Below are 72,089 nucleotides of genomic sequence, written 5' to 3'. Positions count from 1 at the left end.
ATTATAAACTGCAAGTTCCAAAATTAGCAAGTGGTAAAGGTGAAAAAGGATGGAAGCACAACACACCCACAATTCATTATTTGTTGAGTGAGGTCCAACATTGGATGGGAAAACTAACAAGCACTTTGTGCTTTGAGCTGACTCAACAAAATAAAAATTTTCATTGGATGCACAGCGAGCAGAGCTCCCACTCCAAAGGCAAAGATGCTCCTCTTGCATCAGTGTGGAACTCCAGTGGCTTCAGCAGATGAGGGACCTCTGCCAGATCTCTGCAGGCACAGACACTGCAAGTGCAGGCATCAGGTGTTCAGGCAACTCAAGTGTCTGGCAGAGACCAAAGCAACGATTTCACAGAAACAATAAAACTTCTGTACACTGGCAGCTGAAATATTGTGGTATTTTTTCACTTAAGACAGCAGCTCTTTCATAGCAGAAGAGTTCAGGCAAAATACAACAATATATCCTGGGAAACGCTGATGGATGTGATGGAGGCCTTTTCCTAATCGAGAAGTGAGATTTCCTAATCTCTCCTTTCTTCTTCCACAATAAACCGGCATTGTTAAAACAACAAGGGAAATGCATTAATTTCATGTTTTCCTTTCTTGCTGCTTAACTGCATTCCTTTGCTTTTATCATGAGCAATAATTCCTCCTCACACACCCCCTGCTTCAGCCAGTGAGTTTCCACATTACTATCGTGGGGCTTGAGTGTTGTTTAGCATGGAAATAGCATCAGATTACCCAGCTTAAAATAATATTTTGCCAGCGTTCAATAATTGTAGTCAAAGGATGCTTTATTTGTATTTCAGGTAGTAAAGTACTAATTTTTCCTCTTTATACTTGAGGGGAATTTTAAAAACCTGGGCTCAGAACAAGCTAAGCCTTTGTGTTCCTTGGGAGATCTGAAGTGTGTTTAAAAAAAAAAAAAACCAACACAACCACCCAACATTAAGAATCTTCAAGGGTCCAAGTCATACCTGTCCTGTCAGAGCTGGGGCTCAGCACAGAGAGCAGGAGGCAGCATAAAGGAGCCATTGTGTGGGGAGCAGCAGGACACAATCCTGCATTTATGGAGGATTGACTGTGCTCTCCGTTTTTTAATCAAGCTTCATCTCAGAGCACCACGGTCAAATATCCCAGCGGCACCTTTGCCTTTCAAGTGCATCCTTCACTTGATTGTCAACACAATCCATCCTTCTTAAAGACACTCCAGGCTTTGTTTTATTAATGAGATCACCTTCTCTCCTCTCCACCCACCACCCTCACTGCCTTGACCTGGGCTGCTTTTTCAAGCTACCAGACTGGCTTCTAGTGCCATCTATTATAAGACATTTTCTCAGCATAAGAACAATGACTAAATAGAGCTACATTTTTTAAAAGTTTAACTTTTGTGTCCTTACAAATTATCAGTTTCTGGAGGCATCTTGGAACTTAAAAAACAAAATAAAAAGGGAGGGGTAATTGCTATGTTGCTTCTTTCTAAGCATTCTTTTTCATAAGCAAATATGGGAGAAAAAAATGTGATGAGAAAAACCTGCTTTCCACAGGTGCTGAGTGTCAAGGTGCTTATTACCACAACTTTGAAAATTTGATTGTTTGAAACTGATTTTCTATCTCTCTGCAAATATTCTGTGATTCATGAGTAAATTTTCTGTATATTTCTTGATCATTTCTGTATATTTCTTGATCTGTATATTTCTTGATCATGTGTTCATGTGTATGAACACACAGTCCCTGCTCAATTAATGCAGTTCTGCTTATTCTGTCTTTAACTACAGACAGAAAAAGCAAAATTTCAGCCATCACTTTTTTAGAGGGTCATGCCATGGTTTGGGAATGGTATTCTCCGATTTAGTTCTCCTAGTAAAACCACTCCGTCCTCCTCGGGGTGGGATGGAGAGGAGAACTGGAGGCACAAAAGGTAAAACTCTCAGGTTTTTGTCTTCAGCTTTGAACTTAAATTATATTAAACATTATGCTTTTAGTTTCAGCATCAAGAAACCGTAATTAAAAGAACAATTTAAATTATATTGTGAAGATACAAAATAGCTATGTGTAATTTCTTAAGACGCCTGGGTTTAATTGATATTTTTCACAAAGTTTGCAATGGAAGCATGAAATAATTCCAGAGAGTTCCTCTACAGTGTGTTTATCATGGGCCAGCCTCCCTCTCTCATAAATAGGCTGTGCCTGGAAACTGGAATTACTCACTTAACACAGCTTTGTTTAAAAGCCTTTCCTTGGCACCTCCATCCCCCCTGAACCTTCCAGCAGGGAGAACGAAGATGTTTTGGCCTCATTTCACTCAAGAATATGCCTAATTTCATCATAGTCAGCAAAATACTTAGGCACATGCTGTGCTTTATCTTTTATTTTCTTTTTAAAGTGGCCTCTTTAACTTTGTTAGCCCTTAACTCCTTTCTCAGAAAGTAGAGGGATTTACAAGTGGTTTTATATCCCTTGGAGTTCTGTTAAAACATAAATGAGGGTTTTACTTGTGTGAATCAATCCTGAAAGTGAAAAAAACCCAACCAAAACAAACAACATAAATACACTTTTTTTTTTTCTTTTTTTTCCTGAGGAGAAAGATTTGCAGGAGATAACAACTTTTCCTAGAGCAGCTGGCATAGCAGGAGAAAAAAAAACCAAACCAAAAAAAAAAACAAAAAAAACCAAAAAAAAACCACAAAAAAAACCCAAAACCAAACAAAAAAACAAAAAAAACCAAAAAAAACCAAAAAAAAAAAACATGGACAAGCTTTCCAGATTGCAAACACTTCTTTAATTCCAAAACAGGAGTCCTGAAAAGCACAAGGAGTTTTTCAGTTGAGTTTTATTAAGTCAGACATTGAGACAGATCCTGTAATACCTCAGGAGCCCCAGGGTGTTCCATGGACCTGGAGGTTTTGTGTGTGAAGTCTTTCTCTCCCATTTCTGGAGTAGGTTCTGCAGTTCCTTTTCTTTTATTTTCTTTTTTTTTCCCCTTTCCCTCCCCTGCCCCGCCTTTTACGAGAAATACAACTCTTATGCCTTCCCTTGAACATTTTATAATAATTTTACAAAGCTGTGCTTTGGGCCTCTTTCCTCCTTACTCCCCTTGAAAAAAATGAGTCATAAATGGGACGTACAAGCACCTGGTTTCCCTGAGAGAACACAAATTTTAGGTAGCTGCTGCTAATTTCACATGTCCTAAAGTGCAACCCTTATCAGATTTAGCTGAAGTAAGTCAAGGTGCAGACAGTAGGAAATAGCCTTGTTTTGACAGGAACAGGAATAACCTGGAGTGTGTTTGTTCCTGGATAAAGCAAAGGCAGCTATTGATTGAGTCCAGCTCACTGGGATGATTCAAATTAAGCACAGATTTAGGTCTTGCTGCTCAGATCTGTCGTAGAAACTTTTCTAAGAGCTTGCATGCAAAGCTGCTTGTATCACTTGCAAATATGCACTCAGGGCAGTTTTTCTGCTTGTCAGAAGACAGAAACAGCTCAGAAATAGCTCAAAGACACAAATAAATGCTGCCAAAATTGTGTTTGAAAGACAAAAATAGAGGATGTCAATTGTTTGTTTGTTTCCAAGAGGGCAAACAGGGACAATACAAGCCTGGGATAAGGGTCCGAGAGAAGAGTTGGGAGAAAAAGGCAATGAGAGGAAACTGAAAACAGCAAAGTTCAAAAGAAAAGAAATTTGTAACCCTAAAGGAGATATTCATCAGAGCTGAAATTAATGCAGAACTCCTAAAACTTAGCAGGCCTTTGCTGTCTATTCATTTATTAAACCCAGTGAGAAAAGGCACAGCTCATTTCCCTCGAAGGTCTGGGCTCGCATCTGTGCTGAGCAGTAAAGACAAAGAGATTCCTACTCCTGGTCTGGAACTGCTAAAGAATTAGAACAATCTTATTAGCCAGCATGCCCTCAAGAAGCTTATGAAGCGTCATAGAAAGAACCTAACTTATATTTCTGACTGTAAAGATGTTTATTTAAATAGATACCATTATTCAGGATTTATTTTTGTCAATGGGAGTAAGAAACATAATCAAACCCACTGTAAATGGCATGTTCTCTTAACATACTCTTGCAGTTGTTCCATGATCTGCTGTTCAAAATTCTCCAAATTTCAAAAAGCCTACATGCTCTAAACCTCTAAGACCAGCCTTTGTAAAAAGGTTTTGGAATATTGAATATTTTCAAATATATGATCTGCTTTTCCCACTTACATTTTTGCATTCATGGACTATAAATATCAAGGAACTCTTGCTGCTTTTGCTTGTTTCTGCCAAAGTTTCTGTGTGTGAGTGTGACACCTAAAATTAGGTTAAGGAAAGAAGATGCAATCCCTTTTCCCTCCTTGTCAGGGAGTTTCCCTTCTCAGGAATATAAGAGCTATTTTCATTCTAGAAATGATTGACTTATCCCCTTCAAGTGGTAAGTATCAACTGGAAACAATTACCTTTGGAAAGAGGAAGTTTTCAATTGTAGGATGAGTGAGCACCATCTGTAATTTTGTGCCTTCAGGCTGCCTTAACTAAAAAGTTCAATAAGTTAAAGCCAGGAAAAGGGAAGAGGGGAAAAAAACCCCAAACCAAGACAAAAAAAGCCCCCAAGACTTTAATTATTTCCAGCAAAAAGAGTCTTTTAGCCTTTTGTTTGCACACAGATAGTATGCTTGTGGAATGGTTCTAAGTTGTGCTTTTTTTTTTTTTTTAGTGTTTTCTGAGTTTGTTTGAAGTGTCAAAGCTACAGCATTGTGAGGATGAAGTCCAGATGTCATCATTTTGAAGTCCAGGGCAGATGATGGATGATCCTCAACAGTGTTTATAAACAGAGGGCAAACACAGAGCCAACGTAACAGCCTGGCTTGTCTTGCATTCTAGAAACATTAAAAAAATACAAAAGATATTGCTTCATTCAGAAGAGAGTTCTAGAAATTCCATTTTTAAAAAATATCATTTTACATAAGAAAAAAGCCCCAAATATTCACAGAGAATTACTTGCCCCTCACACAAAGGAAACCTTTCTTTTTTGATCTTCATACAAAGCATTTCAGCAACTGGCAAACTGCAAAACCCATCACTTTAATTAGAACAAATAATTGAAAGCGGGGGTTCTTATCTGAATTTTATCCTAACCCCGGAATATAAACATATTGTTGGTCTGCAAAGAGGGCCTGGCAATATCACAAAACACAAAACCTGATTTTCTGAGATGGCTTTCAATCCCACTGTTTAGGACAGGACTGGAATTACCATTTTCATACACAGAGCATGGTTTTGAAGTGTTTTAACCCTTCACATCACCAGAGGTAAAAGAATTTTTATTTTCTTTTTAAATAGATGCAAAGAAATTAGCTGAATTTTATGCAGTAAGGCAAAGGTGTTTGTTAATATTTTATATTATATTATTATGTTATATTATTACCTTATAATTGCCAATCTTATTCAGGCCTTATTTACACCTTAGAATTGCTGATTTTATTCAGTCATCAGTGGTATTTTCCCCCATCTATTGTTTGCTTATTTTTTCTAAGAACGTTTTAAATTTCTGGATGTCTTATAAATCCCATTCACCCTCTACTTTCTCCAAATGCAATTCTTAGTTAAAGAACTGCATAAAATTGGTTGACATCAAGGTTTTGATGCTACATCCAAGCATTCTTTATCTGATCATGCATGAAATTCAGCTGGTTTGGATTTTTGTTGGGGTTTTTTTGGGGTTTTGGGTGTTTTTAATTTATTGTATTGTTTTTCCTGTAGAATTGATCATATTGTCTCGCTCCCAAGGGTTTTTTAGCACAGCCACAAAGTGGAGTTCCCAACCCTCAGACATTCAAGGGTGGGGAGCATGAAACAAGAGGCAAATACAGAAGAAATGTGACCCAAGGGCTGCACAGCCCTGTTCTTTCCTGGGGAAGTGGAAGACCTTGATCCACAATTAGGTACAGAGACCTTGTAACTTGGCAAAGAAAACAAGGCCAGAAAAGATAAAGAACTAGGCAGGATTTCTCTGTTCCTTTTGTTTGCATGCCATTGTGTGGTCTGATATATTCCATTTTCTGCCAGTACTTTGCTTCATCCTATTATCATTACCCTTGAACTTAATGGTGTTCATCCCATAACAGCAGTGCCTCTAAAGGAACACCTCTGCACATCAAGACACGATTTGCTCTTTTGCTGATGGTAAAAGCCTCTTAAGGGAACCAGGAAGAAGCTTCTTAAAACACATATGGAAAGATTAACGTGTCTGAATGAAAGGAAACATTCTGAAATTTTCAAAAGCTTAGTTCACATTTTAATCTGTTTTGGCTGTATAGTAGCTTACTTGTCATTAAAATAATGCAAGAAAAGCATCAAAATATTTTTTTAAGGTTTTATCCTGCTTGCTTTCAGTGAGAGCTGCTTTCTAACCTTCCAAGTCAACTGTGAAAGAGTATAATGTTACCATCTGGATAATGCCTTGAGATTCAGCTCTCTAACTCCCTCTGTCTCCACAGCAGCTCTCCCAAAACCCCAACAATGCCCTTTGGGTCCTTCCCAAGGACCCCTTACCCCGTTCCCAGGAATGGTTTGGGGTGGTATAGAATAAACTCCAGGCCACTCATGGCCACTGCAAAAAATGAAACCTCTCCTGGCTGGAACCAGGACTCCCTGTTTTATAATTTTGCCTTTTCACACAACCCCAAGAAAGGTTTGGGACTGTCCTTCCAGACTCCCTGCCTCCCTCTGAGCCACTCTGTCACTGTGCCCTTCCTCACCCAGACAATAAATTGGAAAAATTCATTGGGCTGACATTAGGACAGGGAGATTACCAGTTACCATCACAGGCAAAACAACCTGGGAAAAATTAAATTTATTGCCAAATAAAATTCATTTGGACAGAGAGAAATCAAGACAAATTGAAATAGCAGCTTCCACCCACTCCATACCCACAGCTCCTTCAGGGATGTTCACCTGCTCCACCAGGGTCTTCAGGCAGCTGAGGCAAAGCTTTCAATGTATGAAAGCAGTGCTTGAGCTCAGCAGTGCGTTTTAGTGCTTTTATCAGAAGCATCTGCGAACAGACTGCACCATGAACACAGCCCCGTTAACACCACTCTTCTCGCCTCCCAGTCAAAGTGCCGGGAGAAGAACAAAACCAGGGAACTTTCCCTTACTTTTTACTCTCAGCATGCCTGGTTTACATGAATTCCTTTTTAAGAACCGAGTATCAGCTGAGACAGATCTGACACTTCAGAGTGACCCAGCATTCAGCTCTTACGTAAGTTTTCACTTCTGTTTACACGATTTTCCTCTCCTCCTCTTCTGCATCACTCATCCATATCCTTCTGCAATTCAATTTGGTTTCAAGTTATGTAAAATGTTTTCATCACTTACTGCTATGAGCTATCATCTGAGTGTACAATCCTGTTCCAGGCCACAGGGTCCCTGGAGAACACAAACCCTCAAGAGAAATGGGATTTCTTTGATGTCAGTGCACCGGGAGGAGGAAAGTGGCCAAGGCATCCTTTGAAACCACCCTATTCAACCAGGGTGCTTCATTTCCAAGTGTCCTATATGCAGCCAGCTCACAAGGACATGAGGCAGTTCTGAAGCCCTGGGTATTTTCTTTTTGAGTACACCACATTTATTCAAACCAGCCAAATATTTTTCTCTTATTGATAAGCGCTGAAAAAATTAGAAAACTTGCTACAAATAAGGATGCAATGAACAGTCAGCAGACAATCCAAATTCCATGGAAATCTTAGTAGTAATAAGGACATTAATAATCCTCTCACAGAATTCTAAAATCAGTGAATTTATTGCATGTCCTGAGTAGCTAAGATTCCCAGGAAGCACAAGTTACAACACGAACATAAACTGTGAGTGAAGATTAAGACATTAGACTGAAAGTTCAAAAATCTGTTCTCTGTGTTTTTCTTTTTAAAAGGATTAATTGGACAAGATCAGCTTTAACACAACGATCTTAAAGACAGGGACACAGATCATGAACTCCAGAATCTCCTCACAGAAGCTACTCTGGGCATTTTATTCAGGGGCAGAAAACATCTATTCAACACCTCCTTTTACCTGTTGCTAAAGTACAACCTCCTCCCCAGTGTGACAGCACAAAAAGCAGGAAAAGACCTGGCTCTGTATGAGCCCTGCTCAGCAATAACAAAAACATTTCTATATCATCAACACTGTGCTCTGCACAAATGCAAAATGCAGCCCCACACCAGCCAGTGGGAAGAAAAGTACCTCAGCCAAAACAAGCACACATGCAAAAAAGCTTCAGAGGATGAATAATACATGTACATAAACACGTGCATATATATATATAAATATCTAGGATTTGCTGGCTCTTTAAAATGCTTTAACCTTAAAAAAGGCTTTCTGTTGTTTTTTTTGTTTTGTTTTGTTTTGGTTTGGTTTTTTTGCATATGCCAAAGGCTTGAAAAGGCTGGTCTGATTCATGCCCTCCTAAGAAAGAGCTGATCATATTATGAGGTCTGAGTGCCTCCTCGAGAGCTGGCAGTGGTGCAGAGACCCAGGCAGGGATGCAATGAGCTGTGCTGCTCCAGCCCTGCTGTCCTGGCAGAGGATGCTCTCCTGCCCATTGTCCTGCTGGCAAGGAGCAGCTGTTCTCCCAGTTCGTGCTGGCCTCTCAGCTGGACACCAGCCCAGCCTGGACAAACCAAGTGAGTTCCAGCCTCCCAACACATTTTACATTGTCAAAACTGAGGAAGAGACCAAGTTTCTGCATTTCAACCCGGGCAGTTCACAGCTATTTCAGTAAAGCCTGGGCTCATTTGTGATGCAGATCATTTACTTGGTGTTTTCAATTGGCACCCTTTACAGTGGAGAAGAATCAGCCTTTAGCAAAGGAGAGTAGGGGCCAGAAGTAACTTCAGTAGGCACAGTGAGAGTTACCTGAAGTCACAACTTCAAGTGGAATGAACTGTGCAATTACAGGAGAGAAGTTGCTAAATTGGGAGATACTGACTCCCTCCGAGGCAGAGACACCTTGCAGAGACACCAGACAAATGAGAGGGCTGGGAATCCCAACTATGATTTTAGGAAAAGTTTCTTCACTGACAGGGTGGCTAAGCACAGGGACAGGCTCCCCAGGGAATGGTCACGGCACCAATGTGACAGAGCTCAGGAAGTGTTTGGACGGCGCTCCCAGGGATGCACACGGTGGGACTGTTGGGGTGTCTGTGCAGGGCCAGGAGCTGGATTCAACGATCCTTGTGGGTTCCTTCCCACTCAGGATATTGTATGTTTCTGTAATTGCATGATTCTCAGTTTTGGGAGCAGCCTCCCTGAAACTTAACCAGGAGGATTTTTTGTTGCTGTACGGAGTTTTTTGCATCATGAGATTGTTATTGAGTGTTATAGATTTGTTTATCCAAAAGAGAGGCCACTGCCCTTGGCACTGCCCAGAGTTTGCCCGGTTTGCCTGGAGCAGGATGTATGTGCACACCTCTTGCAGAGAACCCACGTGCTCCCACCTGGCACAAAAGCAGAATGTTTCATCCGGGATCTTGCTTCACCCACCAACTTGCCATGTTGACAGGAATTATCTTGTTAGAGGAACAGGCAACAAAGCCATAAATCTTGTCTTGCAGAGAGAGCTCCATGCCTGAGGAAAGCTGTGTGACCTCTCTTTCTGCCATGAAGGATCCCATGTTTGGGCAAAACATCTGCTTGGAATGGCTGCCTGCATGTCAGAGTCCTTTCCCCACGCTATTTCTTGAACATTTTGACGGGCTATTATTTTTTCCCTCATCCCATAAGATTTTATGGTGGGAAGAGGGGGAGAAGAGGTGATTATGTGATTTTGTTTGAAATTTCAGAGCATATTTAATACTGATGAATTTGCCAAGAAAATTGTATGACAGCAAATATAACACAGCATTTTTCCCCAGGTTTCATACAAATTAACATAAAACAAATTTCTAACCTGCTAATCCATGTCTGACTGCCATTCCTGGGTCTGAACAAGCAGGACACAGTGCTGTGGAATTCCAAAGTGCCTGATGTTTACAAGCAACCTGTGTATGACCTTTTGCCCTGTATTTTTTCACAAGAAGAAAATGCATTTTCTTCTCAGCTGGTAAAGATGTTTCTGCAAACACTGAACTCTTTGCCAATCTTTTAATCTAGTAAAACCCAGTAGAAGGTCGTTACCTTGTTATTGTATATGCACATCAGCTACTGTAAATTATAATATTTATAAATACTCAATTCTTTCCTTTACTCTCTCAAGTTTGAGTGATGAAAACCCAATGATGACTACACATGCAAGTAGATCAGCTGTCTAATAAGTCTGGAAATTGCAGGAAATTTATGACTTCAGTTTCTCCTGTGCTTTTTGTGTTTTTATTCCCGTTAACAAACTCTCTGTTTTCAATAGTTACCACTCACCTCATATTTGCCACTGCAGACAAGAGGAAACTACAATTCCATCATCATCCATTAACCAAACTGCCTTTCTCCCTTGCAATGATTCTTAACACATTGTGCAAAAATAAAATATTACCAAAGATCTCCTCTAAAGCATGGTTTAACATTGAAAAAATACCACTTTTTAAAATATTAACATTATTAAAGCATGGCTGAGCGAGGTCTGGTTTCCCAGGCAAACTCCAATTTTGAACCACCTCATTTAAATCCACATAGGCCAAGAGATGTCAGTGGGAAAGAAACCAAGCACAAGAGTGGAGCTTTATGAATTCTGATCTGTGATTGAAGCTGTTATTTTACTTAAGTTTTCAAAATACTTGGTCACAATGCATAAAACAAATCTGGCATTTAAAGTGCGGGGCCTTCCACACTGGGCAGATCTCCTGAGGCTGACATAAGAATACATTATTTCAAATCCAGCCTCTGTTTCAAGCCTCTTTTCCTTCCCTATTTCAATTCATTATATGTATGTATTTTAATGTACTATTTAATTTTTAATGTGGAGACTCTAGTGGTTACTGCAATATGAGTTTCATTATCAATACTGAATTAATTCTAATTAATTAATATAAAATGTGAGGAACAAAAAATACTGGGAAAAAATAAAAGCTGCTGGTAAAATGGATGAGGCAAACTAAATATCCATAGAAGACAGATTTAACCTCTATCTCCATGGCTGTGGTAGCAATACTGGCCATAAATCTCACTTATGAGATTCCTAATAAGGGATATCATTTGTTGATGGTTTGAGCAAATTAATTAGGAGCAAGTGAACTGATGATGTGAATGGAGCACCTCTAAAACTAAGCTACAGATCAATGACAGAAAAACCATTTGAATTGCTACTCCTCTCTGTGTGATGAAGAGCAGCTGGCCCTGCCAAGGATCACAAAAACAGACTGGTATCATTTTAAATAATGCCAAATGCTGCAACTCAGAGCAGGATGGATGGAAGGTGTTCCACTTGTGAAGAAGGAAGTTACAGAGCATTCTTTGCTCAAGGATGAAACATGGAACTCTATGAGAAGAAGATTGCCCATAAATAATTATATGGAGAAGGAGAACAGAGCAATTCTGGGGCTCTCTACCAGCAGGATCTGGGTCTGTCACTTAGGCACTAATTCATGCTCTCCAGTGGCTCTCCAGAGGTTCTGAGAGTTATGGAATCAGAGGTGGCAATGGTCAGTGTTCTACATCCCCCATCAATAATCAGTGTCCTCTATCCCCCCATCAACTTGCATCATTTGTACACTTTGTATTTTCACCTGCACAGGTCAGTGGTTTCAGGAAAGAGATAGCAGTCAGTAGGAACCTGTCTATAAAAACATCACTATTACTCCTGTAGATCAATCTAATATATGATTTCTTTCTCAGGAGAAAATGAAAAAAGTGTGTAAGACTTTGCTTTAGATAAAGGGGGATAATTTAGATATAAAGTTCATAGGGATGGTGCCAATCTCCTCAGTTTTGATATCTGACCTGAAATATTCTTATATACAATGACACATTTATGATCCAGGGACATGTTGGGGTGGTCCTCTCTGAGATAGGAAATCACGTGTCTATTCTGTCTTCCAGGCTAAACATTTTTCAAAACTAGGGGGAAAAAAAATCTTCTTTAACCTCTTCCTGTGCTCACAATTTAAATCTACCCAGTTTTATTTCTTTCTCCCTTAAAAGCACTTGAGCTCTGCCATCTTTGCTTAGGATGAAGTGCAGTTGACTTCATTAATAGTGCCAGTTATTTTCCATAGAGTGAAACACAAGTAAGACAGATTATATTGCCTGTCCTCAGCTGCACTTCGTACTGCAGCTTTTTTTTTTTCCTCTTTTCAAATGCAAGGTGTGAATGCAACACAATTGCTGAGTGGGCTGTTTTGTATCCTAACAAAATATAGCAAGTGACAAGGGAGTTTTATGGTATAAAAGGAAAATAAATAAAAGAAACATACAGTACTTGGAATGGAAGGCGCTATAGAGCAGCAGAGAAAGGAAATTATCCTTTAGGAATCTACCACGTGTACTGTTATGCTGTAAGTATTTAATAATATTTCTGGGGAGAAAGAAAATTACATTTTTCCAGTCATTTTGCTGGCATCTCATATTTCCAATTAAATTTTAATAACAAATGGAGTTCCTTCAATATGCTTCAGTCGATTCCATGGACACATGTCATTCCTGTTTTAAATTCCATGTCCTCTAATAAGACTTTTAATACTTATGGGAAATGGAGAGGAGCAAGAGTTCAGATCATAAATTTGAGTTATTGTCTCATCATCAACTTCAACACAGTGGCAACAATTGACATCACTGGTAGTTTTGTCCATGTTATTCATTGTTCCACTCTGTGTGGTTGGGAAAAGGGGATGCTTCCCAATTGACTAATGGCTTTAGTAGCCTCCCTTGCATATATATTTTTCAAGGTTTCCAGAAGTCTTCAGGTTCAGCTGCCAAAAACTGAAACCAAGCTGAAATTATAATCATCGCCTGTTCCAAGCCTAGCTCCATTTCAATATCTCCTTAGGAGAGGATAAATAAAACAGCAACAAACAGAGCTGGAGGGAGGAAGATGAAGGACCAGAATCAAGATTGCCAGCTGTGGGCACTCACTGCAAAAATATTTAGACAAAAACTAGAGACTACCTCTCAGTTCCTCCAACCTGGTTAAAAATTTTCCTTTTGCCACTGACATATGAGACAGTCTGACAAATTATTGCTATTGTGATTTCCACTGTGTCGTTTCTATGGCTGAATATTCAGTCATATCAAATAATTAATCAGTCATGGTAATACTGATGTGATCAAGTTCAAGCACATCTCTCTCTTTCCAAACATGTTCTTTGTGTGGTGGCATTTTGAGACTGATAATAAATAAAAATTATACCAATATATAAATATATCAGCAAAGCTTCTTCCTTTTTCATACATACTTCCTTCTGATAATTCAGCATCTATTTCAGGATAAATTGCTATCATCATAATGCTATTGATTTTCAATATTCTGAATTTTGACCATGTGGAAATTTTCCCTTGAAGTAGTTCAAGACATCTGTAGCAGTGGGGTGGGATGCTGTTATGGATTATAAGGCGATTAAGTTGTATGAAGAACAGAGGAGAAAATGTTCTCTCCTCTGCCACAAAATTTAAAAATATTAAAGTTCCTTATAAGGATTTTTAAGAGCATATTTTATACAGCATTTTGCAATACTGAAATAGCTGAGGCAAATGTAAAATTAATGAATTTTCATGACTCTGTGATAACTTGCAAAAAAGTGAAGGGAATTAAATATAATCAAAGAATGATGAAAAAAATGTTGAAACCCAAAGATAAAAGCCAAATAAGATTTGATGTCTCCTGTAATAAAAGGTAGGGGGTAATTGGATTTTGTAATGAAAACAACTTTCTCTGAACCTGACAATTCTTTGGTTATAAGGATATTTCCAACAGCACTGAAGGAAAATGCCAGCTTAAAATGAGCCAACAAATATATTCTAAGTATCAATTGTTAGTGCATTAAGTATCAGATGTCACTCTCATAACAATATCATAACAGATTACACTTCTAATTGTCCTACAGGAGAAGACACAAATTCAAAAGAAATATGAACTACAGTTACCAAATGACAGTAACCTAAAAAATCAGACAAAATCATTTGCAAGATACTGGCAGAAATATTGAACTGCAGATAAATAGTCTCAAATCTTCTTAGCCAATCCCAAATTTAGAGGTTTGTGATTTGATACCAGAACGAAAATTGTTTAAATTGCAATTATTAGTATTATGGACAGGAGATGTTCTAAATTATTGAAATTTGACAAAGCCAGGCACCTGCTTATGCCGCCAATAAATATATTTCATCACTATGGTTGCAAAAACAAATAGTGACTAGCAAAATGTGGTTAAGTGTAATGAAATGATTGAGAAATGGAATGACACAGGGTCTGAATTGCATTAGCCTGCGGAGTACTTGAGCAAAAGTGGATTTAACTGGATGAACTGGTGGAGTTTGCTGTCTTAACTGCTATAGCAAGATCTATTTTCTTCTAATCTAAACTGCAGGACCTGGGAGCAATTCCTCCTTCCTTGTTCAGGGACTCCAGTCCTTACTGCCACATCAGAGTGAGATCTGTTCTGAATCACCCCCCTCCTGTAACTTCATTTCCATTGAAAGAAAACCTAAACATGTGTGCATGAACTGAACCACTGCTTTATGATATTCATCTGTCCTTCATTCTGCCCTTCCATTGCTCTTCATTTTCCCTCAGTAAGTCCTTTTAACACTTACAGAAAATAACTTACATTCAGCTATATGTTATTGTATAATTAAACTGACGAACAGAAAGGCAACTTGTTTGGAAGTTGAATGTTTGGACACAGTGGAGTGTAGTCAATTTTTTTTTTTTTTTTTATTTTATTTATAGTTGCCCTAAATTTTTCCATTGATGGACAGGACACTATGCAATAAATCTGGTCCACTGACAATAAACTCTTGTTCCATATTCACTGGTGGGCCACAGGTGGAACAAAATCTCATTTTTGCCTAGCAGGTTCCAGAGTAATTTACAGTTAACCTGAGGAGCACACTGGATCTCCAGTGCTTGATAGGAATTCCGCCATCACCTGCAGTTTCATGGAGAGTCAGATGTTTTCTTTTGGGGGCAAATCATTCGGTAGGAGTGAAGGAAAGTTTAGTTTGAATAATATGTGTGTTTTGAGTCTGATCCAAAGCACACTGATTGTCAGAGGGAGCATTTGCCCACATATTCCTCTGCTAGCAAAGATAACTTTTATAAGAAGCAATCATTTTAATGACTCAGAGTATAAATGGATAGCATGAGGTCATAAAGGTATTTCCTTTCCCTCCCCTGCAAATCTATGGCTCTTGCATGGCACAGCAGTTCATACTGAGAGCCAGACAGGCTGCTCACAGAGGTGCACTGCCATCCTCCATAACCTGCAGTGTCAGGATTCAGTTTTATGTGAGAAAAGGTCTATTTAAAATCAGTAGACGTGTAATGAATCCAGCAGTGATCTTGAGGCCAGGAAACATCTCAGCAGTGACACAACTTCACAGGAGAGGTGATGGGTTCCCTGTCTTGTAGTGACATCACACCCAGGCTGGACTGCACTGTGCACCCAGAGTGATGTAAATGTGCACTTAAATTACAGGCAATGAAGTGAATTTAGAAACATCTTGCTGAAAATAAACCCAGAGTTTCTGCTTTCTGTAAAATGATGTGTTCCAACACCGGTGGGATTAATTTTTTAAATGAAATTAAAGAACAAGTGGAGTGTACTGAAAAAAAAAAAAATTCTTTCTCTCTTAGTGCCTGCACTAGTAGAGGGTGAGAGAAGGAAAAGTTATGTAATTCCTTAGCACACATAACTGAGCCTTTCCCAGCTCAGGGGTACCTGGATGCTGTGGATCTCAGTTTCCTCAGGGCATGTCAGTGTCCCAACCAAATTCCATCACCGTGCAGTAATGAATGGACAGGTTTTCAGCCTGTAGTATGAGATCACAGGTTTCTCCTAACTTAAAAATTGCTATAAATTACCCATGAGCACCACGGCTGTTTGTTTTTTCAGCCGATGTCTTCATCCCTAAAGAATGTCTAAGAGCTATAAATAACCCTTAACCACCTCATGATTGAACTGGTGGAACCAGAGCCAGCAGTCAGAAGCCAAATGCTTTCACTATACACCGTAAGTATTCTTCTCAGTAAAATAAACTCCACATACTTCAGGACTTAGGGCACAGAGGCTGAAAAAATCCAACGTGAGGAGAGCCCGCTTTGGTAAATAATCACATTTTAGAAAAAAACAGGATAAATTTCAAGATGGGCAAAAGTGTGTTGACCTTCACAGGCATTTTGTGTAAGCAGAGGAGTTACACCATTGGGTGTCAGAGGGATCTAGACTTGAATCTCCTCAGGGGATGGAGCCACTGTCATTTTTGGCCTTTGCCATCCCACCAGAAGATGGGAGCAATCCCTGCATTCCCAGAGCCCGCTGGAGTAGCAGCTTGTGGCAGCACTTATTGAACAGGTTTAGCTGAGGAAAAATCACAAATCTCATCTGTTTGAGGTCAGAGGGGCTGATCTGGACAACAATTACACAGAGCCCAGGAGTTTATCTGGCCTTTTCAAAGGCCCAACAAATGCAAGGAACAAATTTCGATCCCATCAAGTGCAAGGAACAAAAAGAATTCATGCCCATAAATCGAGTGTTTTAGGATGTTGTATCTGGGAGCATCTATTAGCAATTTAAAGAATCCAAGGTCCCAAATTAGAACTTTACTCCCATTTATCAGTGAATTACTTCACTGGGAGCTCTGCTGACTCTCAGGAAAGCAGGGCCTGAACTGAAGAGTTTACAAACTGAATTAAAAACAGCAGCAGAACAGAGGCAGCCAGGAAAGGCCAGGGAAGGAGAGATATAAGTTATTTACATTAATCAGCTCTGGAATTAGTTAGCAAAAACCTAAAAGCAGAAATATTTTGCACTCCTTTAAAATAACAGACAAAGCCAGGTCCAAGTGAAAGCAGAATTGACCTTTGTTCAGCAATTTGAGATCAAACTGTGGGATCTACATCTAGAATATGGAGCTTTTTCTTTAGAAGAAATGAGAATCGACATCCACAATCAATATAAAAAAAAAATCCCTTAAGAAAAAACCTAAACACCACCAGGCTCCACCCACCCACAAGAGGTCTTTTTTATAAGACAGATAAAACCAGATTTCTATTACCTTCAAAAGTTGAGTTACACTTTGTAAACAGTTCTGGACTGCAGGAGACTTCTGAAGAAGGGATATCCCTCCCAGCAGAGCTCTGAGATGGGATTTGATGGCTTCTATTGGTTACTTTTTTTGGGACAAGTGAATATAGGCTGAGGTTCAATTTTACTATTTCATGGCTTCTCATATAATTTTTAGGTAGAATAACTCTGATTTATAACTGCATAATTTTGTTATCTGATTTTCTATTTCTTTTAGGGGATCATGTAAATAAGATTCTTTCCGTAAAAATTTTTAAAAAGTCCTTTGTGGAAAGAAGTGTGGCATTGTCACAGATCCTACATTCAGTCCAAAAGTATAAATATAATGGATACCTTTTTAAAAATTTAAGAATTTTTAATTTCCTAGGCGAGCTCTTTTCCTTTTGCTTTAAAATGGGGAATTGTGAAAAAATTTCATCAGCTGGGCAATTTTTCTTATAGATTAAAAAATTCTTCCCTGTGAGGATGGTGAGGCCCTGGCACAGGGTGCCCAGAGAAGCTGTGGCTGCCCCTGGATCCCTGGAAGTGTCCAAGGCCAGGTTGGATGGGGCTTGGAGCCACGTGGGCTGGTGGAAGGTGTCCCTGCCCATGGCAGGGGTGGGATGGGATGATCCTTAAGGTCACTTCCAAGCCAGTTCATTCTGGGATTCTCTAAAACAACCTGAACCACGGCATGCTGACCACTGCATCATAACCCAAGGGCTGCATACATCAAGTGAAGCTTTACAAACACACAGAGAGCCAAGCAGAGAGCACACATATAACCCCAAATTTACAGGGGCTGCACTTTTCCACGGAAATACACCCTGTACCAAGATAAGCTGAGAGTTCTGTTTTCTTGTAAAAAATGTGTTGGAAACAGCTTTTTTTTTGGGACCAACCGTCATGGAAAAAGGATCCAACTGAGGTGTTGCAGTTTGAATTTTGTTGCATTTCTTTTTCTGGCTTTCTGGAAGGAGGGAACAGGTTTAAATAAACATTTTGATTTGGGTTCTGCAGGGTTTTAGAAAGCTGCACTGTGTGGACACTGACGTCTTTGGACTTTACATAAAGATACTTTGCCATTTTTGAAGCCAGATCTAACCTTTGTATCAACAAATCGTACACAAAAACTTCAGTCTGAGCCTCAAGGTAAGAAAACATATACTTAAAGGGATTCTTTGTATTTGATTTTAAAAATACTCTCATTTACAAGCAGATTTTGAATGCCTGCCAGCAACTTTGAAAATAACTTTTCCATTTATTTCAAATGTTCTTAAAGATGGGTCTCTTCTAGCAATCTATAATGATCATATAGTATAGAAAATAATGGACAATCACGTGCATTGTAGGGTCTCAGTAAAATCCACAAGAGGATTTACAGTTAAGGGTTGACTTAATCTCCTTCAGAAGGACTTCATGGCAGTTAAGACTGTATTTTACGTAAAAATCAAATTTACAGCTCATGCAAACAAGCTGAATAAGTGAATAGAATGTATTCAGTCACATGAGTTTATTTCAAGCTGACTTTTTTGATGCATATCAAGTGATTACTATGGAAGGATTGAAGAGGAAGTGATTGTCACCCACTGCTGAGGCCACACCTCAAACCCTGTGTCCAGTTCTGGGCCCTGCACTGGAGGAAGGACATGGAGGGGCTGGAGCGTGTCCAGGGCAGGGAACGGAGCTGGGGAAGGGGCTGAAGCCCCAGGAGAGGCTGAGGGAGCTGGGAAGGGGCTCAGCCTGGAGAAAAGGAGGCTCAGGGGGGACCTTGTGGCTCTGCACAGCTCCTGACAGGAGGGGACAGCCAGGGTGGTCGGGCTCTGCTCCAGGGAACAGGGACAGGAGGAGAGGGAATGGCCTCAGGCTGTTCCAGGTTGGACATCAGCAGGAATTTCCTCATGGAAAGGCTGCTCAGGCCTTGGAAAGGGCTGCCCGGGGAGGTTTGGAGTCCCCATCCCTGGAGGTGTCCAAGGAAGGCACTCAGTGCTCTGGGCTGGGGACAAGGTGGTAACTGGTCAAAGGTCTCTGCAAAAATATTTTGGGAATATAAACAATCCTTTCAAGATCAAAGTGACAGATCTGGTCTATCAAATCTGATGCAAAAGTGTATTCTTAATATTTAGTAGTTTAGTATTTTCAAATGACTCAAAAATCACAAAGGTTGATGAATAAAGTAGCATTAACAACACAGCATGTGTATCCTGCCCCTGAGATGAGTGGATTTTAGAGATACACATCAGCAAAGGCCTGATATTTACGCCTGCTTTTCTCACCTGTGCTGTGCACCGCTTTACCTGGAAAACCTGGACTTGGAAAAAGCCACCAGAAAGGCAAGAATGAAAGAACACACATCTGAAGAAATGCTCCCAAAGCTGGGAACATAAATATGTTAATATTCCCTTCGTCTAACGTCAGATGTGGTTTCACAGCTTCAATTCTGGATCCCATTTGTTTGTGGAAAAAATGGATGATTTAATTATTCCCAGATTTATATAACTTCTATTACCCCAAGGCAGTGGCAAGCCTGCATTTGAGATTCTTGTCAGCAACTATCAATTATTCTACAATTTATGAGATGCTTTTCTGTAGATACTCTCCAAAACCTAGAAAAGTCCATGGAAAAAAATAAAATCCCACTCAATTTTAAAAGCTCCTCTTGACCAGACTCTTGTCCAGTTTATTCTGTAAGAAGAAGTAGTAAAAACTCACACTTGCTGAAAAAACAAAAAAAAATCTGCTTGTGAGGGTGGGCAGGCCCTGGCACATAGTCATTATTGTCAGATTAAGATTTTAAAAATATTAATTTTTTATTAACAATTTTTTTTTTCAAATCAATGGAAAAGAATTTGTAATGATCTCTCATCCATGGAAGCTGGAAAACCTTAAAGTTATGCTTTAAAGCTATGCTAGGCCAAAGAAGTGATTTCATGAAAACTGAAAGCATGAAAATATGTTCTGTTTTGTCTAAGTGTTACAGATGAATATAAAATATAGAAAACTCATGTCATTATTAAACCAAAATACTTTAGTGAGTTTTACTTTGCTGAAAAAAAAAAAGCATCTGAGTTTCTTCAATGCACAGCTCTTTCCATCAGGAAGTCTTTTCCAGCAAAGAAAGTCTTGGCTGACCAAAATATTCCTGAGAACCACAAACCTCGGGGAAAATCTGGGATTAGCACAGTTGGTCAGAGCATGGTGCGAATAACACCAAGGTCATGGGCTGCATCCTCTTATGGCACATCCATGAAAAAGTTGCATTTAATAATCCTTGTGGGTCCTTTCCCATTCAGAATATTCTGGGAAATCTGTGGAAAATTTATCGAGGAAAAGAGCTTGACTTTTTTAAGTAAAAGTGAATTTTCACAGGAAAACCTGAACAAATCGGATGAAGAGCAAAGATTTGTTACATAGGAAATTCACTGAAGTGTTTCACAGAGAGTCTACACTGGGTTCCTGATTTCCCACTGGTTTTGGGGTTGGTATTCTGCAGCAGAAGAAGTTTGCATTCCAGCTGAATCCTTAGAAAACAGTTCCTAGAAAGGGTGACCTAAAGTGCCATGCAGATTTAAAAGAATCACAAGAAACTCTGGTAGCAAACACCAACAAAATTGGAATAGTGGTGGTCATTGAACAACCGCTGTGGACTTCTGTAATTTTATAATTTGAGGGTTAAATTTGTGTAACAATTAACTTTTCTTCCTGTATTATACTAATTAAGCAGTTGAATCTCACTGCCTTAGTGCTGATAGCACAGCTACTGAAGATGATGTACATTGTATTTAACTCAAGTGCATTTTGGATTAAATATTGCTTCCCACATTCAGTTTTTCTGGCCTTAATCCCTTTTAATAGAGGGTATTTCCCAGATATTCCTAAATCCATTGGGATCATTAATGTTTTGAGAACTAATATATTCCTTATATTTTAAACTGAATTTGGCAGTGACTTCTGAACTGTGTGTAAGAGCACTCTGGTCTTATAAAAGCTGAGTGTCTCTAATGAGCTGGATATTACCTGGTTTTAGTATTTCCAATGAGCCAAATCCTCAATTTACTACAAAAATCTATTAAGGGGCAAATTTATAAATACTGGTGAAGGTGATTTTCACCTTGTTCTACTCACCACAGTTACACAAAATCTGATAAATTCAGAGGTACTTGGGTGAGAGGAGAGTTTGAAGAGTGACTGAATTAAAACCATTTTATACAGGCAATCTATCCATCTATTCTGAGTGCAGGTCTAGTTTTTTTCTGTGCAGTTTTGCACAGTGACAGGTCACCTGCAATTACAAGTTCTCATAAAAACGACCAGGAATCTCAAGGCAATTATCTTGTCACTGGTGCAAAAAAACCCACCCCAAAACACAGCAGTCTTTTTTGGTCAATCTTCATAACAGTGACTTCACTGCTAAAGAAAATGAGAAAATAATACCCTTTTTTCTCTCAAGAAACCTTGCTTTTACATAAACTTCCCTGATCAGGAGGAATTGTGTTCTGTGCCACTCCTCACTTGTGCACCCCAAGGGTGATTTCCCACCTTGGCTTTCCCAAGCCTTGTGGAGCTTTCCAACTGTAAATCCAAACCCATCCTGCTCTCTACCAATTTTCAGTAAATCTTTGCATAAAGTGACCTTTTCCCAGCAGGCTTGATGACAAACAGGGTGTTATTTACATCCTGGTCATTTTGGGCAGTGTTCCTTTAGACTGAAACCATTTTCCTCTGTAAGTGATGATGTCACTGCATGAAACCACAGTGACATCAATCATTTGCAAGGCAAAGGATGTGGACGGGCCAGAGAATTCCAAATCCTCTCTCAGAAAAAGTGGAGTTTCTTCTCTTTTCTCCTTCAAGAAGTTCTATTGTATGGCAAACACCATCCCAGAGGTGTGGAAACTTGTGCTTCAAACCCAAAGGGTAAAAAAATAAAAGCCTAAAAAGAAAAAGAAAATCACTATCAATTTACAAAATGAGATCTGAAGTTCTCTCATATGATTATGATTTCTGTTGCTGGCAATCATCCTGTGAGTGGTTATTAAAAAGCAGCTCTTTTTTTTTTCTTTTTTTTGGCAGCCTTATTCAGTGCTCTGTTTATGCCCTGATATGACAGTTCATAGAGTACAAGTTAAGGAAATATATTTAAAATGCAGCTGTGGATTTCCTCAGTATTCCACCTTCCAGCAGAGCAGGAATCCAGACCTTTAGCAGATCTAAACAGCAGCAAGTGGCTGCACAAATTTCTGGCTGTCATATACTATCAAGGCCTAAACATTTTCTGGGGGCTCCTTTCTGCATTTTAAAAGAATCCCTGAGCTCAGAACACAGCAACCCACAAAAAGACAAAGGAAAGGGATGCATGAATTGTAAACATTTTCATTTTAATGAAAAAAAAACAGGCAAATTCCATCTTCTACCTCAGTTTTCAGTCAATAAACTGATGTTTAAAGGGTGAGCAAGAAGCACTGAGGATCCATCACACACATGACTTCATGCTTCAAGCCCAGATAAACACCCTGAACCCAGCCTGGGACCATCTGTCAGGGCTCAGGACCCACTGGTGGGTTTGGGTTTTAAGGTAGGGTTTGTGAGAGTGAGCAGAGCAGTGAACACTTCTTTATCAGTGAACTGCTTCTTCATCTGAGGAAGGCAAAAATTCCTGCCATTGTCAAAGAAAACGTGCTGTGAGAGGATATCAGTAAGAAACGTCCAATTTCTTGGCTTCTCTTTTGATGGGTTTGCTTTGGCAGGGGAGGATGGCACTCAAGGAACCTAAATCCCTCTGAATAAAAATGTATTTTTAGAATAAACAGAGCTGGGTGCAACACTTGCCCAGATGGGTTTGCAAGGTTAATACTGCTCCACATATGTTTCGAGTTTCATATTTCCAGACTACAAAGCAGTATGGGAGCATGACTAAGTGGTATCACCCTATTTTACTAATAAAGATAAAACTCCACAGTGATTACTGACACAAACCTAACAGAAACTCTTTAGTAATCTTTTTTTTTTTTCTTTATGAGAAAGTGTGTGATGATCAAAAGATACTTCAATATTAGTGAAGAAGGATGAAGGAATGGACCAAGATTTTTACTTTCATTATTATTATTTTCACTCTGGTTTAAACATGCTGATCTGTGTTTTGCCCTGAATAAATAAAACTGTATTGGAGGGCACCCCTCTCTGAGCCTGCACTGGGATCAGCACCTACAATTTAGGACAGGATTTCAGCTGCAGCAGGGTGAGACAACTGCTGATATTTTAGGGGAAGGGAGCTATTCTCAACCTTAAACCCTTCCTACTTTTTCCTAACACTGATTTTGATGAGTATCAGCCACAATGAAGTAGAAAGCAAACCTGTCTTCGGGGTGTTTATTAGTTCCATTCAGCAATTAATAATTTCCATTATTTAGATGGAGAATCTAATTTCCATTATTTAGATGGAGAATCTTAGCACTGGTGGTTTCTCCCAGCTCCATCTTTGTGGGAAAAGTGGGGGAGACTTGGGCTAGTTCTTCTATGAAATTAATGACAACGTGTCCTATGAAAATAGATTTTCATAAAGAAGTTGTGAGTTGAAACTGATTAATCTCATTTTAGTTGATAAGAATAAAGAGGACTCAGGTTTACTGGCTTAAAGGGAGAGAGTCTAGTGGACTCCCAGTTGTACAACAATACAGAAGTACAACAATAACTAGAGGATATTTAAAATAATACAGACTTTTACACTTTTGAAAGAAGAAAGAACACATGCAATGAGCTGTTCAGGCCACAGTCTAGAGTTTCATGATATCACTGCTGTAGAATCAAACACTATTCAAATAAATTTAATTTTAAATGCAGCAAGCTGATTGCTAATCTCTGCTGAAAAGGGCACTTTGAACGAGATAATATGGATTGCTGTTAAATCTGGAAACATGCAGACATTGTTATTCAGCCTTTGAAAGAGCATGAGTGACTGCCCAGAGGAGTTAATGTACAAAGACCAGGGTCAAAAATGAGAAGTGTCAGCTAAAATGTGAATTTAAGGTATTCTGTGAGCTCCCACACAGCTGACCAGCCCTGGATGTCATCTTGCCTTCTCCTTTTTTTATTTTCCAGCCTGGTGAGTTGATCCATAAGTGAACTCCAAGAAAAAAACACTTCTCAACAGGGCATCATTAATTTATTTTCCTGATGGCTCCTGTGTTGTTCCCACATATGCTCTGTGACATGCTCAGTTACACTGAGCTGAGGCCAGAGTGCTGATATTGCTCTGTGGTTTGGTTATTTGCTTGGTTTTCTCCCATAAACGACCTTTTAAATAAATGTAACACGTTCTGAAGTCACTCTGGTGTTCAGGTACCTGAATGCCACCTGTATCAGCACAAAGAATTGAGTGGCTCAGCATGAAGCCAACACCCTGAGGGTGGATACATATGTTTGAATAACAAAGGAAATAAATGGGTTTAGCATCTTAATGCCAAACACTGGAAGGAATGTTTCAATTGCCTACCACTGAGAAAATCAGAGCTACAACTGGCATGTTAAATGTACCTAATGTGCCCAGGCTTCTTATCCAGCACTTGGAGAAATTCAGTGAAAACCTTTCCCATTGTCTCTCCACCTGCAGGACTGACAAAAGAGAACAGCTGAGCACTGGATCCCTTCAGATCTCTGCAAAATACCTCATCAGGGAGAAGCAGCAGCCCCATTGTTGGTGAGAAGGCTGTGGAAACAGTTCCAAGAGCCCAATTTCAGGTGGCATGGCAAGGCTAAATTTACCAAATCAAGCTTTGAGCAGACTTTACCCACATTACACATGAACTGACCTGGGCAACTTGCATGCATAACATCCTTTCTCCAGGAACAATCATGTAACCCATAATGAATGGGCCATTCTGTAACTGTAAAAAAAGCCTCACTATTCTGCAAAGAAAAGAATAAGAGGATTAAAAAGGTAAAAAAAAAAAAAAAAAGCCCAAGAAAATAACCCTTCTGTGTGGAACTACTTGTCTGGGTGTTGTGATCTGCAGCTTATTCATAGGATTTGCCCTCAGAGGCAAGCCTGCATTACTGGCCAAATATTCACTAAAAGAGTTATTTCAGCCGAAATAAATAATTGTACACATTGGCAGCAAATGAGCTTCAATTAAACCCTTAAAATGCAAAATACTCCAGCAGGTTATACTGAGATACAGATAATAATTTGCATCTCATTCTTGACACATATAATAGCAAATTTCAGTGGCCATGGCAGAGTTCAGGGCAAAGACTGCTGCTAGGAGACAGCTCTTCCTTCTTTCCTTCTCCAAGCCTACAAGATTATTTCTTTATCCTTCCTCCCTCCTCAACTGCAATTAGAGAAGCAGGAGCTTCATATCACAGTGGTTGAAGTAAACTACCACTAATCTTTTAATTGAAAGTAAATGATGGAGAGATAGCAAATAAGCAAGGGAAGCTGGAAAACACAGCTTCCCTATGTCCCTGTCACTCCACACTTCATCAGCAAACAGAGAAGTATTAACTGCAGAGTCCCTAATCTGTTCCATTAAGGCAGGATGCTGAACCCCTGAAGAGAGCTTTAAAGCTTGACCCACACCACTGCCAAAAACTTTCTTCACTGGAAGGGTGGGAGAGGTTGAGAAATGTCTCAGGAAGGCCTGGAGTGCTCTGGAGTGAGAGGCAGAACCCAGGCAGGCAGAAAGTCACTTCTCCCTGTCCCTTCCATCCTAAACCAGCTCCAGCCCAACCCTGGTGGGCATTTTCTCCCTAAAACCCTCCCAGGAGGTCACTTTGGACCAGCACCAGTGGCAGGGTGCTCTCAGGGGCAGAACCACACTTCAAAGAGAGTTTATTGTGGAAATTATCAGTTTGCTTCCTAGGAGATAGATTTTCTTTGTCCTAAAGTGATTTTTCACGTGTATATATATTTATATATTTATATATATATACACATTCATGTTTAATTTATATCAAACTGCATTTAAATCATCACTACTTCTATTAAGAAAAAAAAGTGTTATTTGAAGTAATTTTATTTGGGTCACAGTTTAGTACTCTCCAAATTTGATGTCATAATTTAAAATGTTCAATTATACAGCGGGAGGCTGTAGGAGCTATTTTGGTTTTTTGTTTAACATGCACTTTTAAAACTCAAGCCATTTTTTGACTCTCTTGAATTTAGCTGGCTGTATTTCTGATCTCTTAAATTACTTGTATGCTTGTTCTCATTCCTTTTTACATTCACTAATCCCTTAGATTTAATTAAATTTTTGTTTAGTCTCAAACCAGCCAAAGGCAGTAGTTTTTTCTATGCTGTTTGCTTTTGGGAAGCATGACACGTGCCACCAACACAAGAGGTTTAATTCTACGAAATAAAACACCGAAATTGCAAATATTAAACATTTGAAATAACTGCTGAAGCAAATACAGGTGTAAATCATAAGACCAGAAGTGACCACTGTAGTAACTGAGGCTGATCTCCTGTACACCACATATCACAGGACATTCCCAAGTTAATTATTGTCTTTTATAAAATATTAGACTTTGATAGAAAATGCTGGTGGTGAAAAAGCCACCACAACTCATGTGAGGGTAGTCCAGTGATGGATTATCTTGATTGTGAAAAACCACCACTCACTGCTGACTCATTTTTTGCTACATTTTACCTCAGTCTAAAATGGAGAATAAAAGTCTTAATTTCTGGAGGTCTAAAACAGCTTGAGGTGAGTCCTCCTCCAGAAACAAGGGGTTCTTCCTGAAAAAAAAAAGAGATATAATTTAACAGGATTCTCCATTCCAGCTTGGCAGGAATTGGACCAGGTCCAGCAAACACCCTCCTGATAATCATCCTAAAGCTCCCAGGTGGGATTCCTATTAAAATTTCCCAAAAATACAATTCTGAGATGTTTGACCCTTCCTTTATTTCACTTTCACTCCTTTCTGAAGTCATGGTAGTTAAAATGGTGAGGCAATGTACAAAAATAATAAAATATTACATTGTTATTGAGCAACTTTGAAATGAATCATGTCTTACATATATGAAGAAACATTTGCCTGAAGTACCTATTTTTTACAAAAATATTAGATTTCTGGTCTGCAAATTCAATATATGTGCTGGTTCTCTGCCACTGCACAAATCTAATTTGGGATGTGATCTGTTTATGTCTAATAAAATCAAGTTTGTAAATGCAGAGTGGCTCCAGCTTATCTGTTCTCATTATTGCTGAAAGACATTCAGTTCATGGGCTTTGATCTGAACTATTTAAGAGCATGTTACACAGAGAACACTTTCAGTACTAGATCCTGTTAAAACAGAAAAGTATTTCATGTTCCAACCACTATAAATGACAACAGACCAGTTAAGAGTCTTTTGTTTCATTGCTGAAATAAAAAACTTATTAAAAAAAAATTGAGCATCACTGTTTCAAAATAACTGAAATTCTTATTCTTAAAACAAGTGCTTTGTTTCATTAGCACACTTAAGAAGGTACAGGTTGAGGAGTTCAGCTTTAGAGTAAAGCAAAAATGCTCTTTTTGATTTGATTGACAATACAGGGAAAATAATGCTAATTCTTGATTTTAGCTGCCTGGAGGTTTTGTCTTCGACCTCCAGACCTGCTGTTGCATTAATGACAATGGTGGAAACTTTGCAGCTTTTCCACCAGCACGGAGTAGGGGCAGGAGCTGTGAAAAAAGGGCCTCTAGTGGCACTCAGGGCAGGGAAAAAATGGGAATTCAGCAGTGCTCAGCTGTTATTTCCCCCTAATTTAGACACAAAATTTAGGTTGTGTACACCTACAAATCACAATATTAAGAGGTTTTTGACACAGATTCAGTTAAATAAACCTTTGCTCCTTGCTCCACACCACAATTGTGTAGCAAGGTAAGTCTCAAATACTTGTGAATTTTACCATCCACTCTGGAAAGAGAAAGAACCTAGAGGGGGAATTCAGTATTCAATTTTGTATATGCAAAAGAGAACTTCTGGCACAAATCTTGTTTTGTTCTATTTATACTCTGAACAGGAGTCCAGTGTGTATTTTATTTGTATCGCCCGAGAGTTTGCTGCAGATTTTTTTTTTTTTATTCTAAGAAATTACCATCAAAGTAGGTTATTTTAAAGCAAGTATTTACATGGCTTAATTTTTCAAATTTGCCTTAAAGTCTGAGTAGAGTTTGAGCAAAGGCAGCAGTATCCTCCTGAACATGGCAGCATTATGGAGCAGCAAACCACAGTAATTTGGCTATTTAACTTATTTTAGTGATCAGAGGACTCTGTAGCCTAAAGAGGTAGGACCAAACTGACTGAAACTCATTTTTTTTGACAGCAGACGATTTTTGCAGTGCCATACAATTACTGTGCCTATTACATAATCCCAAATATTTGTGATACCTGCCCAGCTCCCAGGGGCCACTTATTTCCTGACAGGTGTCCAAAACTCTGTGGGTTTCTTCCAATGCTGTTACACCTTCAACATATTGAAAATTGGAATAAAATTCAACATATAACAAACGTGACATGTAAATACAGGAGCTATTATGTGCACACACAGAATTACCCATTCCATTCAATTAAATTATTTTCAGCTGTCACTAAATTTTCAGCTCATGTCTCAGGTGAGATATTCACATCTTTTGAGTTCATTCTGCCAAAGAATCCAGAGCAGAATTTTTCCCCATTGGTGGAAGGAGAAAGAGCCTTGAAAACAGATTTTTTTTAATGGTGTGGAACCCCCTAAATTCTCATGCATTTGTAAGGGTATTTTCCTACAGATGACCTTGCACGAGGACAGCACCTTTCAGGACTGGGACCTCCAGTCACATAATGGCTAATGCACAAGAAATATGAATACAATAAAATGTAACAGCTTTGTACCTCATGATTATGTTGGGAATTATTGGTGGCTTTGCTCGAATAAGAAGAAAAAAAGATAAACTATTTTCCTTTAATTTATTTAGTTTCCCGATAGTATGAATTAATTCAAGTAGAATAGTGACGTGATTCAGGAAAAACTTACTGATCTGAGCTGCTTTTGTTAATTATTCTACACTCCTGGTGTGTGTGTGTGAGTTGTATTCTTAAATTTGCCCTGGCCACCTTAAGTGAGGAACACCCAACAGAGCCTGAGAGGAACTCATGCATATTTAATCACAAAAAACACTTCGCAGTCTTTTACTGACACCCAGTGGTCAGACGGAGAGGGTTTGTGAGAAGCAGGAGAAAAGATAGAGCAGCCTGGAGACATCTCAGAGGAGAACATTTATCTCACAGGATAAACAGTTGTTTGATTAACTGGATAAAAGCACACATGGAACTTAAACTGGGACTTGCGAAATCAGCAGGTCAAGCTCTGTGCTTAGCTCCACTTGGGAAATACCTGGTGTACTCAATAGGAACCATATCCAGAGGATGGATCTGGTCCTACAAGAGGATGTGGGGTTTTTCAGGCTGGCTCTTTCTTTTCTTGGCCCACAGCACCAGACATGAACAAGCCCTCCACTGGAAAGGACACCAGAACCCCTGAGAACAAAACAAAGAGACAACTTACAGCATGATTGTTGTTCAGGATTTCTGAGCAAACTTTATTTATGCATTGCAGAACCACATTTCCATTAAAATGAAAGCCTTCTCTGGCCTTTTCCTGCACAGTAAACTGAACTAGCTGATCAGCTAAGGCTCTGTCTTGTGCAAGCACTGCAGCTGTCCTTGATATTAAACAGAGCTGGATGCTAACAGGCAAATCAGACTTTGATTCCCAGCTCAATTCCAAGTCTCTGATAAACAAGCAGCTGAAAAATTCCCTCTGCACGCTGTTCCCTCAGCCATGGCCAGGCACAGGGGGCATTTGCTTTTCCTCTCAGTAGAGGCACCTGGCAGGCAGGACTGGGAACAGGTAAGCAGCCAAATGGGGCAGGAATGGACAGGGAATAAAAACAATCCTTCCTGAAATCCCTGCTGTCTGCATGAAGGTACCACCACACAAAATACTACACCATAATTATGCTTTCTGCACAGTGATGATGGCAGCAGTGAGGTCATGGCTGCCACTCACAGCTCTGCCAGACTGCAAAGACAAAGTTTTTTTTTTTGGATGTCATTTCCATGCCAAAACACATCTGCAGTGAAACACTCTGGCAAAAGGATAACTGGGAAAGCCTCCTGGCAGCACAGAAGAGTTGAATAACAGGTGTGGATAAAGCATGTTGTTGAGTATAGATAAATGATTTTTCAAAAATCAAATGGAAAACCCCCAGGAACAAACTTTATTGTAAAACCTACCTGGAAGTTGGGGACCAGCATCAGATGACCCACTAATGGCAAGTTGGTTGTTTTTAATTTTTATTTTTTAATGAACTGTAGATCAGCAAAAACTGCTTTGTACTTCCCACATGATGTCCTCAAGCTCGGGCACACACCAATTTTCTTTGGACAGGGAAGTAACAAGAATATTAATTTATAATGCAAATACTGCAAACACTTTGCTCCCTTTCTAATGCATTATATTTCTTAAACTTACCTTTTATTTAAACTTTGTGTGTCTTTCCAGAATACAGATCACAGAAATCAGCTTTCCTTGAACTCCAAATGGGGACTGCTGAAGGTGCTGAAAACCTACTATTGCATCAGAAATGGAAATACAAGTGCTCCCAATGACATCAAACACTAATTCCTATGGAAAATCGCTGCTGAGATGCCTCTTCCTGCCTTTCTTGCCAAACTACAACATACAGATGAGTGGAAAGGCTGAGAAAATTGGGATTATTCAGCCTGGAGAAGGCTTCAGGGTGACCTCAAGCAGCCTTCTAGTACCTGAAGGTAGCCTACAAAAAAGATAGAAAGGGACTATTCACAAGGGCCTAGAGTGGCAGAACAAGGGGGAATGGTTTTAAACTGAAAGTGGGCAGGTCTAGATTAAATAATTGTGAAGAAATTCCTGTCTGTGAGGGTGGGCAGGCCCTGGCACAGGATGCCCAGAGAAGCTGTGGCTGCCCCTGGATCCCTGGCAGTGTCCAAGGCCAGGCTGGGTGGTGCTTGGAGCAGCCTGGGATAGTAGAAGGTGTCCCTGCCCATGGCATGGATTGAATGCAGATGAGCTTTTAGCTCCCTTCCAGCCCAAACCATGCTGTGACACTATGAGTCTATGAAAAGAATGACCAATGAACTGATATAAAATTTGATTTCCCACTTACACTTTTTCTTCAGCACTTGATGTATTTTAGGACTCAGGATCTCTGTTACAGTTTCACAGGCTTGCAAGAAATCAGACATGACATTTTACAGCAAACTTTCCTCCAAAGGTATTAATGAACTTATTCAACCCATCAATTTTTTTCTTCTTTTGCTCCTGCTCATCTTACTATCAGCAGTATTAAATGTTTTTTCTTGTGTTTCTTAAAAATTCAGGTTTTCCAACTCAATTTCAGAGCACAGAGAAACCCTTTTCCCACCCCTGAAACAAAGCCCTTCTTACTTCAGCCTTGCTCACTTGCTTGTCCTGCCCTTTCTAAAAGACTAAAGAAGTAACTGAGTGATGCAGTTTGGCTGCTGTTCAGCTGAACTCAGGGACACAGAGAGAGAGTGCAAGTGTTCCCAAATGAAAGGAAGAGAAAGTACTTCTAGATTATACAAATAATCATCATTAGTTGTTTCCTGTCAGCTGCTGGATCCAAAGGCTTCTTTCCTCAGGAAGATGAATGAAATTGTGGAAGAATGAGGCACTCTGACAGTTCTAACAAGCCAAATTTAATCTAAAATGATTTTGTTCTCATCTTCAAGAAAATGAGGCCCATAAGAGAGGTGCTGCTGTCCTACAGAATATCACATCCTAACTCCTCCCTATTTCTGTCTGGAGATAAATCTTCATCTGCAGTCTCAGAGCCATGGCTGAGAGTCTGAGCTGGAACTACAACTTTCCTCACCTGCTTGTGAGGTTTGCACCCACAACCACAGCACACCCTAAAAGCTGTAGATGTGCAAAGTCACTAAAGGAGGACTCCATACAAAGCCATGAGCTGTAAGAGAAAGTACAGACATATTTTGGCAAGCCAAATGTTCTGGTTTGCTAAGTAGGCTACATTTGAAAAGATTATTTTGCATATTTACAGAGAGCAAGTAGATGTAAGCTAATAAGCCCCAAATTCTGAAGAAAAGCAAGACTGACCACACCAATTTGGAACGTTGTGTTTCTCTCACGAGTCTGTAACCATCTGACCCTTATGAATGCTGGGGCAGCACAACCTTAGCAAGTCCATGGAGCTCTGCCAGTTCCTAACAGATCTGGCCCTTATATTACATTTATTTTCTCACAACCACTGCAAAATTCAAGAACTACTCCATGCAATTTGGTAAGTGGGGAGGAGGAAAAAAAAAAATCAGCATTCAAACGGTCAGAGCATCAAGTCACAGTGTGAGCTTTCCAGAGGGAAATCCTACAAGACATGTGCTGGCTAAATCTTGGCTCTGCATGAGGTCACAGTGAGGTCACACCAGAATGACTTGTGACAGAATTTTATACTTAAGGAATAATCATACTTAAGGAATGCTCATATATTCCTGTGAATATTCCTGTGAAAATTCCTGTGAATATTCCTGTGCATTCCAGCCTGGTTTTTTAGCCAGTGAGATGAAGTGTTTAAATTTACCTCATCCTAGGGATATAGGACAGTAACATGTTTAATGTTTGCCTCACACTACACACAGCTGAGTAGCAGGACAATGCTCCTAAGTGTCTGCTTTGCTTTTCCCATTTAGACTGAATTTGAGGATGCTTGGAGGGAAACCTGCCCCTCTGCCATGTTCCTGTTTTGGACAGGAGCAGGAGACCACCAAGAAAAGTGATGGGGTGCTGCAGGAAACAAGGTTTGTGACTGGATAGCTTGGCTCCCTCTCACTTTACTGGTGCCTCTCTCTCACACAAACCAGGCTCCATTCCAGTCCCATTTTGTGTTCCACTGCAAACTGTGCTGCAAACCAGGCTTCCAAATCCCAGTGTAGGTTTTATAAATCATGATAAGGCTGTGGAGTTAATTTTTATTTACATAACATTTCAGGCTATCTACATAAACATCTGTAAGCTGTGTGGAAGAACACACTCTTCAGCTGCCCAGCAGATGAAATGCTGCAAAAAAATGTTGGGCCACAGGATGCCAAAGTCAGTGCAATAATCAGTGAGCTTGGTAGTTTGTTTCTGAGGGCTTTTATTATTCCAGTGTAGATAATGCACTGGAATGTATTATCTACACTGGAATAAGTAGGTGTTAGATATACTTCAGCTGCCACTCCTGAACTTTCAAAAAGCAGCAGTGAATTCCTGACTCCATTTTAATTCAGCAACTTGAAATTCAGTTTTGCTGATGGAAGGAGACGTTCCCATGCATAGGGAGCACTTGAGACATAATCCTTGCTGTGTTAGCCTTTATCACAGAATCTGGGATAACTGCTGCTCACAGTTACAGGACTGAAAATCTCAGCATTCTCTTCTAAGTAAGAAGAACAGTAGAGCAAAAAGTGATTCCTAGGAGAAAAACCAGGTGCTCTATAAAACTATAGGTGCTCAGGGAGTCACCAAGCAAATCCTGCTAGGAGTTATAGGAATATTTAAATCTTGGGAAATCCACTAAGTTTAACAGAGACACATGGGTCTTAGCATTTGGAAAAACCTGGGAATATTTCTTTCCCCCTGGCTGAAGGCCAGTTACCAGTGGAATTCCGGCAGGATTTTGTCCTGGGATCTATAGTTTCATAGAATCATCAAGGCTGGAAAACTCACCACAACTCAAAATATGTGGGTCTTCTATAACAGTGACTGAAATACTTCCAAACTCCCAAAGTGAACTCACAAAGTCTCCAAGTATTCAGATATTTTAGCACAAATTACAGGCAAGTCTGCCTAAAACCTAAGTAATTATTTATGTGTGTAAATGCTGTATATGTGTGTAGGCAGCATTTGCAGAGCTAGAATTTAATCAGTTATCAATGTTTTCCTTCCAACTGCAAAACTCCAAGTTTTTCAAAGGGATTGATGAATCACTCCTGTGGGAGGAAAGATGGAGAGATGATCAGACATTTCCTGCATTTGACTGAACAAAATGAAATAGTGTGACTCTCTTCATACGAAACAAACATGGCAGGTCTCTGCAGAAAACCTGTCTTACATGAAAGCATTCATTCAGTGTGCTGGCCAATAGGTTCTTCTCATTAATAAAGGGAAAAAAGGCCATTTCCCCCCCCACATAATTTCAATACACCAAAGAGAAGTCAGATATGGGCTTGGAGGACTCTTTTATCTGCTGAGAGATCAATAACAATAATTAGAGGCTTGAAGGTACTGCAGGGTTTTTAGTAGCACAACTGAAACAAATGTTTCACAGCAACAGAAGAATCACAGATGGCCTGGAATGAAACAGAAATTCTGCAGGATTTAGAATGCAGCAGATGATCACAGAACTTTCACTGCTGACATTATCATTAAATAACTCTGATAAAACAGATTTCCAAAACCTGCTCAAAACAGTGCCCACGGTAAAGGATGTAATCCAGTGAACCATTATCAGCTTTTTTTCCTACCACCTGTTAGAGGGCCAGTGCACCATGAAGATAAACAACCAGAAAACTCAGAGATTGTTACACCCAGAAAGGAACTGGTGCTGTGACAAGGAGGTCAAATTTTAGGAGAAAGGCAGAAAGTCTGGCCCAATAAATGAGGATGGCAGTGAGGTACATCAGCCCTGCCAAGTTTCTGTGAGCAGAAGTGATTTAGGACAAAACTTTACTCTGATCTCTAAGAAATTACTGCACTTAAGGACAGTCTGTGTTCATGTATGGAGGAATCTTCTTCTCGGCCCGATTTCAGGCAAGAATGAAAGGTCTTAAGGGTCTTAAACAGAGATCTGAGATAATTCTGATTTCCTACAAGCTGAGGAAAAGAGGACAAGGGAAGAGTTTACTAATGCCACTTCTGAGGCAAGCACTCCCTAACTTTCCTTTTATGAGACAAAAATGTGGGAGGAAACCCTAAATGAGACCATTACTTTCTACTGCTCACTAAATTTTTGTCCAAAAGTCAAAAAAAAGCCATAGACCTTGAGGACAGAACTTTCTGCCTTCCCTATTTCTGTTATTTAAAATACACAATACATAAATCTTAAAAAAAACATTACTCCTTATTACCTACTTGATTATTTCTTAAATCTCTTTGTGTATTTTTAGTCACTTGGGGGTTTTTATTATTACATTATGAAGCAGAGCACAGGGTTTTCTGCTTAACAGTTTGCAGTAGTTAACCCTCATTACACTAGGAAAAAATACACATAAACACAGTTCAGATGCCTAGATGTATTTTTTTTCTTAGTAACAATATTTTTTCCATTTTACATTGTCTTAATGCAAGACTATGCTTTATTGAGAAACTAAGAAACGTATCAGGTGTCACATAAATCTGAAGTGAGAGTCAACAAAACAGAAGACTTAAAACAAGGTTGCAGTTAATTTAAGATTGCTGTTCATTGCCAATTTTCCCCATTTAGTGTGCTTTCTCTTCCAAATGTTCCTTGTTTTTTTTCATTCCCTCTAGAGTAATTTCTGTGTTCATCTTTGCCAGAACACTCGAAATTCTGTCTACAGGCCAATATTTTTTGTTCTTCTGGGTCTCTACTTCGTTGCTTTGAGGCTTTTCTTATTCTTTTTGGCTATATTAGTGCTAATTTAAGAGTTGCACACCCTCTCTGGACAATCTGTTCAGGGCTCAGGCAGTGCCCAGGGAAGAAATTCTGCCTCCTGTGCTGAGGAAATTCCTGGGAATCAGTTCCTGCCTGTTCCTCCGGTGCCACTGCTGGTGCTCTCTTGAGAGAAACTTGACTTCTAAGTGATTTCTATGTAGATATTTTGGTTTAGTATTAATTATACTTTGATTTATTTAATAGCAACTGCCACTGCAGCAAGGTTTGTGTTAGCTGTAAACCATATTCAGTCAGGGACGGGGCATCACCCTGCTAGACAAAAACCCAGCTCCTGATCAGCCATATGGCAGAGCTTCCATACAAAAATCCTCCAGACCCCGCAGAAATTGCCAAGTACAGAGCACCTGCAGCTTGAGTCGGGGGGGGCTGACATAAAGGACAGGTCCCATCATAATATTTTCAGTGAATTTATTGTTTTTTGCTGAAATTTCATCCAATTTATGCCACATCTCCATTTTCAGGCTCAGGCACAACAGCTCTGAAGCACACAGCTATGAACATGACCACATGCACAAACACATAGAAGCATAGAAAGCCAGTCCTTTCCCATCACTCAAACACTCTATATCCTATTTTTGTACTGATTTTTTTTCTGCAACATTTTCCATACCTTCTGCCCCAAATCACCAGTGTTTCTTTAAAAGGGACAAATCAACCCCAGTCCCCTGCATCTTACTCTGAGGGGGAGAGGGACTCCAGTCTTAGGCCCAGAGCAGGCACCACACCAGCACTCACTGCAGGAGCAGGATAAAGGTTTCCACTATGATCACAATAAAAATCTAGGGCTCAAAGAATCCTATCAAGGTCACTCCATCCAAACAAAACACCCAGTTGTGAAAATCCTGCTCACACACGGCCTGAAACACCCCTTGGATGCACTAAGACCCAAAAGCCTGGACTTAACTGCAGGTACTAAAATTTACACATTGGATTTTATTAACAACTTACAAGAAATAACATGAAAATAAAACCTGATTGTACAAGACCTTGCTCATAGCAAAGTATAAAAGAAAGAAGCCTCAACTTCACACAGGTGTTACTGACTGCAGTAGAAGTGCAGAATATATTTTCTAGTTCTTATCATCTGTTATAAACATTTCAGTTGTTTCCAAACATTGCATAACAAGGGCTGTTAATGTAACATTTTCCAAGGGAAAAAGGTTCATAAGTAGTTTTCAGGAACCTCAGTTAAAGCTGCCCATGTCCATGATCCCAGCAATATCTGAAGAGCCAACAAAAGGATGCATTTCAGGAAAGGTACACATGTTCTCCAGAGTACTGAAACACTTCCAGCACGCTGGAAATGCCCATGACAGATAAGAGATTTCAACCCATTTGTTGAAAGCCTTTGGAAAAGACAGAGAATAGAGCTGTTAAAGGAAAGTGAGCGCTCTTTCACACCTCTTTCAGCACTGTGCCTTGGACAATGCAGCTATTTAGGAAAACAGGCTTGTATTTTCTTGTCCAGCGCTTGTTCCATTTGATCAATAGTGGATCAGGTGCAGCAAACATCTCATTTTACACCTGTGTTGCACAGAAACTTTGGCCTTGGAACACCTGTTAAGGCTGTTTCAAGATCTTTCCCCTGGACACCAACTCTCTCAGCTGCTAGTAATTAGAAGAAACAAAGCAGAACTACCACATGGACACGGTCCCTGGGAGGGGGGAGTGCCAAAGAAAGCAGCACAAGTTTTACAAGGATGCATGTCATATTTTTTCCCTTGGCAGCATAACTTCAGGACACCAGGCTGGATGCCAAGTGCTCCAAGTGTCAAGCAAACAGGATTTGCTACAGGTTCTTCTAAGCTTTGATCATCTATTTCTGTAAAATAACCGGGTTTGTAAATATGGTTACAGAGAAATTCCGTGGGAAAAGTAGTTACAGATTTTGATCAAGTGGGAGATGCTGGTTTTCAAAGTTTTTGAAATCACAGACTTGCGTTAGCAATTATTTATTTACCATTGCCCTCGTAAGCTGTGTCATCTAGCTGGCCTTTATTTGTTCCTGTAAAATACTTCAGAGGGCATTTTTAGATTATGAAATTAATGCATCTGTAGAGGATTATCTATTTCAGTAATGTCATCTGTATGCAACCACAAGATTTACTGACTTAGAGCACATTTTCTCTGGCAACATTTGGCCTTTCCTGCTAAGATTCAATCCAGTTAGAATTGATTTCAAAGGAAAAAATATGATCATAACAGGAAAAGAGCCAATTAGTTATAAACCCACTACAGATAAAGGTTGAAAATTTATGAGATAAGGAATTCTGTTCCTTAACAAATAAGGATGGCAAAACTATATAGAATGCATATATTAATAGAGGATGGAGGTGTATTTAAATCCTTTTCTGTCTGATGAGTGAAGGAAGTGATGGGAGTGGTATCATTGCCTCTAGCACCTGGGAAAATGTGATTTTCCGAAAGGCCCAGTACTGTCAAGAAGCTGGGATTAATCTCACAGGACATGGTGTTGTGAGTTTTTGGTACCAGTTTTTAAGGTCCTGTTCACATCTGTAAAGATTTTAAGAACTCCTTGTTTTGGCTACTGTCACAGAGGGGGAATAGAGAGCAGAAAAAAATCCCTAAAGGCAACTTGACTTAACAAGGGGAAGTTCAACTACTGCATGGAGAAGGGCTCAAAATTTGATAACCTTATCACTTGTGCAGCAAATCCTACCACATCCACAGTCACACTGAATGCCATTCTAAAACAAGCTCAGGGAAAAGATGAAAGAGCTGACACATCCCCAAAGATTTAGCAGGTCCAGAGACAGAAACCAGCCTTCTACATGAGAATAATATAAACAAAGCAGGTTATTTGTTTAATGGATCTCAGATGGAAGGCAACAATTCCACCTGGCTGGCACTACATTAAAATGAATTTAATCATCCTAAAGGAGGAGGTAGATGCTTTGGGAAAGAGAAAATCCATAATGATACTTTTAGAAGGGTACTTATTCTCTCTTTCCTAAGCAAAAAGACTCTGCTTAATTTTTTTTAAGCACATGAAAAAAGAAAAAGTTGTCCAGTATAGAATGGGAACTATGAATAATTCCAGGTCATGGAAAGAAAGGACACAGGAGAAAAGATAGATAAAAAATTTCACTTCTGTATAGTCTGAGGTTTCAGTTTAATGTTAAAATTGTTTGGGGTTTTTTACCTGAAAGTCAAGTTGTGCTTTGTCTGATCTCCACTTCTCAACAAGTAGGAAAGTATTTTATGAAAACTCCATCCTAAATATTTTGAGGCAGAGTTCACATTATGAATTTTAGGGTCAAATGACCTTGTCTTTACCAGTTGCTTTGCTTTTGTTATCTGAAAAAAAATTACAGATCCAGTCAGATTACTCACAACAGTTTCAAATGAGAGGACTGTGGGAAATGTCCCCATTTCTTGCGGTTTTTTGTTACCAGAAGCCACACAACCATGGTCATATAGGTAGAGACAGTGTAGGAAAGGACAGAGGAGAGATCTTAATGATGGACCTGATTTTCTGTGTCTTGTGGGTCAAGAGGAACAGGAGGCTCAGGCTCTACCAAAAGAATTGAGAAAAGGGGTGACTTCCATAGCTTTCCTCAAAAATGCAGCAATTCTGTGCATTTCACAGACACAATAAAAGCAGAAAGGCAAAGACCTACACTGCTGGCTGGCTCAGCTGAGTGCTGCTCCTTTCCACCTCTTTCCCCCTCTCCTATCTCATCCTAGAAATTGTTTTTGCTCTCTGCTTTCTCCTGGCTGGTGGCCAGCGTGAAGGCCCCACATCTGGGGCAATGTCTCACACTGCCTCGCTTGCTCTCCTCAGCAAAAGAGAAACACTGAGACCAACAAGGCTGGGGACCACCCTGCCTGACATCTTCTCCTGCAAGTGTTTATTTCTTGGTTTTCTTTTTGCTGTAGTGCAATCCTGAATTCAGAAGCTTCTGCCTTCACGAGAGACGCTCAAAGTCCAGAAACCTCCACTGGTTCATTGAACCAAAGCCACTCCACAGTCACTTGGAGTTTTAAAAGCAGTTTATTACATTTATAATAAATCTTTGTTATTACTGCAGATTAGGTCTCATTGCACAAAGATAATAAATAAAAACATCTGAGGAGCAGATGATTCCCTTCAGCCCCGGTATATAAGGCAAGGACTCAATACTGGCAATTGCGCAGACCTCAACTTTGTCCTTCTCTGCTTGGCTGCAGGGACTTCTGAAAATCATAAAGAAATTAAAAACCTGCCAAAGTGAGTTCAGAACCTCACATGTTCTACACCAGATTTATTGTCCCAGCACAAGCCTGCTCTGGATTCCAGCTCTGGGGACAAGAAGGCCCCTAATGACCTGGATAATGGATATGAGAAGGGACCAGGGAGGTTAGAAATAATCTTCCCCTCAGCCAACTGCACAGCCAGCCCTCCCTTGGGACTCTGCAGGTGTTTGACTGAGCCCTTAGATTTGGGAGGATTGCTTGGTTTGTTTGTTTCCTTCTAAAACTGCAAAAACTTTAACACTTACCAGCAATTTTGGAAGATGGTTTTGTCAACCATTTGAGGTCATAGCTCTTAATTTCTGTGCAATAACTGGGCTCTCTGAAATAAACTTCACAACAAAATCCAAACAAGCATTTGTTCTATGTTTCTTCAATCACTGTATCCTACAGTCCTGCTTCTATTATTTAGTGGTGCTCACAGTAAATTGAACAAATTACTAATGGAGTTGTTTTATGGAGTTTACAGTTGGACTCAGTGGTCTTAGAGGTCTTTTCCAACCTAAATGATTTTATGATTTCTATCTCACATAGCATTTTCTCTTAAACACAGTAACATTCTGAGCCAGGAACCAGGCCCCACTGATGACTGGGTGATGTCTTACAAGTTGAGTATGATATCAGAATTAAATTATGTTGTTTTATTGCTCTCTTTTAATAAAACCAGCTAGATTTCTTGCCTGAGGAAAATGGAAGGAACACACAAACTTTTACATAGCTCTTAACATTTGTCTTTTCAGTCTGGCTCTAATGGTTAGGGCCTGAGTGGTGAGGCAGAGTTTACCCCTTGTCCTATCCTAAAAATTCTCTCTCAGCTCTCCTGTAGGCTCCTTTCAGGTATTGGAAAATCCTTTAAGATTTCTCCAGGGTGGATAATCCCAACTCTCTCAGCCTGTCTTCACAGAAGACATCTTCTTTCAGAGAGTTTCTGTGCTTCTGTTCAGAATAATGGTTTCAATTTATACTTCAATTGTTTCAATAATTTACCAAGGGAAAGAGAAAGCAAGAAAAAGACAGATCCTCTGGAAATGCACAACAGATGCACCGGTGCATGTTGGGACTGAGGCAGAACAGACTGGGAGCTGTCATCACCCCTCGGAGCCACATTCCTTCCCCAGCTCATGTGGTCCACACCTGGGACACGCTTGGGAGGCTCCCAGGTTCAAAGCAAATGCTTCTACCTTTGCTCCTGCCTGCAAGTCTTTTTGATTTCAGCATTCTCCCTCCTTGTCATCACCGTGCTCTTTCACTAGGAGTGTCTCTGACCAAATACCAAGACACGTTGAGGGTTTTTTTTGGTTTCTTATTTATTTGTTCGGGTTTTAGTATATAGGAAATAACTGGAGGTGTTTTGTTTGTGGGTTTTTTGTTTGTGAGGTTGTTTTTTTTTTTTTCTAGCCAAAAGAAATATTGGGAGCTAGAGCTAAAAGTTAGATAAAAGTCACATTAGAGAAAGTTCAGTAGGTGAAAGTTTAAGGACTCTTGGCAATCTCTGGGCATTTTTACATTGCAGGATGACACTGCAAATTTTTCTTTAAGATTATGTGAAAATAGTAACAAATAATTGCACCAAAAATGTGTGGCATGAACTGCAAATAGATTTTATATCTTTACCGTTAAATTCCTAATCCAAGTGTGAGTAAGGACAAAACTGAGTCAAACATGATTCAGTTATCCTTGAATTTTATTATTTTATTAAATATTTCTGGATATGACTAAACTCCCATTAAGCATGACACTGATGCAACACTAAAACTAATAAAGGACTTTGCCCATTTTATCCTGATTAGTCTCTATATACTTATCTCACTAATCACCATCAGAGCTGCAGAACTTCTCACGAGCTGCTGAATCACCAGCAGCTGAAATATCTCCCACAGGCTGCTCTTGAGCAGCATAAATCTGTTTTTCCTGTCTGGATAAGACAAATTATGCAAAAATCTGAGATATGTCCTTGCATTAGGAGGACTTTGAAGTGACAACACAAATACTGAACAGCAACTAAACCATCAAGAGATGGGGTTAAAAAAAGACTGAGGAAAGTCTGGTCCTGGCAGTGCTGGTCTGAAGTGTACCCATCCAAAAAGTGCTCCTATTTGGGGTGGACAAAGTGTACTGCAAGATTTGTTTATATTTGAGGCAAACATGTCCTGGACCGCATGGAAAGCTGCAAGGCTGACGTACAGAGATTATCCCCGCTGATAAAAGCAGCACTCAGGAACATCACTAATTATCCAAAGGAACAGAAAGGAGGATCAGCACAGCTGAAGGGGGAAATTCCAGCTGGAAAACTTGGCAGTGCTTTGCTTTTACTTTTACTGTACTACGAGCTAGTGGTGCTACAAATAAATGTCAGTTTTTGCTTTTTGGTCAAAAACAGGAAAAAAATGGTTTGGAAAATGCTTCTGATTGCTAAGGAGGTATCTAGACTTCAGATGAAATGTGCAATTAGCTTTAAAATAAAAACAATAAAAAAATGTAACCCAAGGATTCAAATGAAAGTTGTCCACTATCAATAAAAAAGTTAAAAAAAAAAGTAGAAAAGAAAAAGGAAATAAGTTGAGATATCTACAATTAAGGTGCACTTTAAACCTATGATTAACATTATTGAAATTCAGTATCTTTCAAGTGTCATGGGAAAAGTTAAAAATTGAATGACAGGAGAGGGAAAAAGGAAGAGAAAAGCCAAACAAAACTCATAATGGGAAGAAAGGGAAAACAAAAATTATGAAGTGAATAGAAGCAGTAAAGAAAACCCTGTCTGCTCCTTTTGGCCAGCACAGGGTGTGGGGTGTTCCAATGGGAACACTAAACTGGAGAATACCATTCCTAAACCTCAACAATCCCTCCACAGCACTTTAAAATATTGCCCTGGAGCTCAGGGAAGGGAAAAATGCGAATTAATCCATAATTGACAACAGTGATGCTGTTTGTGTAAAACAGAGGGTCAGACTATAACCCACAAGGTCACTTTAATAGACTACATCACTGCTTTTAATGTAATATAAATTAATATTGCAGCAGGCATCACAGGCATGATGGGCTGCTCTATTTACACCCTGTTGCTGGTTAACAGTGACCACTGAAGCAAGACCAAAGGATGAAAAGCTCCTGCAGTTCTTCTGCTACAACCAAGACCAAGAGCCAAGGTAGGAATGCCACAAGAGGACTGCTCAAGTTAAACAGGACTGGGGTCAAGTGCCTACAGTACACTGGATTTTTCACCTGGTGCCTGAGAGAACATGGGACTGGTGTAGCCTAAAGCAACTGTGAGTGCTGCTAATGCCAGCAGATATCAGGCAGCTGAATTCCTAACATGAACACCAGGAAAAATGTCCTACAACATCACAGACTTCTGCTCATGGGCCTCAACAGGATCCACACTGACTTTCATGCTCTATCTCAGTCCAGCAGTGGGCAAATGCTCAGGGACCCAGGTTGTTAAAAGCTTGAACCGGGCTAAATTAGGCAGATTTTCAGCCTTTGCAATGTATGAGAGGACACAAAATAATCAATGATGCACCTCTGCCTGATTCTGCCCTGCCACCCACATCACACCATTAGAATCCAAGACTCAGGTCAGCTTTGCCTCTCTTCGTTGTAAACAACTTTTACACCTGACCAAATGAAAAGAGGTGCTGTACTCTAAAAAGGTGGAACTCAGTTCAAGCATAAACACACACATCTGGCATCTAAATTTCCATTTCTAGTACCTGACTGCCAAAATGACTGTATTTGAACACCCAGTGTTCAACTTTGCCCTCAGAGTGTTTCTCTCTGCTTACACAATAAAGTGGCCAAGAAATCTGTTCCTGATTTTTGTCTCTGTCCAGACCACATTTGAAACACATTCCCTCTACCTAGGTAGATGCTGTTAAACAAAAATACAAGAGAAGACAATGCATTCTCTACAGCTGCCTATCTGATGAGAAAACCATCCAAAAATGACAAAGATGCTACATATTTATGTTCACATGAGCAGGAAGGAGATTTAGAGCTTATCTTTGAATTTTGTAGCACTAAATTGCACTAGTAGCAAGCTTTGATTGCAACCAGACAGTGGTGTGGATGATTCACATCCCTAGAGTTCTTTTCTAAATCTCCATACCCCATTCCTTGTTCCCCAGGATAGGTAAACCCCTCACTTTATATACTTTATTACTGTATCTTACTTGCTAAATTCAGTAATAATCAACCTGTGCAGCATTTATTCCAAAGTTAGTAATCAGGTTCATAGCAGTTTGAGTTTTGCCACAGAAGTGTTCCTTGAATGTCTTTATTATGAAAAAGGAGAAGGGCAGTGCTTGGGATTAAAGGAGCCAGATATTCAGCTGTGGAAGGATAATTTTGTTTCTCTCCAGTGGGACAATGCTGTTTGAAAGCCAATTCCCCTGACCTAGAGAATCTTCCCTGATTTCATCTCTCCAGTTGGACTTTTCCAGCTTGTAATTAAGTATTCACTGGGTACCAAGGAAACAAAGAATAAAGAAAAAGGGGAAAAATAAGCCCTTTGTAGAGGTTCCAGTCCTCTGGTCCAAGGAATATTTAATTATTTCAGCAAAGTGGAAATGCTTTTTTGGAGAGGTTGAGAGAGTTCTCCCATGGTGGTTATGGAGAGAAGAGAGAAAAAAAAAAAGAGAAAATGCACATAGGAAACCCAAGGGATCTCTATGGGGAAAAGAGGTGCCTGCTTAACTCTTTCAAACAACATAAATAGTTATACTCACCACATGAGTTTACAAGGAAAAGTGTAGTTCAACAGAAAAATAATTTTCTTTATCTACATGTTTACTATTCATTTAAAATTGTTGGCTTATCCTATCATTCAGGTAGTTTATCCAGGAAGGAAAGCAATGTGAAATTCATCAGATTTAAGGTGCCTGCTCCTGTGATGAATATGGGATGTTTGCTGTGATGGTTTGTGCTAAATTATGCTGCACAAAGCTACAAAAACCCGAGGGGGAGGTACCTTAAAAAGAAGGTGGTATTTGTGACACAGGGATATTTTAAAGCAGCAATGCATGAGCGGTGTTGCACACACTGTGTACCCCTCCCAGGAACAGGGGCTGGCCCCAGCTGCCAGCTCAGAGGCACAGGGAGGCTTTGCTGGGAGCAGATGCCCGGGGCATCCTGCAGCAGCCGCTGCTCGTGGCTCATGTGCAGAACACCTTCCCTGGCTCCATGTACAGAACCCCTTCCCTGCTCCATGTACAGAACACCTTCCCTGCTCCATGTGCAGAACACCTTCCCTGGTTCCATGTGCAGAACACCTTCCCTGCTCCATGTACAGAACACCTTCCCTGGCTCCATGTGCAGAACACCTTCCCTGGTTCCATGTGCAGAACACCTTCCCTGCTCCATGCAGAACCCCTTCCCTGGCTCCATGTGCAGAACACCTTCCCTGCTCCATGTGCAGAACCCCTTCCCTGGCTCCATGTGCAGAACACCTTCCCTGGTCCTATGTGCAGAACACCTTCCCTGGCTCCATGTACAGAACACCTTTTCTGCCTCCATGTGCAGAACACCTTCCCTGCTCCATGTACAGAACACCTTCCCTGGTTCCATGTGCAGAACACCTTCCCTGCTCCATGTACAGAACACCTTCCCTGCTCCATGTGCAGAACACCTTCCCTGCTCCATGTGCAGAACACCTTTTCTGGCTCCATGTACAGAACACCTTCCCTGCTCCATGTACAGAACACCTTCCCTGCTCCATGTACAGAACACCTTCCCTGGTCCATGTGTAGAACACCTTCCCTGCTCCATGTGCAGAACACCTTCCCTGCTCCATGTGCAGAACCCCTTCCCTGGTTCCATGTGCAGAACACCTTCCCTGCTCCATGTGCAGAATCCCTTCCCTGGTTCCATGTGCAGAACCCCTTCCCTGGTTCCATGTGCAGAACACCTTCCCTGGTTCCATGTGCAGAACACCCTCCCTGCTCCATGTGCAGAACACCTTCCTGTGCCTTCCCGGCGCTGGGCTCTCTCACTTCCAAGAACCCGGGGGCCTCTTCAAACAAGGCTGAAAGGAGAGAGGCTTTCGAGTCAGCTGGCAGCATCTCTGCATTTTTGAGCGAGCCTGGATACAGAGAAGGAGAGCTCGGTTTGTGCTGTGTGCCTGACCCCTCTCAGCCAAGTTCAGAGCAGTGTGAGCTATCAAATGTGACAGGCTCCTGGCAAGCAGCCTCAGGCTTTTGGCTGGAATCTCTTCCAGGCCCAGCTGGGTTTAATTAAACTAAGCAACAGTTCTTGCAATAACTAGTTCCTACCTCATTCTTCAGAAATTGCTTAGTGTTCAAATGTAAATACCTTCAGTTCATACCTTGCTAACCCTTCCCCCACTTTGGATAAACTGACACCGACAAATGCAAGATTTTTAGAACAAGCCCTTAAAAGCTGAATCAGGAAGGAACATGGCACGTGCAGGCCTGCATTCTTGTCTCCTGGGTTGTCATCGTGAAATCCATCCTGCTTATCCAACACTCTAAATATGAATAAAAACCCCACCACACATTTATTTCTCTAGACTTCATGGTAAATGGAGGAGGTGTCCATAATTGACTGGCAGGCTGGTCCAGCCAAACTGTTATCAAAGCCTGCCTAGAAAATTTGGAGTAATTGTCCAAAAAAAGCCTCAGCTGTGCTATAACTCAAGTGTTTGCAGGTCCAGGTAATGGCCACATTAGAGCAACGAGCATTTAAAATCAAGATCAGCTTTTCCACACTATTCTACTACTGTACAGAGATTTGCTGTGAGCAACATGAATAATCCATCCCAATCTTTAAAAGATGCAAAATAGAGTAACTGGAACAAACACATGAATCTTTTTCAATGTGAATGAAAACAGTAATTATTTTCCACTCAATTATTTAAAAAAAAATCCTGGAACACAAACAACTAATTTTCAAAATCCAATAATCTCTAGATCATTCCTGAGAGGAGCCCAGGTTAAAATTATGAATTACAATAGTGACTTTCTATGAAGCCAGATGGTATTTGCACAGTTTTAAAGTCACTGATCATCCTCTCATTTGCAGAGGAATACAGCTCTCTACCCAAATAAAAAGAAATATAATACTTTCTTTTTCTTTTTAATGAACTTCACATAGTTTTGCTTGCTAGATTTCCAAACCCTAATGTAACACTTGTTCTGCTAAGCATTTGAAAGTAGTTGGATCGTTCAGCTGCTTAAAGGCCCTCGTGAATGGAAGCCAAGAGTTTTATGATCCTGCAAAATGTCCAGTACTACCCTGGAATACTGAGCTGTTTTGTCATTGCATTCCTTAGGTAATGACTCTCCCCACCAAGAATTCTCCCCTTTTCTGAGGAGCTGGAATAACCTCCCTGGCCTGGGCTCTCTCCACCACATTGTGCTAACCTGACAATCCCCCTGAGGAGCCTGCAGGGCTTCTTCAAGCAGTCACATTTTAAACACTGTTCCATTTTACAAGTAGGATTTCTGCAAATAATGTCTTGCTTTAAATAGTCAGTATGGACAGCAGAAAGGCTGGAATGCCAGTTAACTTCTGAAGTAATTCCTCAGAGAATGGCTGAAGGTACAAAGCTGGTCAGTTAAGTCCCTCTCTCTAAAAATATCAATAAACATGACATTGCAAGGTCCTAAATTTATTGTTTTTACTCCCCCTTGGAAAAAAATGCTCATTTCTCTAGAATTTTTTTATAGTTGCCAGTACAGAATGGTGCAACAAGAAACTTTATGGGTCAAAATCTAGAAAACCACTTATGCTCTCAAGAGGACACAGAATTTGAGCTCGATCTCCAATATCAGCACATTTTAGTGATACCGTTCCACCTATCATAGCCTGTCTGCTGGTCCAAGTATTTCTTTTAAAAACAAGTTAAAAAATCATCACATTCCTTTGTGAAGTTAATTCCTACTCCAGTAAACTTTCTATTGTAGGACATACCTTGCAAAGTCACTGTTACCCTTCTAAGGGGAAAACCTCTGCAGTGACTTTGTGGGGTAATCTGACTAGAAAACCTGACAGCAGCCAGGGAATTCAGCCCTGTATTTGTCACCACAGAGGGAATAACCCTGGAAAGATCCCCCAGTTGTGGGCTGTGCACACCACAGCACCTCTGCAGCATCATGTGGGATCTGCCCACTGGGCTGAGCTGAGCTGCTCTGTGTCCTCTGAGGAGGGCAGGTAAATCAGGAGGAGAATTCCAAAAGTGTGAGAGAGAATGTGTGTGAGAGAATTCCAAAATCAGGAGAGGAGAATTCCAAAAGTGTGGAGGGCATGGAAAGGCTTTCAGTGTTGGGGAAAGAGTGAGAATAGCAGAATTCAGGAAACAGAGCGAGACAAACAAGTGGACACACATGTGACAGGGAGAAAACAAATCCACATGGGCTTTAAGATCTGAGATGGCCAAAACAGATTGCTTAGCTGTATAAAGCATTTAATAAGTTATTATTAGGGTACAGCCAGGAACCACGGAGAGGGAAGGGATTAGATTCTGCTATAAATTACCAGAGATCACACAGCCTAAAACACTCACTCCAGATTTTCAAAACCTGGGAGTGTGTGGGGATGGGGGACGAGGGACAAGGGCAGGAGGATGTGAAGAGGAATCAATTCAGGAATGCAGAAATATGCAACAAGTCATCTGCAGTTCACAACCAAGACAGATGGACAAATGGAAAAGGCTGAACCAGTGTGCTAATACCCAATAAAGATGAGAAGAGAGAAATTCAAGGATGGCCCAAGCTACATCTGCTGGGGCAGGCTTTTGGGAGATGGGGTGAGGAGGGAGAGGCAGAAACAGCAGGGGAAAAACGGACAGGGAACAATGAAAGGAGCAGGAATCTTTCAAACCACAGCAGAGCTTCCTTAGACCAAAGCCAAAGCAGAAAAGCTCTCAGGCCACTGGGCAATGTCAAGCCAAAGCTGTGCTTTACCTAAGGGAGGTATTGACAAGGAGGCTGGAAATTAGTTGGGAAGCTACAGAATACTGCACATCTCTGGGGAAAAAAAAAAGCTTAAAAATATTATCTAATTAATGCCATCTGTATTGATCTATGTTCTACATTAACTCTTCTAATAAAAGACCCACGTTTCACCCTCAATAAAAGCAGAGTCAGTAATCTCAGAGGGTGTTTTTATATATTTGCTTATAAAATATTGTTTACAAAAGCAAGAGTTTATTTGATTTTAATATTTACGCTCTTAAGGTGGAAAATACAAGTCCTGAACAACGGTGTTTTATTTTAAACAGGAACCAGCCACCACAATGCCAAAATACCTTCCTGAACAGCTAAGTGTAGTGTAACTTAAAACACCAGAAACAATCTGGTGGAAGGAGGCAGGTTCCATATGCATGAAAGGTATGCTCTGAAATTTCCTCCAAGCCTGTGAAGTGCAAGCTGTATTGAAAAAAAAAATTAGAAAATCAAACCAAAAATACATCCATATTTTAGATTAATTTCTTTTTAAAATAGATTTGCTTATGTAAAATATCCTTAGTGTTCAGAAAATGATTAGGAGAGAGTAGTCATCCATAATTAGAACAAAATAATCACTCTGCTGCACACATATCCTTCCTTTAAGAGGAGAGGTGATAACTACTAAAATGTCATTTGGGAAAGACTTAGGTACCACAGTGATGACAGCAGTGCACAAATGAGGGGAGAACAGAAGATGCATAAATTGGGTGGGAATTAAGGATTTGTTACTGCAGCCTTTAGCAATTTAAAGAATATTAAATATAAAAACTTGCAACAGGAGAAGTGTAAGATGCTCCTGCTGCATCCCAGAAGGGAACACTCAGCAGAATAACAAGAGACTTAAGCTGGAAGCTCTGTGACAGCCTAAAAACCATCAGTCTGAGATCCTCTGCTTTCCCCAAAGATTGTTGAATACATTCTCTGTAAAATTCAATTCTACAGCAATTTGTATTAATTATTAATGCCCTGGTGCTCCAGGTAAATAATTTAATAAGAAAGTTCATAAAGAACTGTATCATTATCAGAATAAATCAGTTATTCTGGTATGCAAGATGTCTGAATGTTAAATAAGCCAAACTTTTAAAGCGTATCCCAGTATTTGTCAATTGGAGTGCAAGTGTGAAGCTTTTTTTCCCACAAGTCCTGAGATGTAAATTAATCTTGACATCTATGGTGACAAAATGAACAGAGCTCTGTTTAAATCTCTGTTTCTCAGTGCACAATATAACTCTGTTCAGTGGTTTCTCATCCAGAGTAGGTGGACTCCCTGCAGCGTTGCAAGAGAGAAAAATATGACACTGACCATATAGAGATGTGGGTGTTCTAGAAATAAAAAATGTGATTTTCTTTGCTTAACCTCATTATGGGAGTTGTGTACTTTCCTCTGTTTCTTCTAGCTGATGAAAGTAAATTAAAACTGACACTCACCATTTTACTCTATGAATTTTACTCCAGAGATGTTCTTTTATTATTGATGATTATTACCTATGGAGGTTGTTTCACTAGTCTCTAGTAGACTTCTCTTTTTCATTACAAAACCACAATAATATTCCTGCTCTGATGGCCTCCTGGAATCCCTGAACATTTCCAGAACACAAACCTGGCTATTGAAACATAGCCACAAAATGCTCTTTAGTGAGCAATAAAATATTCCCAGCATCAGCACTGGATCCAGGCTTTTGTACACAATTACAGGATCAAATAGCTGCAAGGCACAAGATATTTTAAAGAGTGGCTGTGGCTACCTCTGTCTGTGAACACCTACTGGAGATACACCTGAAATAAGGAAACACAGGTACCTCCACAAATAAATGAGTAGAAATAAGCTGAAGACTTTGTGAAACCCAGAGCCAAGTCCTGTCAAAGCCATCAACAGCACTAAACAAGTATCTTCTTTCCTTTAGTTAATACCTAATTTTGTACTTCATTTTTTCAAAGTTCTACACTGGAAGTAAGTACTAACTCCTGGGAAGGCACTGAATTGTATTATTGTCCTTAAAACACTCAGATTTCTTTTTTTTCAACTTGATGAGTTTATTTCAGTTCTGCTCCTTTAGAAAGTGAAGAAGTAAAGCTTATCAGTGGAAGATATTTTTCAAGCAGCATCTTTAGCAAGTTTGTCTATCAAAGCACTAACTCTCAAATTAGCTCTGAATTTCATGTCTTCATATTGCTGTTGGACACACCAAATTACCCCTAAATCCATCAGGATGCTAAAAAACCATGGGGAGATACATGCAAAAGTAAAGAATCATTTTCCTCAGCTGAAATATTTCACCTTGGAATTCCCCAAAAGGTGTTTTTCACATTAATCTCAAATACACAATTCTAAATTGTTTTCAAAGATGTGATGCTTCTGTCCCACTCAACAGAGAGTATCCCCAGCAGAGTGAATTGACTCAGAAGTGGAATTACCTAAACAATAAAATTACAACTGAATTATCAGCGCTGAGATGACAATGCTACATGGACAGTTTCACTCTAAGAAATACAAGAACTTGATGGGGTTATTTTGAAATGAAATGATATCATAACTTTTGAGGTGTGAAAGTTTCCTACCCTTTTTCACTTTAATAAACTGAAGGTTTTAATAGAGATCTTTTAGCAACACATGCTGTACTCTGAGGGTGTGAATATTTCCTGACTAGCCAAGTTTACATACAGCTCACACAAGAAACTCATAGGTTTCTTTAACCTGACAGTGAAGTTTAGCTAAAAGTGAGTATTATTAATTAAAAAAAAACCCCAAAAACAAAAAAAAAAAAACAAAAAACAAAAACCCACAAAAAAAAAAACAAAAACACAAAAAACCCCCATCAAAACAAACAAACAAACAAAAACAAACAAACAAACAAAACCCCAAAAAAACCCTTTGGGACTGTTCTACTCAGTAAAGAGTCACACTTTAAAGGAAGAAAAATAGGTTTTAATTCCTCATTTAAGATAAGTAATTCTTTCAAAGATCCTAAGTATCTACAAATCCCAAAAATGTCCTGGCCATCTCACACTCTGGTATTGCAAACTACTTCTTTTAGTAGCCATAATATAAAATGAAAACCTAATTTTAGGTTGCATTAAGAGCATTGTGAGAGTGATCATGTTGGTATCAAAAGGGAAGCATTAGGAAAGACAAATGTAGGAAAAAAAGAGCAGATTATATAAATTCCAAATATATAAATTAAGAAAAAGCAGCATTAGGCTGCATTGGAGGCCTCACCTGCAGCTGAGGGTTTGGCTCTGTGTAGGTACAGACACCATTAGTGTCTTTTCTGTACCACAAATGAGAAAAGAACAAATCACAATCCAGGAAAATGTCCTGAAAAACTCAAGTCAGGAAGGGTGGATGAGGGGAGGAAAAATTGTAAATGTGTAATTTTAATAATTTTCTTTTTTTCTTATTGCCTGAGGTGTTTTAGATGCATAACCTATTTTCTCATAGCACTATTTCCCATCAGCACTATATTTCAATATTTTACAGAGTAATCAAGCTGGGATCTCTGAGTTATCAACAAAATGCCAGCTGAAACAAATCCATCAGCTATAAAATATGTTTTGTGTTTAGCTGGGCAAACTAAGTGGAAAATAAAAAAGAAAAAAATAATTCAGTTTGCAATCATATCTGTGGGGCTCCTCTGCTATCTCTGATAGGGTTATACTCGCCACCATGTGCTTAGAAAAAAGGCATTTGCTTATAGTCTCTTTGCAAAATATAACAGAAAAACTTGAGCAGAGCTGAGCGGCTTCTGTTGCTGCCCTACCAATCCAACATTATCCATTTGTTTCATTCCACAGCTTTCTCTTGGGCTACCAATTAATCATCCAGGTTTAATTTCCCAGTGAGGTTTCAAAGATGGTTCTAACCACCTTTGCTGTCCCTTAATATGGTGGGGGTGTGGTTTAATTTTCGTATTTTGGTGCTGACATCAATTGGAGTCTCCCAAGAGGTGTCCTAAGGGTGGGAGACTGGTGCTACAATAAAGGACAGACAGAACACTTCACAACCCTGTCCCCCTCACATATTCTTCCCCTTTTTGGCCCAAACCTGTGGGGAGGGAAGAGCCACCTTGGAGCTCAAGAAGGAGGGCAGGGCTCACAACAGTGATATCAGAGTGGGGGAAGTGGCATTTTGGTACTGTGCTTCAGAACCTTAAATCCCACTAAAACCCCACTAAAGGTGTTCAAATAATTTATTATAGCTGGTCCTACAGCCTAGCCTTTCTTACTTAGCAGTTCTCCTGCTACCTTTCCAAAAGGAAAATGAGCCTTATTTGAAAAGGGAGTGATTTCAGCTATACCAGGGAAGGACTGGCTTTTCAAACACCTTAAAGGCAGCTGTGCAGTCCAAGCAGAGGCTTTGGCAGAAGCCTGATGCAGTGGTAATACTTCCCAATCCAGACTTTTTTTTCTTTAATGGAAAATGATGGAAAGTCCTGCTTTAACGGGATTCAGACACTGGCTCTTGGAAACAGGATTTGGTAACCAAAATAAAAAATATCTCAGAAACTTTAATGGCCTCCTTCACTAAAGCCTGGCCAAGTACTTGCATTTAATAATTGAAGCTATCAGTTTACTTTTACATAGTGGATCTAAACCCTCTCTCCAAAATAGACACAAAATCCCCTTGGCTGCACTATCTGTAGCTAGAATTTGGGGCAATATATTTATAAAAATGAGATATAGTGATGGTAATCAAAATAATTTTGTTATTATTTGTCATAATGGTTAGAAGAGGAGGTGATAGCTGATAATTCCCAGATCCTGGTGCCACTGTGGTGTTTATAAATGTTTGTAGGTGTGAATTTAACGAACATGACCTCAGGTAGCTGCTGGAGTCCCCTGAAAGAGCTACATGGAAAGACCCTACATCAATCCCCAGCTGCTCCCATGAAATCCCCTGAGCTTCCTGAGACATGAGCTAGAACTTCACCTTAGACCAAACACATCCTACCAGTTAAACTCAGATTTTGGCCCAGGAGAGTTCGGATCTCGATCCCCAGCCTTTTAGAGAACATCTCTACTGCTGTGCTATAAAATTAAAAATATCTGAATTTTCTAGCTGAAGGCAAATATGTAAATTTTTGTTCGAACAGCTGTTTCCTATTAGTTCTAGAGAGAAACATTAAAACTCAGATGTGTTGCAGTGACAGTAAACTGCCTCAGTGGGTTGTATGAAAGGGTCTGGGTGAGAAGTAGGATGATGAACCTCACCTCCAGGAAGTGGAGAAGGATACAGAAAGAGAAAATAATCACCCTGGAGGAGTGTGGAACTCCCCAGGCTGCCTTTATTCCACAAAAAGGTATTCTCTGCTTCTGGGACACAGCGCTCATTTTCTGCACAGCCTGGCAGGGTGATTTACTCACTGGAGCACCACAAAATCCAATGTGCAGTTTTGTGCTAAGTGTGTGGTAAATCCATGATGGATGCTCTGGAAGCCACAATTGCTACTGCACAGTAACTTGTGGTGTTGGTACAATATGAGATAATAGCAGGGGGCAAAGAGCTGCCTCAGGAGGAGGCTCTGCTGAAAATAAGGCTTCACATTTCAGCCCAGGCCCTTATCACTCTTGTCAGCTCCAGATCAATCCTTTTCCAGTTCTACAAAGGCAAAGCAGGGCTATGAAATGTCAAAAATGGGAAAAATTAACCCTTGCTCAAAAAGCCATCATGAGCCATGCAAAATTCTTACATCCCAACTTAAATCAGGGTTTTCCATGACACATCTGAGAACTGTGAAGTCTAAGAGTGCAGCAAGGAGGATATATGTGTTTTCTTCACAGTTCATGTTCTGCCACCAAAGAATTGGCACTAGATTAAACAGCTAATGAGGAATTACGAAAAGATAAAGAAAATAATCATGGAAAAAGAAGAGAAACAGCAAAAACATTGGGGATCAGATATTTGCCCATTGTAAACCAACACTGACCTAAAGATTTGTATGAAGTTGCATCACATCACCCTCACCAATCCACTCTGTTTAAACACTTTCATTTGGGAAGGTTACATTTGTAGAAACCTGATGGATTAATCTGCTGATTAATCTGTAATTATCTTAAAGGTTCTCTTGTTCCTGTTAATAACTTCACTTTTAATAAAGGAAACAATGGGGTTATCTTTGCTGAACCACAGAAGCGGAAGTTATGCAATATTATGGTTCTACTTTAGGCCAGCAAGGACTTGGAAATATGTATCCATCACTAAAGTTAACATCAGATTTTCAGAAGGAGCTGTCCTGTGAAAAAGAAGGGAATTTCCACCCTGTAAAGTATTGCATCATTTTGACAGTCATTACTGCAGTGGAACAGCACAAGCTCATTCCCCACCCCTTTCCCCAACCCACTTTTCTCTGTGTTTAATGTAAATAGAAATTCTCTCAAATATTTTGACCATTTAAAAAAAAAAAAAAAGCAATGTTTTTTCCACAAGTTCAATGTGGAACTGCATCTTTTTGAAGCGGCATGACCCTTCCCTGGCTGCACCCTCCTGTCAGGGAATTGTGGAGAGGGAGAAGGTCTCCCCTGAGTCTCTTTTGCTCCAGGCTGAGCCCCCCCCCAGCTCCCTCAGCCTTGCAATGACCATAAAATACAGGGATACTTTGTGGAGAACAAAGATTAAAGCAGCTTTTCTTTTCTTTGGCTGGATTTATTGTCAAAGGACTGTTAAAAGGAATGATTAGTAGGAACAAATTGGAATGAATAAGAAGTCTCCATTTGTTAAACAAGAGCCAAGGAATAGTTTGGATTGCATATTCCAATGCTGTGGGGGAAAATGAAGAATATGGCACAAATGAATTACTTGGCTTTGGAGGAATGGAGCTAATTGGGAGACAGGGTAGGAGAAAAAGTGATTCAGGGGATACAGTGAGCATGAAAAATATCTATGCATGGAAGGAGATGGAAGCAGAGGGCAGAAGGTAGGAGAAACAGCAAGCCAGGCAATTTGTCATGGAAGATTATCAGGTTTGTCAAGCACGACATCCTTGAGGTGAATTCATGCTGACCATTCATGACTTTCCTGTCCTTCCTGTGCCTGCAAATGGCTTCCAGGATGAATGACTCCATTACCTTTCCAGGGACTGAAGTGCTGCTGTTGTTCCCTGGGTCCTCCTTGCCCTCAGTGAGGACAGGGGTGACACTGGTTCTGCTCCAGTTCCTCCAGTCACCAATAATTCAAATTCAATCATGCAAAGACTGCCAAGTGCAGTTTCATGATGACATCAGTGAGGTCCCCCAGTACCTATGGGTACATCCTGTCAGGGCCCATGGATTTACATTTGTCCAGCTTCTTTAAGTGCTCCCTGACCTGGTCATCTTCCACCAAAGGTAGATTTTCCTTCCTACAAATTATCCCCTGGTCTTTAGGGCCTGGGATTGATGAATCCATGTCCTACCTATGTCTTCACATTCCCCACCTCACTCAGGATTACTGATGCAGGGGCACCTTTCTAAGGAGATAAATCATAACTTGGAAACATGTTTCAGCTGTGGGATAGAGTAATAAGTATGCACATTTTATTGTTCTGAGTGCATGATCTATAAAACCTTGAAAGACAACAAATCACAAATATTTCACGCTGTTTTTAAAAAAATAGATAGATTAAAAATCTAAACTCCCATTCTTGTATGGGGCAGTCAGCTTTTCATTCCAAACCAGAACAGATGGATAAGGGTTTTTTTTGTGCCTGGAACTTTTTTGACAATTTTAACACAGAAACCCCTTGCAGGACCTCACCTCTCATGGGAACTGTACTTTGGGTGAATTATACCCAGACTTTTAGCAGCCTGGAAGTCCAATGTGCTGCTTGGTTCAACTCATATGTGTGATCTTGGCACAGCTTCACTGTGAAAATTGTGCTGTGAGGACATAAATGAACTAGAGCTGGGCAAGATAAGCAGAGTGAAAGCCTACATAGAGGGCAGTTGTTGAAATCCTGACAGTTAGCAGCTACCAGAGTCCAGAGAAGAAATGCTGGCATGAAAAGGTGTCAAAACTCACAGGAGGAAAAAAAAAAAAAAAAAAAAAAAAGAACAGAGGATGGAATAGATGGAATCGTCTCTACTATTTTGCCCACTCCTCAGGGGGAAATAGTAGAGACTTTTATTCTTAGCTATCATCATATGGTACAGCAGGGGATACAGATTGATATCAGACTGAACCATTTCCAGTCCAAGCAGTCAATCCATAATGTTTAGCTGTTTTTCAATTGAAATCAAAATTTTCACACATAAAAAGGCAATGCCATAGATGCCAGATGCTCAGTGAGGAAAAATATATGGAAAATATCAGATTTGATGTAGTTTCAGGGTGGGGAGGCCCTGGCACAGGGTGCCCAGAGAAGCTGTGGCTTCCCCTGGATCCCTGGAAGTGTCCAAGGCCAGGCTGGACAGGCTTGGAGCACCCTGGGACAGTGGCAGGTGCCCCTGCCCACAGCAGGGGGTGGAACTAAAAAATCTTTAAGGTCACTTTCAATCCAGACCATTCTATGACTCCATGACCCAATTAAATAAATTTATTTGCCTGCCTGGCCCCAAGCTGGTCCTTCATCCACACAAGAACGAGGCTGCAGCAGCTCAGCTTCAGTCTCCATCACCAAGCCAGCTTCTCCTGCTTCCTCTCATGTAAAAGACCAGCCTGGCAAAATCCTGGTGCAGACAGAGTCACAACCAGCCTTCCCCAGCACAGTGGCCTGCTGCCAGCAGGGACTTTTCCTGCCTGGGGCTAATTGACATAACTGGATGAGGCAACCTTGTGCAAAGTGCAAAAAAAGATGTTTTGTGGAGCTGAAATGAATGGCCACAGCAAGCGAAAAAAATAGCTCATTGCTGAGACTGGTGTAAGGCATTTTATGAGTCATTACCTCAGATTTTATTTGGGTTCTGGGAAATGAGGAACTGGGGGCTCATCTGTCAGGATTTCAGAGCTGCAGGTGAAATGCTTCCTTTGATAAGTGGATTCCTGGAAGTCCTAACTGGAGGAGGACACACCAAAATAAAACTTCTGGAAGTAGTAGATTACCCTTTATTTTGGTAAAGCAATGCCCCAGGGAGATCTGAATGTTCTTTCACTTTCTGTGAATGAATTACATGGTTCATGGTAATGTTAAAAATGTTAGTTAAACATTTTACTAAATGCAGCTTCCTGATCCTGTGCTCGTGAACAAAAGTCACTTGTTATAATAAATACTGAAGACACATCAGTAACCTTTTTCTCCTTGTCCTAGTCTGAGTAATTTTAAATGTCAAACGTTTCCTCATTAAAACTCTTTCATAATCTTAAGGGAAGGGGTGAAGAGGGCAGGAGATTAAAATCTCGTTGCACAAAGTGTGCTGCAATCTCACTTTATTGATACTTATAGTACAGTCTGGGATGACTCAATCCACCACAGGACACTGAGTTGTGGTCACAGCAGAAACTAGAGAAGGAAGAAAAAGCCCCTTTCTCTGAGACAGTGCTCTACTGATACAACAATGACTCCCTGGAGAATTCCTCGTCCATGAGCTATGACAGCTCAATTTCAACTGAATTTCTATTTTCAGAATTTTGAAGAGAAATTTCTTCCTATACCATTCAGCTAAAGGGAGTGATGGAAGTTGTCATTTCCCTGATGTCCCAGGACAAGGGGGCAAAGCATCATCCTTTGCACTCCAGCCCATGAGGCAGCTCTGTGGAGGCTGAGTTTGATCAGTGCTGAGGCAACTGAACAAAATTATCAGCTAAGTGTTCTACGAGTTCTACTGCCATACAGATGTGCACTGCCAAAGACTAAATTCAAAAGAATTTCCTTGAGAATTGCAAAAGACATTTCAGTGCATCAGGTCTTCTCCCTGTCAAATTGGAAGGTCCTCCTCCAAACCACAGAGGTATGAGAGTGATCTCTGCACATCGGTGGACCAGCCCCAGTTTTTCTGACCTACAAAATGGTTAAACCTTTGCCTTCAAAAGACTCAGCCTAAGGCAGAGAACAATCATGGAAAGTTTCAGCCCATTTCAACCCATTAATTTTTGGCAAAGCCATAACCAGCTTAAAACACAGGCCTCTAATTAGAGCGGGTCGGAACATTCTCAGCTAAATGAAACTTCATTGAAATACGCTGCTTCATCCAAGCCAAAACAACACTTTTTCAGAGACATATCTGCTTCCACAAGGTTTTTGTGGGGAGAGCTGAGAGGGAAAGCGTGCTCACACACTACAGCCTGAAGATGAGGTCACGGGTTTGGGATGTATGAGGATCTAGCTGAGGTCCTGGCTCAGAGAGCAACAGTAAAGGGACTACAAAATACCCAAATGCCAGAGCATCTCCCTGGCTATGTTATCCACAAAAAATTCCTTATCATGAGATACATGCCATGATTATGATGTTCAAGAGATAATATGTCTTCAAGCACCACACACAAAGCCATATCTTTGAATGTTATAGGTTGACCTAAAAGAGGGCTGATTTCTTCCAGAAGTCTGTGCTTCTAACAGGAGTTATTCAATATTTAAACTTTAAAGGTTTCATCAGAAAGTGCAGTTCTTGGACAGATCAATAAATATTTGTTTGAAAAATTACAGGTCATAAAAAGGGGGAAGAAAACATTATTATTATCAGGTGGAAAATCTTTACTTTTTCATTCTTATGGTTTTCACATTTTATACATGCAAATAAAGCAGGGAATAGTAGGAGGAAATAGTATGTTTGCAATTAAAATGTATTTCATACTGTGGTAGGTCCTCCCATCCATTACAGTGAGGTTTGAGGCCTACAAGTCTTGTCCTAATAAAGGACAGAACATAATTTTCCATTCCTGAAGGTTTAAACAGGAATTGAGCTGATGCAAACTTTTGCTTTCATGCACTATTACCTGTCTTCAGCTTGCGCAATTATTTTACTTCCCAAACATCAGGTTTGGTGAACACCTGCTTTTTTGGAAGATTATCCAAAGGGTCTTTGACATAAATGTTTGGTTTGTGGTGTTCACTACTCTGTTATTGCACATGTCAGCACAAAGGAGCCATGTGACACAGAAGACTGGGATCATATTAAGCTAATTCAATGTAAAGAATGATTTAAACATATATTTTTCTAAAAGCACATTTTCTCACTTAGAAGCACTGGGTTTTCTATATTCTTTTTTAGTTCTTAGCATATAGTTCTCAAAAACATTTAATTTCTGTTATTAGTGCAATCTATTTAAAAACAGAAAACAAAACCAAAGATTTAACTTCAAAGAGACAAACAGATGAAGTACTGAAAACCTGGGAGTCCCTTCTCAAATCACTGAGACTTGTGGCAAGGTTTTCCTCACTGAACATCAAAATTCTGAATTCAAGGAATCAGGGTCACTGCAGCTGAGGATTGAGTCTTCAAATAAAAAGTGCAAATTTTTCTTCAGTAACATTTGTGGAAATAAAATTCAATGCTTATCAACTGTAGACTTCATCTTTTTCTTTCAGTTAAACTTTTATTGGAAAAACTCTGGAAGTTACTGAGGTCACACCTTAAAATGCAGCAGCTGTGTGTTAATTATCAGATTTTGCTAGCTAGGAGGAATAGGACAGTAAATACTTGGTCAATATCTAAGTTAATTATCAAGAATAATTGCATTAGTTTAAATGATGGGCCCTTCCAATTCTCCTCATGGGATGCAAATTAAAATGTTTGAGGTGAAAACCAGAGCAATGGTCAGATTCTAGAAAACAAATAATTCATTTAATATTAAGATTAATAACCTTTTATACTTCCTACACTTCCTGCTGACCTCAAAGCAGGTCTTATTTTTTTTTTAAGCCAGGCACCCTCACAAAATTAAAACACAGTAAAGACGAATTCAAAATCCTAAAAGCTCTGTGAAACCACAAGCATTCCAGAAAGAAAAAAATAGAAGCTTGCAAATTTTAACATGCTGAACCAGATTGGTGTGGCTTGCTTTGCATTACTGGCTGGCACTTCTCACAGGAAATGAGGACAATGGATATAACCCAAATCCTGGTGTCAAGCTAATGATTTCCTTGGATTTTGTGGTGATTCCACTATCTCCAGCTGTACCTTAATGCAGCCATCCAAACACACATCCCTGCTGCTGGTGTTTTCCTGGCTTTCAAGTACTTCCCTTTGCAAGGGTAATGAGGAATTTTAGCACAGACTATTGCCATTTAATCAATGCATTAACTGTAATATTTGAATAAATTTTAAAGTATGTGAATGTCTACACAGTGACTAGAAATATAAAACTTATATAAGTTCTACGTATCAAACTTACAATGATTCAACTATCCAAAGAGTTCTCACATGTTCCTGAAAAAAAAAAAAATATCTGAATTTACTGACTTAAATTTTCAACCAGACTCCTCTGACTTTGTATCAAAAAGGAGGTGAAAACTCCTTTCACATACTGAGCACATACATAAAAGAACATGTGTTATTTATTAACAGGAGAAAGCATTTATTAAAATCTAACCTGGCTTTTGCAAATAAGATTACTTCATGCACAGGAAAGAGCTGTATATGATAAGCTGTTATTTCAGGGCTGTTTTGAAAACATTCAAAAAGGGGGCTAAAACTAATTTAGTTGCCACTTTTAATTAATCTAATTTCCAGAAGGAATTTGACCAGTCACAAAGGAAAGCATAATCTTCGAGAAAACTCTAAGCCTCACTCATTTAAAACTCTTTATGGCACAGTAATGCTTCTAGTTCAGTATTTTATGAACTGCAGAGGTGTCAAAAGCTTTTTATGGTTTGCACTGGACATTTTGAAGGTCTATCTCAATTCTCATTGTAAAATGTCAATATTGTCTGGAGCAAAACGAGCAGAATATCTCTTACTACCTGATCTTAATCTTCCAATCTGTTCTGCCAAATGCTAAGAGAATTTAAGAGTAATTCACAGTAGTCACAAACACTCAAGTCACTTCATCTTCCACTGCAAACTCACCTAAAGTGAGATATTATATCATATTTTCCCTACATTAATATCCTGCTCAGCTCACCGTCAGACTATTTCTAACTTGGCTATTTGAAATTTTTCCATTGTATTCACCACCTCCCTCACCTAAATGATGGGTAGAGTAGGGATTTTCCTGAGGGTTATAAGGGAAAGCTGAACTCAGTAGAACCTTCCATGTTCCAAAATGTTGTGGAAAGAATAAATGGAAGTGCTTGAGCACAGCCAATGGACAAACCAGCAAGAATATTAAGGGTAAGTAAGAATGGAGTTAAAAACACAGCATGGACCAGAACAACTTGATGATTTGGACATGGGAAGAACAGGGTGTGACCAGTCACCTGAAAGGCAGCTGCATTCACTCCCTGCATAGTTCATATTCATCTCCCCACGTGCTGCTGACAATCAATGTCTCCTCCCTTCAGGATGCAGCTCCATTTGTGTCACAAATGGCTCTCTTCAGAACAACCCCACTGAGTATCTTTGAAAATGTCCAGGCTATAGAATGGCCCTTTTGGCTCTCCAGGCCATGGATTTTCAGTGAGCACATCTATTTTTCCCCTCCACCTATTTCATGGCAGGCAGAACATTTCTGAAAGAGGAAAGGGTTTTCACAGATGAGCACAGGATCAGTCTGGAGTCCCTAACTGCAATTAAAGTCAGATACGTAAGAAAATAGAAGGTGACACAGGTGCTGGTTGGTTTTAATGCAAAAGTCCCAGGCTTGTGGCACTTCCTATAAAAAAATCTATCATTAACTGCCATCAGTACTATTGAAAGGTTTTATTTATGTGTGATATGCCAGTACTGAACAATCCTTATTCTATCTGAACAAAAAATGAATTAACAAGGCCCTGATTCCAAGAAAAAAAAAAATATTTATATCAGCTCTTGCTTTTCATTGCAAAAAGGCACAGTCACTACGCTTTACTCTTCCTCTCAGTTTTCCTTTGCACACTTAGTCACAAAACCATTCTGCACTCCCATTGCCTTTCTTTCATTTGGCTGTATTTTCTCAACCCCCCCACCCCAGTACACAAAAGTCACTGGTCTGTAAAATCACCTGTGCACTGTAGAGAAACCAGGGAGGATTTCTCCAGCAAACAAGCCTGGTGATGGAATTTTTAGGCTAAAACTGCAAAATACTCTTTTAATTTAGCATGGCACTTCATAGGCAGTGCATGGAAATATTGTTAAATCCAACTTTTTACTGGTTGAAATGAAGTAAAATCAAGTGACACAGCAACCCCTCATGGCAGAGGGTTGGAATGAAATAATATTTAAGGCCACTTTCAATCCAAACCATTCTATATTCTATGATATCTTATTGTTAGGAAAACACAAATAAGAGATACTAAACTTTAGAAGTCTCTTTCTGGAAATCACTAGCTTTTCCTCTGATTAAATTCAAGTGAATTGCAAATCAACATTTTAAATGAGTTGAAAGTCTTTATTACTCAGTATTATGATTCATTTCCAGTCAGAATATTGTTGAATTAGTAATATGTTATAAGATCATGATGATATTTTTTCAGTTGAGAAGTTCTCCTCCAAAGACACACAAATTCTTGAAAATTATAAATTTGCAAATAGTTAGATATCAAATTATTAACCAATGAATGTTTCAGAGAAGTGATGGAAGTGCAAGCTATGCAAAGAAAAAAAATTTAAGAAACAAAGTGCAGATTAAAACCAAGGGTCTACAGGAAATATCTTCTAAGACATTACTCAGTGTCTTGAAAAAAATTCTATTCTGGCTCCTGAGATTGAACACTGCATTAAAAATGTGTTCTTCTATATCTAGTCTGCAGAAAAGGGGAGTTTGGAGCCCTCAGGCTGAGCTTCCTGCTGGTGCAAGCAACACAGCTGGATTTTCTTCACCAATATTTGCTTCCATGTATTATTCTGTGAAATTCTTCAGATTTTCTAAAAAGAACTGACAGATACCCAGGGTTTTCATCACACAGGAAATTCCATTATTGAAACACTTTGTCCTGATACCAAATCAGGACAAAAACTCAAAGTATCCCTTTGGGCTTTTTCACACAGGAAAAACATTCCCAGCTCTGTTTTTAAAAATGCCAACTGTTTGGAGCTGGTTTGGTGAAGAATGTTAACATTTTATGACAAACTCTCATGGGGTGAAAAAAAAAATCAATTTTCATTTCCCACATCTTCATTTTAATTTTCCTGTACAAATTTGGTTCCTAAAGTGCTGCAGAACTACTTTTCCTTGGTGACTGGATACTGAGCATGCTAACACAAAGAGGTGGATTTTGGTAAGGTGTTTGCTGTCCTGCAATAATTATCCTTGATTTTATTAACAACCAAATAGAACTGGCTATAGAATTTGTGAAGACAGACACAAAATAGTTCAGTAGATTTTGTTCCAAATACATAAATTAATTGCTGCTTATATCTCAACCCCAAATATACATTAGCTCTATAAGTACCAGTACTGCTTTCATGATAATGACATTTAAATTAGGCAAGGGTTGACCAATGAATCTACAAAATACTTCACTAATGATGATTTACAGATGTACTGTGCTACTGGACTCTTCCTTTGCACCTCTCACCCGTACTTTTGTTTAAGATTCTCCTGACTCTCAGTTTAACTCTGCATGTATCTTGCACATGAAACTAAAGATATAAATAACCCCTTTTTAAATACAGTGTTATGAATAGTTTATACTCCCGAAGTTTCAATAACTTAAATTATAAGATGTGGCAAAATCTACTTTGCAGTCACTAGAGTTATGTTAGGCATAGATGTGCAGCAAGTGATGTTTTTCCATTTAGCTGGGGAAAGTTTCATCTTGGAGAAGCGTAATTATTTCATATATTAATTTCATTTCTTACCTTCCTAACTCTGGTGAGTTTAACAGTTTTCCAGATCATTATAAAAACTGTTATTTTTAACACAAATGTGTATTTTGGGAATAAAAATCATAACATAAAAAGACCACAAAAATAATCTGATTTCCAATATTAAAAACCTTCCTACTTAAACCTAATCCCTGTTAAGAACTATCAGGATTTTTACAAAAATCCTGTTACCAAGAGGGGAATATCCCATTTGATTTTTATAGGATCAGATGCATGCTCATTGCATTTGTCTGCTTTTCAGAATTAATTATGGTCTTAACACCTCCCATAAAAATATTGAAGGTGAAAGGCAAAGTGAGAAGTTACTGCAGTGCAATGTCATGTTTGCTGTGATGGGCAGAGGTGTTTGGAGAGGTGATTTACTTTGGCCTCAGCATTTTATCCTGCCTCATTCTGCAGCCAGTGCTGTTAATCACAGAATCATGGAATGGTTTGGCTTGGAAGGGACCTTCAGATCACGCAGTGCCATGGTGCGAGGAGCTGATTTAGCTTTGCTTTGCCTGTCAGAGGCACACAGGGGAGGGGGAAATCAGGAGAAGCTTGGTCTCTGGGAGGAATCTGCCTGGTGACATCTCCCACGGGACAGGGGACACTGAGCTGCCCCCAGGGACTGCTCCCATCAGAGGGCCGGAGGTCGGAGCTGGCCGATGTCCCCTGTGAGCAGGGCCAGGCTTTGGGAGCAGCCAGGGGCACACAAAGAACACAAGCACAAGCCTGGCGGCGCTTTGGAGATTACGCTCTTGCCTCCCGTTGGCTTTTGCCTTGAGGCTTTTGTGATACTGTGCTTTTTGCTCTCGAAGCCTGCTGATTCCAGGGATTTCTCAGAGTCGCTTTTCAAAACTCGCTTTTGAGCGGGGGATTTTTGAGCCTTACGCTCTGGCAGCTTTGGCATCTTACCTCTGGGCTCTGCTGCCCTCGCTGGCGTCTGTCCTTCCTCCCTGTGTCCCTGACCAGCGCCCTGCCGCCTTCGTCTCTTCGTCCCGGCCTGAGCCACCTGCGTACAACCCTGTCCGGGCTCCTGACCCTCCTGCCCGGGTTCCTGGCCCTCCTGCCCGGGCTCCTGGCCCTCCTGCCCCGGCTCCTGGCCCTCCTGCCCGGGCTCCTGGCCCTCCTGTTCGGGCTCCTGACCCTCCTGCCCGGGCTCCTGGCCCTCCTGCCCGGGCTCCTGGCCCTCCTGCCCGGGTTCCTGACCCTCCTGCCCGGGCTCCTGGCCCTCCTGTTCGGGCTCCTGGCCCTCCTGTCCGGGTTCCTGACCCTCCTGCCCGGGCTCCTGGCCCTCCTGTTCGGGCTCCTGGCCCTCCTGCCCGGGTTCCTGGCCCTCCTGCCCCGGCTCCTGGCCCTCCTGCCCGGGCTCCTGGCCCTCCTGCCCCGGCTCCTGACCCTCCTGCCCGGGCTCCTGGCCCTCCTGCTCGGGCTCCTGGCCCTCCTGCCCGGGCTCCTGGCCCTCCTGCCCGGGTTCCTGACCCTCCTGCCCGGGCTCCTGGCCCTCCTGCCCCGGCTTCTGGCCCTCCTGCCCGGGTTCCTGACCCTCCTGCCCCGGCTCCTGGCCCTCCTGCCCGGGTTCCTGGCCCTCCTGTCCGGGCTCCTGGCCCTCCTGCCCGGGCTCCCGGCCCTCCTGCCCCGGCTCCCGGCCCTCCTGCCCGGGTTCCTGACCCTCCTGCCCGGGCTCCTGACCCTCCTGCCCGGGTTCCTGGCCCTCCTGCCCGGGCTCCTGGCCCTCCTGCCCGATCCCCCCGACACCGTGCCCGGCTGCTGTCCCCACAGTCCCCACAGTCCCCAGGCCGGCAGCACAGCCCCGCCTCAGGGACACGGAGGGCACACCCCGAGCTCCGCCGGCGGCGCCCTCCGTGTCTCTGCTCTCTCTCCCTGTAGCCCTCTTAAGTAGGAAAAATCCTTCTTTTTTTTTTTGTTTTTTTTTTTTTTGTTTTTTTTTGTTTTTTTTTGTTTTTTTTTGTTTTTTTTTTTTTTTGTTTTGTTTTGTTTTGTTTTTTTTCCCATTACCAATAAACTGCCCTCAGATACAGTATTTGTCTCGTTTGACTTAATTCCGTTCCTGACCATCTCGTTTTAAAGGAGTTCTTCGCAGTTCCCCACTGTGGAACACGACGCATGGGCAGGGACACCTTCCACTACCCCAGGATGCTCCAAACCCCGTCCAGCCTGGCCTTGGACACTGCCAGGGATGGGGCAGCTTCTCTGGGCACCCTGTGCCTGGGCTTGACCACCCTCACAGCCAAGAATTTCTTCCCAATATCTGATTTAAACTCACTCTCAGTTTGAAGCCATTCTCCCTTTTCCCATCGCTCCAGTTCCCGATGCAGAGTCCCTCTCCAGCTTTCCTGCAGCCCCTTCAGACACTGGAAGGTGCTGTGAGGTCTCCACACAACCTTCTCATCTCCTGGCTGAACAGCCCAAATTTTCTCAGCCTGTCTCCATAGGAAGGATGCTCCAGTCCCTTTATCACTTCTGTGGCCCTACAGAATCCTGACATAGCTCCAGTGTCCCACTGCATGGGACATCTTGAGTGTGGAAGGACCATTTCTGCCTTGAACAGAGCAACTGGACATGAGATATTTCCTGAGATGTCACCTTCAGAAAAGCACAAAACAATGCAGTGGGCAAGTTAGGATACAACTCCCTGTAAACAATCCCAAGTTGGAATAATCATTCCATCGTGTGCTTTGGAATCAGAGATTTCTGTGGAACTGGTTCTCACCTGATCTCCTCAAACAGCCCAGCACAGGAGCACTCTAATCTTGCTTGGGGTCTTCCAAATAAAGGCCTGTTGCCAACAAGAGCTGATTATTAATCTTTCCTAGGAGGATTTTGAATGACTATGAGAATATGCAATTTGGACTAACAGTGCAAAAATACTTGCTGTTTTATCTTTTGGTTGTTCTTTGCTACCATATGCTTAAATAATTCAAACCGTAAGTGCCTCCCCCTCTTTCTGCCTGCTAATGACATCTGTTCCTCATGAATTCACTGAATGCATGCATGATATTTGCTGTGCCTGGACCCTTTCATTTGAAACATGCACTAACTAAAGAGGATCTTTTATTCTGAGACTAAACAAAAGTTTTGTTCACTGAGCAAACAGGTCTGCATTGGGCAAGATTTTAAGTCAGAGTCTGGGCAAAATCTCTGGGGTTTTTAACTGAGAACGTTTATCTGAACAGAACAAGAGGAATAGGAAGATGCTTTACTGACTCATCAGCTCCAGTTCATCCAAGAACAAGGTAAAGCTGCTTTCATTCCATGTTTTCCGCAGCATTTTTTATATGTTACTCCTCTTATTGAGCTTTCCAAGCCAAAGACTCAGAAAGAAAACAAAATATGTAGTCACAAAGCACAGCTATTTCCCTCTCCCCCAAAACCCATAGTGTTTAGAAGTCAGAGCTCAGAGAGGCTGTAATCAATAAGAATGACAAAACTGCAAGGGCCAGGGCAGGAAGGATTTTCTAGCTTTCATGTCACCCAGGCCAGGGTGGTCTCTTGTTGTCAGCTGAAGGTCTTGGATCCCTGGAATTCAAACCACACCTGTGGGCAGTGACAGCAGTGCCTGACCCACAGGGAAAGGTGGCACAACTGTGTCTTTTCTACCCCAGAAAACACAGAAGATTTTGAGTGTCTTGCCTTGCATTCATGGGTGCTGCCCAGAGCTCTCTCTCTTCCCCAAACTAGCAGTCTATGGAATTTTTGCTGGCAAGCAGAGACTTTGCATGTCTAGGCTTTTTTCCCCCCTTTTTTATTTTTTTCCCAGCGCAGAAGAGACAGAAGTGCATCTTACAAAAAACTCTCTACTTCTTCAGAAACCATTTATCCCAATGCCAATTATATAGATCTCACCAGGTTCCTCTGTTCTCATTCTCACTTCCTCCGTGGTGTCCTTCATCTACAAACAATTTTATATAACTTATAGTTTTTGTTACCACACTCTCTGAGTTGGTTCATAATGGCACCAGTGTTCATGAACCACCCATTAATATCTCATCTGGGCACACTGGTTTGTTTTTGGAGTCCCACAGGCAAGAAATGCCTAAGAGTTATTAACTACTATTTCCAGAGCAGATGAAAAGTGTAATTTTGTCTGCAGCCACCTGCCAACTTAGAATTGTCAAAATTGCAACCAGCTTTTGATTTTTAAAACCCCACATTTTAATGATAGTCTCTTGCAATCTCTGTTTTCCTTTACAATTATTTAAAAGCCAATTTTCCACCATTCATTCTTCACTTGGCACTCTCTATTCCAATGGCTGGCACAGAGAATTGAGGTCTTGTCATATAATTTCATTCCATGGGGCACTCCCAGCTTTATGTTTCATAGATTTATCTCTTCATTTGCTTTTAAGTTGTTATAGCATTGTTGAAAAGAGGTAATATCCTAGAACAATTTCACAATCCACTCATGATCTTTATGTTACTGAAATAGTAGCACAAAATTCCTCTGGGTCAAATTTCAGTGGAATTAACAGCAAATCTGAAAATAAAAGCAGGGCTTTAAGAAACAGCTGAGCTGTAAGAGCAGAGTCTTTCTGACATTTCATTATCCAAGTCTGCAACTTTTATGACATGAAAAAACAATATAGCCTCATTCTGCCTTCTAAATCAGTCTGGTGCTGTAATGGACTGCCCAGCCTTACTCATTTCAAGCTCTTTAATTATATGATATCTAGTGACTAACTGCTACTTCTGGACAGGTTTAAATTTTCTAATATTCATCCAGGATATTCCAAATGCAACTACTTTTATTTACTTTCTTCCCTGGTACTTCAAAACTGTGGAGAGGGTGTAACTCCCTCGTGTCTCTGTCAAGGAAAATGTCATTTACATGACACTGACATATAGAGCCCAGGTTTTTTGGATGCCATTGAGCATCTGGAATCTTGGATATATATGGCTTTTGTAATGCTGGAAAACAGCTATTGGTTGCCCCTGTAATTGCAGTCATAACCACTGTGTTTTCTTCCTTGAGTCTCTTTGCTCTGTTGGCATAATTATTCTTCCCAAAATAACTTCTCCTACAGTATTTTTGCTATAATCACAGCACCCTTCTCCTGGCAAAAGTTTAAGCTGCCTGCATGCACTGAAATTTGGTTTCTGTCTTTTCAGAGAGGAATTCCCTGCTTCATCAAGTCCAAGGGAGCTCAAGACTGTGATCCACCAGCAGTGCCTTTATAAAACACTGTGCAGAATAATTATTATATCTGTTATTGCCCTGCAAGGTGCAATTTGACCATGCAATAATAAGAAAACATATTTCCAGGAATTCCTCTTACAGCTGTACATGTTCTACATAACCTTAGATGACTCTGGGAAAGAGATTAAAAGTAAGAAAACAGAAACATTTTGCATGAGTGTCTTCACATGGCTCTGAAATTTCCAAGCATTTTATCCAGGTACCTTGAAAGCAATAAATACCTACTTGAGGGACAGGTGAGGGGAACTTGGCCTTTAGTTTATTGAGGATCTCACTGATGGCGGGTCACAAGTTTCCCCCTGGATTTGAACTTTAAATGGGAGTCTAAGCTCACAAAGCATCAGGAGCAATATTGCAGCAGCACTGCTGCTTCCTGATGTCTGGATGCAGCGTCCTGCAGACACTCCCCACCCACTCAGCCTGCCTGCACCTGGTATTTGGCCCTGAGAGAAGAAGAGGCTGCTCTTTTGAACAGATATTTCCATGTCTGGCTGGGGACTGAGACAGGTTCTTTTTTCATCTTGTTTTTCGCCGAGATGCGCGAGGAACAGGGTGTGATTCTGGAGCTGTCATTTTGCCTTGAAATGTGTCTCAAGCAGCAGAAAACGTGGAAGCAGCAGCTTCCCATTCATCATTTGCTACCCAGTCTGAATCCTTGCTGGCAGCCTCATGATCTACAGGGATTGCTACGGAAATGGAAACCTCTGATGATACCAAAAGCTCTTTGTGGGTGTGAGAGACACCTGGGCCCTCACTGGAGTTCTTTGGAAAGGTTTTTAACATGACAGTGCTGGCAAAGCCCCTTTGATATGTCCGTGTTTCACTGACTCTGAGACCTTTTGAGAATTACTTGTAAAGTGTTTTAAGTACCACAAACCAGCAAACTTTCAGACATCTGGAAGGCTGCAGTTCTGCTGCTCACACTTTCCACTGGGATAACCTAGCCCAGGGAAATCTGCCTCGAGGACTGATTTGCAAAGAAAATAAATATAAGGCTTCTTTCACTACTAAAAAAATGATACCTAAAACCTTTCTTGTTTCACCATGGTCTGTTTGTGGAGTGTTTGCAGGGAAGCAGGTGTGTCTGCTCTATAAAATGTTAACAGAAATATTCTCTGGGTAAGGTGTCACCAAATTAAGTCCGTACAAAAAAAATGACCCACAGAAATGTCACCAATTTATATCACTCAGCTCAGCTCCTGTGAACCATGAAACAATACTTTCAGATCAGTATTTTCTGCAGACACCTCTCACAAAAAATTCTGCTTGTTCAAAAGAGCAGATTTTCTCCTAAAAGGCCATTTTAACTGGCCTCTTTATTAAGCCAAAGTTGCAAAGTTAAAAGATCAAAGACACAGAAGGGATTGGCAAGGGACAACTTGTAACATTTGCAGACAAAATGAGGCTTATTATCTTTCACCAACCCATCAACAGCATGGTTTAAATGTCTAACCACAGTTTCCCCAAAGTGTCTGGAAGGAATACAAGTCTCCTGGGGTCGAACATCAGAAGTGGCTCCACACAAAACTCAGGGCAAGGGACAAAAGGCTCAACCTAAAAATGAATTGCCTGCTACCAGGAGGCTCTGTGCCTACGTGGCTCCTGTTGTGTCCTCATATTTCAGCAAATTCTGCAGTAAAGTATTGTTCTGAGAATGTTTTTTCATGCAGGGAGATTATGTTGCTTAGAAATGATCAAAATTATAGGACAGGAAAAAAAAAAAAAAGACAGTATTTCCATTATTCTTCAATACACAGTCCAGAAGACCTCAAATTAGAAAACTAGGTCTATGAAGATATTATATTTCTCTTTAAATAAAGTTAAGAACACTAATTTTTGGCAAATAGCGACTATTTTAGGCAAAATCAAAGCTATCCTTAATTATTTTTCAAAAACATAGCTGCTTTAAAGAAAATTAGCAGATTTTGCTAATTAATTTT

The 72,089-nt window shown here is 40.4% G+C and overlaps 2 long non-coding RNA genes across 4 annotated transcripts; one reads left to right on the top strand and one right to left on the bottom strand.

Annotated features, from left to right (window-relative positions):
- Window positions 1-19,981: 19,981 nt before the first annotated feature.
- Window positions 19,982-66,175, bottom strand: LOC128804286 (uncharacterized). 3 transcript variants are annotated; one of them, XR_008435997.1, is made up of 8 exons: window positions 65,847-66,175; window positions 30,696-30,999; window positions 30,458-30,601; window positions 29,556-29,698; window positions 28,571-28,646; window positions 26,823-26,932; window positions 25,005-25,096; window positions 19,982-22,129 (listed from the first exon to the last, which is right to left on the bottom strand). It is a non-coding gene; the product is annotated as an uncharacterized LOC128804286 (long non-coding RNA). The 3 variants fall into 3 exon arrangements; XR_008435996.1 differs by lacking the exon at window positions 28,571-28,646; XR_008435998.1 differs by lacking the exons at window positions 28,571-28,646; window positions 30,458-30,601; window positions 30,696-30,999.
- Window positions 66,176-67,983: 1,808 nt separating this feature from the next.
- LOC128803908 (uncharacterized) lies at window positions 67,984-71,148 on the top strand. Its single transcript, XR_008435871.1, has 3 exons — window positions 67,984-68,049; window positions 68,129-68,188; window positions 70,062-71,148. It is a non-coding gene; the product is annotated as an uncharacterized LOC128803908 (long non-coding RNA).
- Window positions 71,149-72,089: the final 941 nt, after the last annotated feature.

This window comes from Vidua macroura, chromosome 2 (genome assembly GCF_024509145.1).
Source record: "Vidua macroura isolate BioBank_ID:100142 chromosome 2, ASM2450914v1, whole genome shotgun sequence".
Classification (NCBI taxonomy): domain Eukaryota; kingdom Metazoa; phylum Chordata; class Aves; order Passeriformes; family Viduidae; genus Vidua; species Vidua macroura.
This window is presented reverse-complemented; position numbering and strand designations above follow the sequence as displayed.